The 72,089-nt window shown below is 33.1% G+C and overlaps 12 pseudogenes; all 12 read right to left on the bottom strand.

The window, feature by feature from the left end:
• Positions 1-20,889: 20,889 nt before the first annotated feature.
• Positions 20,890-21,009, bottom strand: LOC124913450 (annotated as a pseudogene).
• A 706-nt stretch (positions 21,010-21,715) lies between these two features.
• LOC124913474 lies at positions 21,716-21,832 on the bottom strand (annotated as a pseudogene).
• A 1,297-nt stretch (positions 21,833-23,129) lies between these two features.
• On the bottom strand, positions 23,130-23,249 carry LOC124913451 (annotated as a pseudogene).
• A 706-nt stretch (positions 23,250-23,955) lies between these two features.
• On the bottom strand, positions 23,956-24,072 carry LOC124913468 (annotated as a pseudogene).
• A 1,296-nt stretch (positions 24,073-25,368) lies between these two features.
• Positions 25,369-25,488, bottom strand: LOC124913544 (annotated as a pseudogene).
• Positions 25,489-26,194: 706 nt separating this feature from the next.
• LOC124913467 lies at positions 26,195-26,311 on the bottom strand (annotated as a pseudogene).
• Positions 26,312-27,605: 1,294 nt separating this feature from the next.
• On the bottom strand, positions 27,606-27,723 carry LOC124913516 (annotated as a pseudogene).
• A 12,436-nt stretch (positions 27,724-40,159) lies between these two features.
• LOC124913460 lies at positions 40,160-40,278 on the bottom strand (annotated as a pseudogene).
• Positions 40,279-42,050: 1,772 nt separating this feature from the next.
• On the bottom strand, positions 42,051-42,169 carry LOC124913471 (annotated as a pseudogene).
• Positions 42,170-44,059: 1,890 nt separating this feature from the next.
• LOC124913464 lies at positions 44,060-44,177 on the bottom strand (annotated as a pseudogene).
• A 3,179-nt stretch (positions 44,178-47,356) lies between these two features.
• LOC124913537 lies at positions 47,357-47,475 on the bottom strand (annotated as a pseudogene).
• A 1,366-nt stretch (positions 47,476-48,841) lies between these two features.
• Positions 48,842-48,960, bottom strand: LOC124913445 (annotated as a pseudogene).
• Between the last annotated feature and the right edge of the window lie 23,129 nt (positions 48,961-72,089).

Raw genomic sequence — 72,089 nt, 5'->3', positions numbered from 1 at the left:
ATCAAAGAAAAGTCAAACTTATACACTACTTGTTGGAATTACATTAATGAATATCTTATCTTATTATCATTCAAGTACAAACAAGATCAAGTGGATCCTCCCTGATGTACTATTCTGCATCTCAACCAATCAAGAATAAAACTTACATCTTATTAAGGCGACATATCCGTTGAAGCAGAAAATGTATCCATTGACACCTGCCTAATTAAGAACTCAAAGGACAACCAACTTCATAATGAATCGAAATCCTTGATAACCTTTTGAGAACCTTTTTACGAGCCTTACCTTCGTGATAACAACTCTCTCAAGCTTAAAAAGTTCTAAAAATCTTTCACGTGTCTTAGAGTGTTACCATTGTATTACGATTATACCTATTTTGTGTGAGTTGGTTAGTATTGTAAGTTGATAGAATCCATTTCTATTCAATAGAGTGTGTGTTAGGAGTTCGAAAATAGACAATAACTAAGTTCTGGTTGTTCGATTGGGTTGTGTACAAGTGTTGTATTGAATCAAATCTTTTAGTGATTATCCTTCTCAAGGTTGAGAAGAAGGTGTGACGTAGGAGCTTTTACTCTGAACATCCATAAACATCCTTTGTGTCCTATGTTTCTTCCTATTGCATTACTCTAATCTTATTGTGTTGCTTCAAGTCGAAACAACATTTTCGTACTTGAACTCGGTTCAAGAGTTTGTGACGTCTTACGAAGAGTGGAAACTAGATAATCAACCTCTAACAAGCTTATTATCAAACGAAATGTGTGTAAGCGTTCAACTTTGTGATACCCTAGTCTCCATCGTCGATCCTGATCCTAAGAAATGGTATTACAGCAAGGTTCTCTACTCTCAAGCACCAACAAGAATCTGAATCATGTCTATGGCTGTCACTACCAAGGTTCCCATCTTCTCAAAAGAAAACTATGTTGCGTGGAAGGCAAGAGTCCAAGCTCGTCTTGCCTCCATAGACGATGACATTTGGTTTGTCATCACCAAAGGCCCGATAAAGATTGAAAAGGATAGATCTGAGTGGACCAGTGAAGAAATATAAAGAACAACCTCGACAATTTGGCCAAATATCTGCTTTACGAAACTTTGGATGAAAACATGTTCTACTACATTATATCATGCAAAACTACCAAAGAAATCTGGGAGAAGATGACTCGACTTTGTGAAGGGAATGAGCAAACTAAGCAAAACAAACTCATGATTTCTACACAACAATACGATAATATTTAGATGTGCCCTGGAGAAACGATGTCCGAATTCGATGGGAGATTCAGAAAGATTATCACTACTCTTTCTACACTGGGCAAGACTTACATGAACAAAGAGGTTGTAATCAAAGTCATGCGTTCTATACCTAGGAGTGGGATATCAAGACTATAGTGATGAGGGAGTCAAAAGACCTCAACAAAATAGAGCTCTACGACCTACTAGCTGGTCTAAAAGCCTATGAGTTCGAGATGAACTTAAGAAATGAAGATGAGCCTTCATCATCGAATGTAACCAGGGAATTGGTATCATCTGTAGAGCCAGTTGTTCCTGTGCCTATCAAGTCAGTTGAGTAGTTCAACGAAGATGCAATGGCCCTACTCGTGACTAAGTTTGACAAATTCATGAAGAAGAATCAATCCAACTCGTCTTACAACAATAACAGCAACTCTAATTACGACAAGGCTAACATTCATTGTTTTAACTATGATACTTTAGGTCACTACAAATCGGAATACCAAAAACCAAGAAGAGATGACAAGAAGTCAGCTGATTAGAAACCTAGGGAGGATTACCAACCATCCAAGAACAATAAGGATCAGAAAGCAATGGTGGCAGAGAAGAACAAAAGAAGATGGGCTCAAATTGATTCTGACAGTGATGATGAAGAAGTCAGGTGTTTTATGGCCAATAATGAAGAGGTATTTGACTTTTCCTCTGAAGAGTTTACTCGAGACGATCTAGTTACTACACTCAATGACATGGTCATTGAGTATAAGAAACTGTCTGCTCTTGCCTCAACTCAATCAGATCATACAATTCGGGAAATAGATTAACTATCCTCTGAGAACGAGAAGCTCAAGGAGACAGTTCAACTGTTAACTAAGGAAAACGAGTGAACCAACTACGTGATTGCTGAATGGGCTAATTCTGGGGATGCAGTCAAACAGATGATAAGTCATCAGAGGCCTGTCATTTGAATGTTTGGACTAGGATATGACAACAACAGCATAAACAAGTCATGCAAGAAGTTGAAACCCAAGAAAGGCAAATTTCCTTCCATGAATTTTGTCAAGGGTAATTCAACCGACATTCAAGCAAGTCACGATGCAGATGATTTAGAAATTAAAAAAGAACTAAAATATGTGGAGCCAACCGATAAGTCACAGTGGTTTAGTCCTGAGAGAAGGAAAGCCAACTGGTCGGCTGGAAATAAACATGACAAGAGGTCATAAAGATATTATCAAAACTCACCCTCAAGATACTATGACGCATTTGAAGGCAGACAGAGAGATGTTAAGCCTAATGTAAGTAGATTTATTAAGACTAACACTAGGAGCTTCATCAAGATAACACAAGTATGGATCCCCAAAGGACTGATCAACTATGGACTGATCAACCATGGACTCAATTAAATGTGGGTACCAAAATATTAAATAGTTTTATCTTGCAGGGTAAACAAATTACATGCTTGGAAGAATCAGAATGGTACTTGGATAATGGATGCTCAAGGCATATGACCGGAAATAGCTAGCTTCTCACCTACATTGTGAAGGAATTTAGATCAAGGATCACATTCGGTGATAACTTCAAGGATAAGACTATGGGAAATGGTAAGATTGTCCATGGTAACGTAAACATAAACAACGTACTACTGGTTAAAAATTTGTGCTATAATCTGCTTAGTATAAGTCAAATGTGTGATATAGGATATACTGTTGAATTCCATAAGTAAGCATGTTTAGTTAAGAATCAACAGGGAAGTATCTTATTGACAAGGCATAAGATAGGTAATGTTTATAAGGTTAATTGGAAAAACAAAACACCTAATCCTATTTGCATGATAGCTAAGAACGATCAAAGCTGGCTTTGGCATAAAACATTAAATCATTTAAACTTTCAAACTATTAACTCTATCTTTTCTAAAGAGCTAGTTGAAGGTATTCCTTAATTAAAGTTTTTAAAGGATAAAGTTTGTTCTGCTTGCCAGATGGGCATACAGATCAAATCAATTTTAAAAGTAAAGACAACATTCAATCTGAAAGATGATTAGAACTTCTACATATGGATCTCTTCCGTCCAGTTAGAGTAACCAGTTTAGAAGTAATGGAATACACCTTAGTACTTATTGATGATTATTCTATATTTACTTGGGTTATTTTCTTAGTGTCTAATGATGAAGCCACATCTAATTTAATCAAGATTCTTAAAAGAGTACAAAATGAAAAATTAGTAAGTGTTAATAAAATTAGAAGTGATAAGGGTACTGAGTTCAATAACAAGACTCTATCATCTTACCTTGAGGATTCCGGTATTAGACACGAGTTGTCTAGTGCAATAACTCCACAGCAGAACAGTTTGGCTGAAAGGAAAAACAAAACTCTTAAGGAGGCAGCAAGATCAATAATAACTGACTTCGAAGTGGTTCAAAAACTTTGGGTAGAGGCTATTAACACAACATATCACACTTAAAACCGGTCAATAATTAATAAAAGATTCAACAAAACGCCTTAAAAATTTACCACAACAATGTTCCAAATGTTAAATACTTTAGAATTTTTGGTTGTAAATGTTATAGTCATAATAATGGCAAAAACTATTTGAACGCATTTGATGCCAAATCTGATATTCTTATTATGTTAGGATGATCTACAGTAAGTAAAGCTTATAGAGTATAAAATAATCGTACTCTAACTGTTGAAGAATCATCCCATGTTGTGTTTGACGAATCTCTCAAAAGTAACACTTTGTTGGGTCAAATTATTTTGACTAAGTGTTGAAATAGTTTGACTATTGGAATTTTGATGATGAAATGATGAATGGACTATATATGCGTCTAACTATCTTTGATGCAGGTGTATTAAAGTCAGGTTTCATAAGACTTGGTTCTAATGAGGTTCATTAGACCGATATGGTATTAGATGCATGATGTTAGACGTGCAGTTTAACTTGCGAAGTTAGACGTGTAGTCTAACTAAGCAGTGTTAGACGTGCAGTCTAACTAGAGGAATTAGACGTGCGTTCTAACTCGTGGAGTTAGAAGTGCAGTCTAATAGACTCGGAATTAGACGTGCAGTCAAACTCATGGAGTTAGACGTGCAGTGGATCAGTAATTAGACGTGCAATCTAACTCGTGGAGTTAGACATGCAGTCTAATAGACTCGGAATTAGACGTGCAGTCTAACTAAGTAGTGTTAGACGTGCAGTCTAACTAGAGGAATTAGACGTGCAGTCTAACTCGTGGAGTTAGACGTGCAGTCTAATAGACTCGGAATTAGATGTACAGTCTAACTCGTGGAGTTAGACGTGCAGTCTAATTAACTCGTAATTAGACGTGTAGTCTAACTCGTGGAGTTAGACGTGCAGTCTAATGAATCTGTAATTAGAGGTGCAGTCTAACTCGTAGAGTTAGACGTGCCGTCTAATGGACTCGTAATTAGACGTGCAATCTAACTCGTGGAGTTAGACGTGCAAGTCTAATGGATTGTGAAAGTTAGACGTGTAGTCTAACTCTTTCAGACTAGTCTGAAGTAGAACCTTAATTAGAAGTGCAGTCTAACTCAAGGAGTTAGACGTGCATTCTAATAGAAAGAGAAAATTAGACGTGCAGTCTAACTCCTTCATATTAGTCTGAAGTGATTGTAATTAGACGTAAGTCTAATCCCGTTAGACCAGGTGGTCTAATGGAGTATGTTATTAGACGGGGACCTTTGATTTCATTAGACGAGGTCGTCTAATTGCAATACGTTTTATGGCTTGCTTAAGCAGTTGCTTAAAGCTAACACCATCCTACCCACGTGCTACAGCTGTATGCTACTCCTGCTCCACTTTTCTAGTGAAGATTAGTACGACAGCCTGATGCAACCAATCAACCAATGAAACGTAAGCGATCCTTCCCACTACTTGTTTTGCAGGTAAATCTCTGAAGAATATTCGGCGTACTCCCTGTTGTGTACGACCACGATCCTTGTATTCAGAGTCTGCTGTGTACTATGGAGGCGTTCCAATAGAAGATTGCCATGTATCATTCTAAAGATTTGACCATTGGTACCTGTGCATATTTAAAGATTCCTAAGGACAACAGACAATTTGGAGATCGTCTTGCTTACTGAAATTACTGAGAAATCAAGCTTTTGAATATTCATACTATGAGCTGCTTTCCTAATTGTACTATGTGTTAATCAAGAGAGAGTTAGAATCAAAACATCCTTTAGCTGAGTGATATTCTTCATCTTGTAAGTTGAACAGAGTGTTTACAAGAGTTTGCATAGAATAGAAAGTGAATCAAATCCCTAACAAGATTTCTTTCAAACCGTTTTTCATAAGTCTTCATCAATCGCCAGACCCCCCTCTCTATTGATTAGGACGATCCTATCAATTGGTATCAGAGGTCTATTTCTATTCTCAAGCCTTTCCTGAAAAATGACAACCTTAACCAAAGATGCCAATGCAACCGCCATTCCAACTTTCTCTCGAGAAAACTACATCGTATGGAAGAAGAGAGTTCGTGCTCATCTTTCTTCTCTTCATGACGATATGTGGAGTGTCATCACAGAGAGTCCTATCAAGATCGGTAAGGAAAACGCCGACTGGACCAGTGTAGAAAAGAGGCAGAACAACCTCAACAACATGGCTCTTGATGTTCTGTCCAGATCTCTCGATGACAGCATGTTCAACTACATTATCGAGTGTGAGACTGTTAAAGAGGTCTGGGACAGACTCACCCAACTATGTGAGGGCAACGAGCAAACCAAGGAAAACAAGATCATGGTTGGCACTCAACAGTTTGACAGTTTCAAGATGCGTCCTGGTGAAACAATGAACGAGTTCGACACCAGATTCAGCAAGATTGTTTCCTCCTTGTCTATCCTAGGCAAGACCTATAGCAACAGGGAGCTTGCTATCAAGGTCATGCGTGCTCTTCCAAGGGAATGGGACATAAAGACGATGGCTATTAGGGAATCCAAAGATCTCAACAAGATCTCTCTCTTCGACCTATTTGCTGATCTCAAGGCTATGAGTTCTAGCTGAACTGTAGGATTGAAGAAGATCAATCCACATCTATTATCATTTCCAAAGCTCTGGTGACTGCTGAAGAGCCACCTGTAGCTACTGATGTGAAGATGGCGGCACAACAATCGAGCAGTGACGCCATGTCTCTTTTTGTGAAGAAGTTTGGCGACTTCATGAAGAAGAGCAACCCTAACTCAAGCTCTTCAAATTCTAATGATAATAAGAAATCAAAGGCTAATGTTAAGTGTTTTAACTGTGGTATTCTAGGTCATTATCAATCGGAATGACGGAAGCCGAAACTTGAAGAGGCAAAGGATGATGGAAAAGAGCTGAAGGCTCTTATTGCAGGTGAAGGGAAGAACCGACGAAGCATCCGTGACTCTTACTTATCATCCAGTGATAGTGATGACGAAGAGGTGGTTTGCTTCATGGAAAGAGAAGATGAAGAACAAACTCATGAAACTAAGGTATTTGAATTCTCTTCTGAAAGATTTTCAAGGGAACAACTGGTAGCTGTACTAAATGACATGGTCATTGAGTACATAAAGCTAGCAGAATCCCTAAATGAAATAAAATCTTCATTTGATGTATCTCAACCAGTTTTATCTCAAAATCTTGAATCAAATGTTTTTTAAAAGAAAGTTACAGAGATCTCATCTGAGAATGAGATGATCAAAGAACAAATTCAAACTATTTCAACTGAAAACAAGAGGTTAAACTATGTTGTCAGTGCATGGACAAGGTCTAGAGAAGCTGTCAAATATCAGATCAGCATGTTAAGACCTGCTGGATCTAGATCCGGTCTAGAATTTGATGGCAATGAACCTAACCTGTCCTTCAAAAAGTCAAACTCATCAAATGATAAGCTTAAGCTAATAAGTTTTGTTAAAGATGGTATGACTGACAGTGAATCTGATCTCATTCGTGAAGAAATAACTTTTAAGAACGAAATTATTTATGTTCCGCCGAAGAATAAATTAGAAGCAGCTAGCAAGTCTGACAATCTAAAACCTGACTCAAAGTCAAGGAGTTTTAAAAGAAAGTCTTCCTCAAAAGCTAAGGGACCATTGGCTAGCAGAAAGTCATCTGCTAAGTCAAAATCATACACATTAATCACAACGCAACATGGGAAATCCATTAGAATATGTCAAATATGGATTCCTAAGGGTCTAATTGATCGAGGACCCAATTGAATATGGGTACCAAGTTTGTAAATAGTTTGTTTTATAGGTGATACAAGAGGATTGAAGGAAGGAAGCATGGAGAATACTCTCTTGAGTATACAACTCAGAAGATCAACAATGGCTGCTGCCATTTCAGAAGAATAAATGTTTTTCTATATTGTTGTATTAAAATATTCTTGGTCCGAAGAATCTCAAAATATTTGGTTATTCATTTTTGTAATTGTACAAAATGAGAGGAAAATTACTTTGAAAGTAAAGATACTCTCAAGACGAATGACCTTAATCGGTCTATTAGATAAAGGTGTTTAAAGGAAATGGTCTGTACTTAGACGTATTTTTGCTCACAATCTATACATCTAAGCCTATGTCGTGGTTTAAAACCAACGCAGTTAGACGTACACGTCTAATAGACGTTAGACTTTTTTACGTCATGAGCAAGAGGATGCTCACGTCTAACCAAACACACGTCTAACACGTGGTGTTTATGCGTAAATAGACGTACACGTCTAATAGATATTAGACGTACTCTTTACAACACATAATTAGACGTATGCGTCTAATGGACCTACACGTCTAATAGACGTTTAGTTTTATAGATTTGTGCTGTAAGAAAAACGTCTAACTATGTGCCTTTTAGACTGATCAAGGACAGCTGTCCACGTGAGGAGATATGTGATTTTCCCCCCAAAATTAAAACAGTCATCTCATAATAACATGAAGACACGTGTCTCTCAAGTTAAAAAAGAATGACTGATATACCCTCATTTTAATGATGACTCTTTAGAAAGGACGTCTAATTTTAATTGATGGGCCATACCCCTAGGAAAAATGACAGTTATCTTGTATAACTTCTCATGGTCTATATAAGGACATTTTTGCATGAGATTGAAAGCTTTTTATCTCTCAAGAATTCTAAGAACCCTATATTTCTTTGCCTTTCTCTCTCAAAAATCTGTGCTAATCTTGTGTCTGTTCATATTCTACTGAAAATAGTAAACAAGAGAATCACACTGGGTCATTATACTTTGCAGGTGGATTTTCCGTCTGTCTACACTTTCGATCAGCTGGAAGTAGTAGATATGTTCAGAACCCTCGAGTATTCCAGTCTCAGAAAATATATTGGCGGTCCTTTCATCTTTTACGAGAAGGAAGTTCGAGAGTTCTTTAAATCTGCAACAATGGTGGACGATTTCATCCTAGCGACTATAAACGGAATGGAAATATCTTTCGACGAAGCCTTGTACGCGGAGTTCTTCAAACTTCCGTTGGAGGGTCATACTTTCAACAAAGATCTATCACCGGAAGTAAGTGAAGAGATATAGAAGGTCTTATCGGCCGATGGCTCGGCGATTCATCTGAATGGTAGTAAGAAAGCCCTTAAACCACAGTTTATTTTGCTAAATGATGCGGTGGTAAAAGCGCTTTAAGGGAAGGCTGGTTCATTTAATCTCTATAGTCAAGATTGATTTGACTATATGTGTGCCATTTCAAAGGGGATTCAGGTCAACTGGGCCTCAACATTATTCAACAATCTCTGCTTCTCCATCAACCAGGAGAACAAAGAAAGTATAACATTTGCTTCATAACTAAGTCGGTTGTCGGAGTATTTGGGGGTTCTGATGGGCGAACCCGAACCGATAAACTCAAATAGGGTGTATAATGTGTTCACAGTTGCCAACACTCTTGTTAGAATGAAGAATCTTAAGGAAACGCATTCGGGTTCTTCTAGCCAACAGACAAGTGGAAAATTGATTATTCGATCTAAACAGCCAGCCGCTTCCATCCTGTCAACGGGAGCAAAGAGATCCAAAACAGTCAACGAATCAGAGGCTAGTTCTACTAGCCTAAGGAGCTCTTCAAAGAAGGATTCTAAAACTGTTGATTCCAGAGTCAAGAAAGGTCTAGTTGAACTTGCCACCATTCCCATGTCTCCCCTGTCTCCAGCTGCTAGTCAGTTGAGGAGATCTTCAAGGTCATCTATCTCAAAAGGTGACAAGTCAAAGGCGTCCCGTGCGTCTAAATCGATGAATGTTTAATCAAAGGTAACCTCTTCTATATCTCTAGCTGATGTGCCCAAGTTTGATGTTCCTGTAATGGAACAAGATAAATCTGTTTTTATTCCTGAAAAGGAATCTGTTGAAGGGCCTTCTGTTGAGTCAGCTGGTCCAAATATTGAGAATATTGATAGGACCGAGTCTCCTATTCAACAACCTGATTAAGTAGTCGCTAGTGCTACAGAATTTGCCCAACCAGAACAAGGTGCAGTCCTTACCCTTATTGCTGGTAATGATGCTAAAAAGGCTCCCTCTATTTTTGTCAGAGAGCCTTCCTCCACTAATCCAATTTCAAAAGATTCAATAGTAACCGGGAAAGTCACTCGAGGTGAGCTTCCTCATGGACTCTTCAAGAAACCACCATCTACTTATGAATTGATGCGTTCCACAAGGCAGTCGTGTGGAATTGTGTTTGGTGAACCAAGACCCTCTCCAAAACCAGTTGAGGTTGTTGGGAAAGGGAAAGACGTTGTAACTGAAGAAAGTGAAGATGTTTCTGAGGCAACATGCATTGTTGACCTCATGATGAATCAATTCAAGGCCATAGCGAATGAAAAGAAGGTTCTTAAATGGCGTAAACATGTAGCGAATGAAAAGAAGGTTCTTAAATGGTATAAGACTCCACTGGTGTCTGAAGCTTTGAAAAGAAAAGGCCTTATCAAAGCATGTTTTAGAGGAAGAGCTTTATTCCCCATCCTTGAAGCCAGAAAAACTAATTTTAACCCTATTGAAAAAAGTGTTGAAGTGGAAGTAAAAGTCTTAAAGAGGTTAGACGAGATCATGGCTGACTATCTTTCTGTAGTCACGAGATACGTTGATGGAGCTAACTGCTTAGGAGTTAGCTATTTTAGTATTTTCTCCGATGAAGATGAACCAATGGATGTCTCTACTGATAATGCTGATACAGATGAGCAAGCTGTTGCTCTTCTGATAGAATGTAGAAATCTTTATGCATAAGAAAGACGTTTACTGGTTATCCCCTTGTCGAGCAAAATAAGGAACCCGTTCAAGAGAACCCATCCTTAGAAGAAGAAGAAGAAGAACTCATTCAAGAGCCTGAACAAGCTCTTGTGACTCAAGAAGAAGATATTGTTAAAGAGCCGGTCCAAGCTCTTGTAACTCAAGAAAAAGAAATTGTTGTGGAGATTGCTCAAACTCCAAATGAAAAAGAGGTTATGATATCCCCTGTTGTTAGAACAGAGGGATCTCAAGAAAAGGAGGTTGAAGTTAGTCAACCTGAGATTACCAGATCTGAGGGGGAACCTTCAAATAACAAAGATGCCGAAGAAGAGAGTTCCTCATCTGAGGGGGAACATGATCAAAATGCTAGAACTGTCAAGCCTCTACCATTTCCCGATATTAATGCTGGTAACCTCCATATAATTATTAACAATCCTCTTCAGAACAAGGGAAATCTGTATGAAAGATTTCAGAGAGCAGAAAGGGAGATGGAAGAAGAGCGGAATAAAACGGGAAATGAGTTTGAGAAGGATAAACCGGAGCAATCTCTGTAGATTCACACCGAATTTAATCATATTCAGAGCATGGCAGCAGATTCACAAGATGATTGATCTAACGAAGGATCCTCTGTAGACGGTACCAAGCTTCTGAAGACTATGACATCTCTACTAGACTCTCTTCAGAAGAACGTGATAACTCTGGGATCAATTATGGCAATGATCTTGAAGACCCAGAAAGAAGACAGAAAGGAATTCGCTGAACATCTCAAAACTCTTAAGGAGTTGGATAACACACTGAAGAAGAATACGTATGAGACTCATGTCTCAAATTCAAAATTCTCCAAATTTGAACAGCAGCTCTTCAGTCGTCAATAAAAAATGATAAGCATTGATAGACAAATAAATCTTACTAATCATCGTGAGATCATTAAGTCAATGGAATTATACAAGAATCAGCTAGTTGAAATTCAAGGAAGCATGAGAAGAACTGATGCTGAAAGATTGGAGTATGCCGAGTCCATTGCAAGAGAAAGAGAATGCTAAAGCTGATGCTGAAAGAGAAGAGTCTCATATCACTCAAGGTGAGCCCAGTAGAAGAGGTGATGGTGTATCAACCGGCACCAGATCTAAGAGAGCGCCAACAAACGATAAAAATCCAAGGCCAACCAAAAGAGGAGGAGGTTTAAGCGGTGGTGATCGCGGAGGCCGAAGCAGTAGTGGTGGTCGTGGTGGACAATATGGTAGTGATCGAGGAGGTCATACCAGTGGCGGTGATTGTGGTGGGAGATCTAGTGGAAGCGGTCGTGGTGGTCATGCTCTTAATCCATTTCAAAACCTGCTAACTGGTGAAGGGATGAGCTATGAATGACCTCGTTTCCCCATCGATCCTCGAGTGAAAAAGGAAGAACAATAATCTTCTTTCTCTTACTTTGTTAAGTTTTAAACTATGTTTCTTTAACTATGTTTGTGGAATACTGGTTTTTGAAAGTGGTTATGTGTGATGGATGAACAAGTTTTACCCTGCATTTATATGATGGATATGCTTAATCTTTTATCTATACAGGATCTCAATCTCATCATCAAAAATGGGGAAATTGTTGGGTCAAATTATTTTGACTAAGTGTTGAAATAGTTTGACTATTGGAATTTCGATGATGAAATGATGAATGGACTATATATGCGTCTAACTGTCTTTGATTCAGGTGTATCAAAGTCAGGTTTCATACGACTTGGTTCTAATGAGGTTCATTAGACCGATATGGTATTAGATGAATGGTGTTAGACGTGCAGTCTAACTTGCGAAGTTAGACGTTTGGTCTAACTAAGCGGGGTTAGACGTGCAATCTAACTAGAGGAATTAGACGTGCAGTCTAAATCGTGGAATTAGACGTGTAGTCTAATAGACTCGGAATTAGACGTGTAGTCTAACTCATGGAGTTAGACGTGTAGTCTAATGGATCAGTAATTAGACGTGCAGTCTAACTCGTGGAGTTAGACGTGCAGTCTAATAGACTCGGAATTAGACGTGCAGTTCAACTAATGGAGTTAGACGTACAGTCTAATGGATCAGTAATTAGACGTGCAGGCTAATAGACTCGGAATTAGGCGTGCAGTCTAACTCATGGAGCTAGACGTGCAGTCTAATGGACTCGTAATTAGATGTGTAGTCTAACTCGTAGAGTTAGACGTGCAGTCTAATGAATCCGTAATTAGACGTATCGTCTAACTCGTGGAGTTAGACGTGTAGTCTAATGGACTCGTAATTAGACGTGCAGTCTAACCCGTGGAGTTAGACGTGCAAGTCTAATGGATTGTGAAAGTTAGACGTGAAGTCTAACTCCTTCAGACTAGTCTGAAGCAGAACCGTAATTAGACGTGCAGTCTAACTCAAGGAGTTAGATGTGCAATCTAATAGAAAGAGGAAGTTAGACGTGTAGTCTAACTGGTGATAGTTAGACGTGCAGTCTAACTCCTTCAGATTAGTCTGAAGTGATTATAATTAGACGTAAGTCTAATCCCGTTAGACCAGGTGGTCTAATGGAGTATGTTATTAGACGGGGACGTTTGATTTCATTAGACGAGGTCGTCTAATGGCTTGTTTAAGTAGTTTCTTGAAGCTAGCACCTGCCTACACACGTGCTACAACTGTACGCTACCCATGCTCCACTTTCTAGTGAAGATCAGTACGACAGCCCGATGCAACCAATCAACCAATGACACGTAAGCGAATATCCTACCCACTACTTGTTTTGCAGGTAAATCTCTGAAGAATATTAGGCGCACTACTTGTTGTGTACGGTCACGATCCTTGTATTCAGAATCTACTTTGTACTATGGAGGCGTTCCAATAGAAGAGTGCCACGTATCATTCTGAAGATTCGACCGTTAGTACCTGTGCATATTTAAAGATTCTTAAGGACAATAGACAATCTGGCGATCGTCTTGCTTACTGAAATTACTGAGAAATCAAGATTTTGAATATTCATACTGTGAGCTGCTTTCTTGATTGTACTGTGTGTTAATCAAGGGAGAGTTAGAATCAAAGCATCCTTTAGTTGATTGATATTCTTCATCTTGTAAGTTGAACAGAGTGTGTTATGTTCAACAGTGAGCTAAGTGTATTCAAACTGTATTTGATTCAAATGATATTATAGTGAATTCTTTCGGTGGTTGGAAGAAGAGGTGACGTAGGAGAGTTTGCTCCGAATATCCATAAACAAACTGCTGTGTTGTTCTTTTCTGTCATCTTCTCATTTTTCATCTTAAGATTTAAACCTAAGTAAACATTTCCGCACTTGATTCTGTTTCAAGTGTTTATAAGGGTTTGCATAGAATAGAAAGTGAATCAAATCCCTAACAAGATTTCTTTCAAACCGTTTTTCATAAGTCTTTATCAATCGCCAGACCCCCGTCTCTATTGATTAAGCCGATCCTATCACACTTCTATATCCATTGATTTGTCTAACATAATGGAGGATGTTAATCTCCAACCTAATAGCATAGATGAAGTCCAGGGATTCCTAAATATTGCTTCTGACGAGACAACTGAGAATGTTGAAATTCAACAAGATCAAGTCGCACCTCAACAGACTGATAATCTTGATAACTCTAACCAAACCGGTCGGTCAGATGATTATCAACCAACTAGTGAATTAAATCTTGACCAAATAACCAGTCGGTCAAAAAGCATTTCGGAACCAAACTTCAAATGGAACAGAAATCATCCTCTAAAGCTAATAATAGGTGACCCCTCTACACCTCTTAAGATCAGACATCAATCATTAGATGAATTCACGAACTCGGCTTTCGTCTCGCAGATTGAATCTAAGAAGGTTGACGAAGCATTGCTTGATCTAGATTGGATGTTAGCAATACAAGAGGAACTAAACCAGTTCGAAAGAAACAAAGTATGACATTTGGTTCCAAGACCAGCTAATCAATCTGTTATTGGAACCAGATGGGTCTTTCGCAACAAACTAAGTGATTAGTGGTACAAGTCTATAAACAGGAGAAATGCATTGACTTTGAGGAGTCATTTTCTATTGTTGCAAGACTTGAGGTCATTCAAATTTTTCTAAGTTGTAGCTTTTAAAAACTTCAAGGTTTTTCAAATGGACGTTTAAAGTGCCTTTCTGAACAGAATAATTAATGAGGAGGTTTATGTCGAGCAACCTCCTTGCTTTAAAAATCCTTCTTTAACAAGTTATGTTTTCAGATTAGACAAAGCATTATATGGTCTTAAGCAAGAACCTAAAGTATGGTAAGATACCCTTACAAAGTTTCTATTTAATCATGATTTTACTATAGTATCTGTTGATAAGATATTGTTTAAATTTGAGAAAGACACTCATATCTTACTTGTACAAATATATATTGATGACATTATTATTGGTTCAATTAACCCCAAACTTGTGAGAAAATTTCTAAGATGATGAAAGATAAGTTTGAGATGAGCATGATGGGGGACTTGAGTTTCTTCCTAAGATTTCAAGTTCGTCAACTTGAAGGAGGCACCTTCATCAATCAAACAAAGTATACAATGGAGCTACTAAAGAAGTTTTCTTGGAGAGTTTCTCCCATGCTTCAACACTAATGAGCTCATCAATCAAGCTTGATAAGGATGAAGATGGTCATAGTGTTTACATCTTGAGAGGTTGGAAGATTTTTAAACCGATCGGTTAGATGATGGTTCCCAAACCGATCGGTTACTTACGTCTCAAACCGATCGGTTACTTACGTCTCAAACCGATCGACTTGATGCGTTACAAACCGACCAGCCTGATGTTGTCATAACTAGTAAAACCGACATTGATCAGACTATTCAGAAGGAAGTTTCGACTCTGGTTGTAGTTCCCCCCACTATTGCTGATAATATGTCTATGACAACCGCAAATGAAGATTTTATCCCCACTCCTACATTTCCTCATGGGATTCTGTATACCCGGCTTACTCCTAATGTAAATGTTATAAATAATGTTTAGGAAATGCCTAGGAGTTTCTCATCCTTTGCTGCAATGAGAACAACAAGGCATCTTGAGTTTAGGGAACCGATTCCAAAACCTCAAAGAGTTGATGTGGCTAAGGTAGGAAATGATGTCGCCTCTCCACCTCCCAAGTCACCTATTGACGCAACACAGAAGCCCACACCTACATTTAATACTTGAACAAGCGAGGCCGACGCAAAGCTGAAAATTGATATATACAATTCTTGGGTAAATCGCAGACTAGGAAAGAATTTTTAAAGCGTTTCCAGATGTAGCAGAAGAGAAAAATGGTCATAGTTACTAATTTTGGAGGATGCAGACTTCTCTATTGCTACAACCAAATCTGCCCCCGAAGCACTCCGACGTAGCGCTTTCGTAGAAGCATATGCAAAGGGAAAATAATTTTTCCTTTCTTCAAAGGGCGTCAATCAAACTTTGATCCAGTTACTGACATAGTAAGAACTGATGCGGAGATTATCAATCACTTAAGTGGGTTACTAGAGGTATACATATCTACTACTCTCAAGTATGTGGATGGTGGTGCAACATCAAAAAATTCCCCTTCCGCGAACAGATTTAAATCACATTGACAAGAATGAGCTACTGGACTTCATTGAAGAAATTCCCCCCCTCTCAAGGCGACATTCAAATCATACGAACCGAACAAATTTCGATTGAAGAGGGAGGGACATCGAAGCGAAAATGGATAAGATTTGAAGAATGAGAACTATTCGATGGCTATTAGGTACGAGGACGATGTGTTAAAGAGTAGTATGGCGGATTGTCCAAGCAAGACTAGGAGCGAATTACTGTTGCTCAGAAAGTTAGATCGGCTTATAGAGCAGACTCAGGTCTCCTTGGATCAACTTCTGAAGTTAATTAGAACAAGAATAAGCAAGATACAACTCATTCTAATCCATCGTCTGCGGCTGACAAGGGTACTTCCTTTTCTCATCAAGTCAAGAATCTTGAACCGACCGGTAGTGAAATTCCTTCTCTAGAACAACTGGTTATTGAAGAGGAGATTGAAGATCAAAATTCAAAGCAGTCGATCCCTACTCACTCTACTTTGGGTAAATCTTCTAAATCTAAAGGGGTATCGAATCGTAATCATCAGAACGGGGATAAGAGTCATGAAGAACTCACCGCTCCGAAAATGTCACTTCATGTTAGTGCCCGTCGTGCTATACCCATACAATCTGTCCCAATCGACTCCTATTTCTTCACTCAATCCAACTTTGAGGAAACACCCAGGCCAAACATCCGACAGATTGTCATGAGGTGTTTGCTCCGTGGCAAGAATCCCTACAACCAGTTATAATTCGACTAGATCGAATGGAAGAATTGCAAGCATCATCCTCAAATGCACAGTCAAGAGTTAGTAAAAATGCGACAAGAAATGCTACAAGAGCTGGGTAAGATTGAACCTCTATTAAACATAAACTTCACTCTCCAGTCCGAAACTAAGTATGCAGTCAATGTTCTTACATCTCAAATCATGGAGATGGATAGATCACAAAGTGCTGCTGATGCTGGAAAGTTGAGAGAAGCACTATCAAGATGATGAAAATGCAGCTGTTGAGGCTGCTAAACGAACTGAGGCTGAGGAAGACCAGATGACATTATCTTAAATGACAAATCAACTTGTGAACTCTCGGTCTCAACCTGAAATTCCACGTAGCGCTCGATCCACTCGAAGGTTACGTCAAGGTGATTGGATTAATATTGACGATATACTTGATCCACCAAGGGAAGGGGTCGTGGGCGTAACACCGAGGATCAACCTAGTCAACCCTTTATGATTGGACTAAGAAAGGACATCTAAAAAAGGACATCAAGAGGGAGAAACTAAACCTCTTTTTTTCATTTATGTATTTATTTATGTCTTACAATTTTGAACTCATTTGAATGCGTTTGTTGAACATTTGGCTTTTGACTAATTGCATTCTTTGTTTCGATTACTAAACATGGCAGTCAAATGATGAATATTAAAAGTGTTTTGATCAAGTTAACTAGTTGTGATAGTTTTAGGTTAAAACAATAAAAAAGGGAGAAATTGTAATATTAAATTATCTAATTAACTTCGGATAATTAGCCAACGATTATAAAACTATCAGGTTTTGAATATTTATTTTAAATAATCAAAAAGGGAGAAATTGTTAAGTAAAAATAGCCAATTAAGTATTAGTATTAATTAACTATTAAATAAAGAGCCTAACTGTGTTAATTGAATCATGTGCAGGATTAAGTTACCTAAAAGAAAATGCTGCACGGTTTTATATTAAAATCAGCAATTAATCAAAGTCTGCAATTATGCATAAAGAAGAGTAGCCGGTTATTTCAAGATCAATATTTTACAAAGGCGTAGCCGGTTATTTCAAGATTGGTATTTTACAAAGGCGTAACCGTTTATTTCAAGATCGGTATTTTACAAAGGCATAGCCAGTTATTTCAAGATCGATATTCTAAAAAGGCGTAGCAGGTTTTTTCAAGATCGGTATTTTACAAAGGCGTAGACGGTTATTTCAAGATCGGTATTTTAAAAAGGCGTAGTTGTTTTTTTACATGATCGGTACCTTTGTAAGGGATGCGTCCGGTAGTTTATGTAGTCGGATTTATTCACACGCTTCCGGTTTTATAAATCGGTTTTAATTTGTAACTTCGGATGTACATTATAATGGAGCATGTTCGGCATTTTACCACTTTGGTGCTACATTAGGACGCTTCCGACAAAAGAAAACGTAAACTTTATACATCTCAAGACAATTGTTTCCATTTGAGTGCAAAGACTGATGAAGATCTCTTTGTAGTAGTAGAGCTATAATAAAAGAATCAAAGAAAAGTCAAACTTATACACTACTTGCTGGAATTACATTAATGAATATCTTGGCTTATTATCATACAAGAACATACAAGATCAAAAGGATCTTCCCTGATGTATTATTCTACAGCTCAACCAATCAAGAATAAGATAGACATCTTATGAAGCCAACCTATCCGTTGAAGCAGAAAATATATCCGTTGGCACCTGCCTATTTAAGAACCTAGAGGACAACCTACTTCATAATGAATGGAAATCCTTGACAACCTTTTTACGAGCCATACCTTTGTGATAACAAGCTATCAACTCTCTCAAGCTCAAAAAGTTCTAAAAAAAGCTTTCACGTGTGTTAGAGTGTTACCATTGTATTACGATTCTACCTATTATGTGTGAGTTAGTTAGTATTGTAAGTTGACAGAATCTGTTTCTGTTCAACTGAGTGTGTGTGCTAGGAGTTCGAAAATAAACAGTAACTAAGTCTTGGTTGTTCGACTAGGTTGTGTACAAGTGTTGTATTCAATCAAATCTTTTAGTGATTATCCTTTGAAGGGTTGAGAAGAAGGGGTGACGTAGGAGTTATTACTCCGAACATCCATAAACATCCTTTGTGTCGTGTGTTTCTTCCTATTGCATTACTCTAATCTTGTTGTATTGCTTCAAGTCGAAATAAACATTTCCGCACTTGAACTCGGTTCAAGAGTTTGTGACGTCTTACAAAGAGTGGAAACTAGATAATCAACCTCTAACATGGTTATTATCAAACGAAGTGTGTGTAAGCGTTCACTTTGTAACACTCTAGTCTCCAGTCTCCATCGTCGATCCCGATCCTAAAAACGTTTAAATTTCTTCAAATTAATCTGTTTTTAAGATATTTTGTATATTTATTTTTTAAAAAGACATTAAATTAACGTTTTTTTATATAAAACATCAAAAATCAAATAAATAATTGAAATTTACGTGTGTTTTTAAAAATCGTTTATTTTTACGCTATTTTGTTGTTCTTTTGTTTTTTCATAAAAAGATTAAAAATCAATTAAAATATTCGATATTAACATATTTTTTCACGCATTTAATTTTTTTTATAAAAACATTTTAAAATCTTCAAATTAATCCGTTTTAAGATATTTTGGATGTTGTTTTATATAAAAACATCAAAAATCAAATAAATAGTACGAAATTAATATCTTTTTAAAATCGTTTGTTTTTACGATTTTATTTTGTGTTTTTTCATAAAAACATTAAAATAATCTTTAAATTGATCATTTTTAATGATATTTTGTTTATTTTTTTTTATAGAAAATATCAAAAATTAAATAAATAATCAAAATTAACGTGTGTTTTTTAAAATTATTCATTTTTACGCTATCTTTTTTTGTGTTTTTTCATAAAAACATTAAAAATTAATTAAAATATTCGAAATTAACGTGTATTTATTTTAAATCATACATTTTCACGCATCTATTTTTTTTATAAAAACATTTTAAAATCTTCAAATTAATCCGTTTTTAAGATATTTTGAATGTTTTTTTATATAAAAACATCAAAAATTAAATAAACAGTACGAAATAAATATCTTTTTAAAACCGTTTGTTTTTACGATTTTATTTTGTGTTTTTTCATAAAAACATTAAATTAATCTTTAAATTGATCATTTTTTACGATATTTTGTGTATTTATTTTTTTATAAATCATCAAAAATTAAATAAATAATCAAAATTAACGTGTGTTTTTTAAAATCGTTCGTTTTTAAGCTATTTTTTGTGTTTTTTCATAAAAATATTATAAATCAATTAAAATATTCGAAATTAACGTGTATTTGTTTTAAATCATACATTTTCACGCATCTATTTGTTTTTATAAAAACGTTTTAAATTCTTCAAATTGATTCATTTTTAAGATTTTTTTATGTTGTTTTATATATAAATATAAGATATCAAATAAATAGTTCGAAATTAACGTGTTTTTAAAATCTTTTGTTTTTACGATTTTATTTTATGTTTTTTCATAAAATCATTAAAAATGATTGTTAAATTAACGTTTATTCAATTTGGTCCATTTCAATCGTTATTTAAAAAAAAGATAAAAAAGAGTGAGACATGAGGACTTCTTAAGGTGTCACCCATCTTAGTACTGCACTCGCCCAAGCACGTTTGGCTGCGGTCTTTTGATGGGATCTGGTGCATTAGTGCTGATATGATCGCACTCGTTATATGATGCACAATTTATTCATTTGATATATTTTAATTAAAAATAATGACTTTTTAAAGAAATTCTATATAGACGAGTTTTAAATGGCCGAAGGCTGTTTACGACCACCGTTTCTTCATATTGATCTATTTTCACGCTATTTTTGTATGTTGTTTCATTAAATCATAATAAATAAATTAGAAGGTTCGAAATTAATATTTTTTCTTAAAATTGTATGTTTTCACGCTATCATTATTTTGATTTTTTTCACAAAAACATTAAACAAATCTTTTAATTGATCAATTCTAACGATATTTTGTATGTTTTTTTTATATAAAAACATTGAGAATCAATAAAATATTCGAAATTAGCATGTGTTTTTTTAAATCGTACATTTTTACGTGTCTATTTTTTTAAAAAAAGAAACGTTTTATTCGATTTGGTCCATTTTAATCGTTATTTTAAAAAATATAAAAATGAGTGTGAGACGAGGACTTTCCTAGGGGTCACCCATCCTAGTACTACTCTCACGCCATGCACGCTTAGTTGCGGAGTTCTGATGGGATCCGGTGCATTAATGCTGATATGATTGCATTCGTTGAATGATGAACAATTTATGAATTTGTATACATCATAATTAAAAATAATTTTTTTACGAAATTCTAAATATAAGAGTTTTAACGACCACAGTATCATCAAATTAATTCATTTTCACTCTAGTTTTGTATGCTTTTTCTTTTAAATATCAAAAATCAATTAGAAGGTTCGAAATCAATGTGTTTATTTAAAATCGTACGTTTTCACAGTATCATTTTTTTTATTTTTTTCATAAAAACTTTAAAAAAAATCTTTGAAATGATTATTTTCACGATATTTTGTATGTTTTTTTATATAACAACATTGAAAATCAAATAAATAATCGAAATAAGCATGTGTTTTTAAAAATTGTTATTTTTTACACTTTTTTTGTGTTATTTTTCATAAAAATATTAAAAATCAATTAAAATATATTAAATTAATGTCTGTTTTTTTTAATCATAATTTTCACGCATCTATTTTGTTATTTTTTCTTAAAAACGTTTAAAATTCTTCAAATTAATCCGTTTTCAAGATATTTTGTATGTTGTTTTTTATAAAATCATAAAAATGAATTAAATAGTTCAAAATTAACGTCTTTTTAAAATCAGTTGTTTTTACGATTTTATTTTGTGTTCTTTTCATAAAAAATATTAAAAATGAGTGTTACATTAAAGTTGATTCGATTTGATCCATTTTAATCGTTATTTAAAAAAATATATAAAAATGAGTGCGACACGAGGACTTCCCAAGGGGTCATCCATCCTAGTACTACTCTCCCCCAAGCAAGCATATATGCGGAGTTCTTGGGATCTGGTGCATTATTGTTGGTATGTTCGCACATGTTGTATAATGAACAATTTATTCATTTCTTACATTATAATTAAAAAAAAATGTTCTTTTATGAAATTCTAAATAGACGATTTTTAAACGGCCGAAAACCATCTACGACCATGGTTTCTTCAATTGAGACATTTTAACGCTACTATTTTTGTATGATTTTTCATTTAAACATAAAAAATCAATCAGAATGTTCAAAATTAGTGTGTTTTTTTAAATTGTACATATTCACACTATCATTTTTTTCCATAAAAACATTAAAAAATTCTTCAAATTAATCCTTTTTAATGATATTTTGTATGTTACTTTTATATAATAACATCAAAAATCAAATAAATAATTGAAATTAACCTGTGTTTTTAAAAATATATTGTTTTTACGCTATATTTTGTGTTTTTTCATAAAAATATAAGAAATCAATTAAAATATTTGAAATTAACGTGTGTTTTTTTTAAATCGTACAATTTCACGCATTTATTTTGTTTTTTTCATAAAAACAATTAAAATTCTTCAAATTAATCCATTTTCAAGATATTTTGAATGTTATAAAAACATAAAAAATCAAATAAATATTTCGATATTAACATTTTTTTAAAATCATTTGTTTTTACGGTTTTATTTTGTATTTTTTTCATAAAAATATTAAAAATGAGTGTTACATTAACTTTTATTCGATTTGTATCAATTAATCGTTATTTAAAAAATATAAAATGGAGTACGACTCGAGAACTTACCGGGGTCACCGATCCTAGTACTACTCTTGCCCAAGCACGCTAGACTACGGAGTTTTGATAGAATCCATAGCATTAGTGCTTCTATGATCTCACATGTTATATGATGAACAATTTATTCATTTGATAAATCATAATTAAGAAGAATGATTTTTTTATGAAATTATAAATAGGTGAATTTTTAACCGACGAGACCATTTATGACCACAGTTTATTCAAATTGATCTATTTTCACGCTATTTTTTTTTAATGTTTTTTCATTCAAACATTTAAAATCAATTATAATGTTTAAAATTAACGTGTATTTTAAAATCTTTAGTTTTTACGCTATTTTTTTGTGTTTCTTTCATAAAAACATTTAAAATCCTTAAAACTATCCATTTCAAGATATTTTGTATGTTCTTTTTGTATAAAAACATAAAAATCAAATAAATATATCTAAATTAACGTCTTTTTAAAATCGTTTATTTTTACGTTATTATTTTATGTTTTTCAACCTAAAAAATGAGTGTTACATTAACATTTATTCGATTTGGTCCATTTTAATCGTTATTTTAAAAAATATAAAAAGGAGTGTGAGACGAGGACTTTCCTAGGGGTCACCCATCCTAGTACTACTCTCATGCCATGCACGCTTAGTTGCGGAGTTCTGATGGGATCCGGTGCATTAATGCTGATATGATTGCATTCTTTGATTGATGAACAATTTATGAATTTTTATACATCATAATTAAAAATAATTTTTTTACGAAATTCTAAATATAAGAGTTTTAACGACCACAGTATCATCAAATTAATTCATTTTCACGCTAGTTTTGTATGCTTTTTCTTTTAAATATAAAAAATCAATTAGAAGGTTAGAAATCAATTTGTTTATTTAAAATCGTACGTTTTCACGGTATCATTTTTTTAATTTTTTTCATAAAAACTTAAAAAAAATCTTTGAAATGATTATTTTCACGATATTTTGTATGTTTTTTATATAAGAACATTGAAAATCAAATAAATAATCGAAATAAGCATGTGTTTTTAAAAATCGTTATTTTTTACGCTATTTTTTTGTGTTATTTTTCATAAAAATATTAAAAATCAATTAAAATATATTAAATTAATGTGTGTTTTTTTTAATCATAATTTTCACGCATCTATTTTGTTATTTTTTCATAAAAACGTTTAAAATTCTTCAAATTAATCCGTTTTCAAGATATTTTGTATGTTGTTTTTTATAAAATCATAAAAATGAATTAAATAGTTCAAAATTAACATCTTTTTAAAATCAGTTGTTTTTACGATTTTATTTTGTGTTCTTTTCATAAAAAATATTAAAAATGAGTGTTACATTAAAGTTGATTCGATTTGATCCATTTTAATCGTTATTTAAAAAAATATATAAAAAGGAGTGCGACACGAGGACTTCCCAAGGGGTCATCCATCCTAGTACTACTCTCCCCCAAGCAAGCATATATGCGGAGTTCTTGGGATCTGGTGCATTATTGTTGGTATGTTCGCACATGTTGTATAATGAACAATTTATTCATTTCTTACATTATAATTAAAAAAAATGTTTTTTTACGAAATTCTAAATAGACGATTTTTAAACGGCCGAAAACCATCTACGACCATGGTTTCTTCAATTGAGACATTTTAACGCTACTATTTTTGTATGATTTTTCATTTAAACATAAAAAATCAATCAGAATGTTCAAAATTAGTGTATTTTTTAAAATTGTACATATTCACGCTATCATTTTTTTTCCATAAAAACATTAAAAAATTCTTCAAATTAATCATTTTTAATAATATTTTGTATGTTACTTTTATATAATAACATCAAAAATCAAATAAATAATTGAAATTAACGTGTGTTTTTAAAAATATATTGTTTTTACGCTATATTTTGTGTTTTTTCATAAAAATATAAGAAATCAATTAAAATATTCGAAATTAACGTGTGTTTTTTTTAAATCGTGCATTTTCACGCATTTATTTTGTTTTTTTCATAAAAACATTTAAAATTCTTCAAATTAATCCATTTTCAAGATATTTTGAATGTTATAAAAACATAAAAAATTAAATAAATATTTCGATAATAACATTTTTTTAAAATCATTTGTTTTTACGGTTTTATTTTGTGTTTTTTTCATAAAAATATTAAAAATGAGTGTTACATTAACGTTTATTCGATTTGTATCAATTAATCGTTATTTAAAAAATATAAAATGGAGTATGACTCGAGAACTTACCGGGGTCACCGATCCTAGTACTACTCTTGCCGAAGCACGCTAGACTACGGAGTTTTGATAGCATCCATTGCATTAGTGCTTCTATGATCTCACATGTTATATGATGAACAATTTATTCATTTGATAAATCATAATTAAGAAGAATGATTTTTTTATGAAATTATAAATAGGTGAATTTTAAACGCCGAGACCATTTATGACCACAGTTTATTCAAATTGATCTATTTTTACGGTATTTTTTTTAATGTTTTTTCATTCAAACATTTAAAATCAATTATAATGTTTAAAATTAACGTGTATTTTAAAATCTTTAGTTTTTACGTTATTTTTTTTGTGTTTTTTTCATTAAAAACATTTAAAATCCTTAAAACTATCCATTTCAAGATATTTTGTATCTTCTTTTTGTATAAAAACATAAAAATCAAATAAATATATCTAAATTAACGTCTTTTTAAAATCGTTTATTTTTACGTTATTATTTTATGTTTTTCAACCTAAAAAATGAGTGTTACATTAACATTTATTCGATTTGGTCATTTTAATCGTTATTTTAAAAAATATAAAAAGGAGTGTGAGACGAGGACTTTCCTAGGGGTCACCCATCCTAGTACTACTCTCACGCCATGCACGCTTAGTTGCGGAGTTCTGATGGGATCCGGTGCATTAATGCTGATATGATTGCATTCGTTGAATGATGAACAATTTATGAATTTGTATACATCATAATTAAAAATAATTTTTTTACGAAATTCTAAATATAAGAGTTTTAACGACCACAGTATCATCAAATTAATTCATTTTCACGCTAGTTTTGTATGCTTTTTCTTTTAAATATCAAAAATCAATTAGAAGGTTAGAAATCAATGTGTTTATTTAAAATCGTACGTTTTCACGGTATCATTTTTTTGATTTTTTTCATAAAAACTTAAAAAAAATCTTTGAAATGATTATTTTCACGATATTTTGTATGTTTTTTTATATAAGAACATTGAAAATCAAATAAATAATCGAAATAAGCATGTGTTTTTAAAAATCGTTATTTTTTACGCTATTTTTTGTGTTATTTTTCATAGAAATATTAAAAATCAATTAAAATATATTAAATTAATGTGTGTTTTTTTTAATCATAATTTTCACGCATCTATTTTGTTATTTTTTCATAAAAACGTTTAAAATTCTTCAAATTAATCCGTTTTCAAGATATTTTGTATGTTGTTTTTTATAAAATCATAAAAATGAATTAAATAGTTCAAAATTAACGTCTTTTTAAAATCAGTTGTTTTTACGATTTTATTTTGTGTTCTTTTCATAAAAAATATTAAAAATGAGTGTTACATTAAAGTTGATTCGATTTGATCCATTTTAATCGTTATTTAAAAAAATATATAAAAAGGAGTGCGACACGAGGACTTCCCAAGGGGTCATCCATCCTAGTACTACTCTCCCCCAAGCAAGCATATATGCGGAGTTCTTGGGATCTGGTGCATTATTGTTGGTATGTTCGCACATGTTGTATAATGAACAATTTATTCATTTCTTACATTATAATTAAAAAAAATGTTTTTTTTACGAAATTCTAAATAGACGATTTTTAAACGGCCGAAAACCATCTACGACCATGGTTTCTTCAATTGAGACATTTTAACGCTACTATTTTTGTATGATTTTTCATTTAAACATAAAAAATCAATCAGAATGTTCAAAATTGGTGTATTTTTTAAAATTGTACATATTCACGCTATCATATTTTTCCATAAAAACATTAAAAAATTCTTCAAATTAATCATTTTTAATGATATTTTGTATGTTACTTTTATATAATAACATCAAAAATCAAATAAATAATTGAAATTAACGTGTGTTTTTAAAAATATATTGTTTTTACATATTTTGTGTTTTTTCATAAAAATATAAGAAATCAATTAAAATATTTGAAATTAACGTGTGTTTTTTTTAAATCGTACATTTTCACGCATTTATTTTATTTTTTTCATAAAAACATTTAAAATTCTTCAAATTAATCCATTTTCAAGATATTTTGAATGTTATAAAAACATAAAAAATCAAATAAATATTTCAATATTAACATTTTTTTAAAATCATTTGTTTTTACGGTTTTATTTTGTGTTTTTTTCATAAAAATATTAAAAATGAGTGTTACATTAACGTTTATTCGATTTGTATCAATTAATCGTTATTTAAAAAATATAAAATGGAGTATGACTCGAGAACTTATCGGGGTCACCGATCCTAGTACTACTCTTGCCCAAGCACGCTAGACTACGGAGTTTTGATAGCATCCATTGCATTAGTGCTTCTATGATCTCACATGTTATATGATGAACAATTTATTCATTTGATAAATCATAATTAAGAAGAATGATTTTTTTATGAAATTATAAATAGGTGAATTTTAAACCGCCGAGACCATTTATGACCACAGTTTATTCAAATTGATCTATTTTCACGGTATTTTTTTTAATGTTTTTTCATTCAAACATTAAAAATCAATTATAATGTTTAAAATTAACGTGTATTTTAAAATCTTTAATTTTTACGCTATTTTTTTTGTGTTTCTTTCATAAAAACATTTAAAATCCTTAAAACTATCCATTACAAGATATTTTGTATGTTCTTTTTGTATAAAAACATAAAAATCAAATAAATATATCTAAATTAACGTCTCTTTAAAATCGTTTATTTTTACGTTATTATTTTATGTTTTTCAACCTAAAAAATGAGTGTTACATTAACATTTATTCGATTTGGTCCATTTTAATCGTTATTTTAAAAAATATAAAAAGGAGTGTGAGACGAGGACTTTCCTAGGGGTCACCCATCCTAGTACTACTCTCGCCAAGCACGCTTAACTACGGAGTTCTAATGGGATCTGGTGCATTAGTGCTAGTATAATCGCACCCGTTATACGATGAACAATTAATTCATCATAATTAAAAAACGATTTTTTAACTATATTTTAAATATAGGAGTTTTAAACGGCCGAACACCGTTTATGACCACGGTTTATTCAAATTATACCATTTTCACACTATATTTGTATAATTTTTCATTAAATCATCGAAAATCAATTAGAATTTTTGAAATTAATATGTTTTTTAAATTGTATGTTTTCACACTATCGTTTTTTTATAAAAACATTAAAAAATCCTTCGAATTGATCATATTTCATGATATTTTGTATGTTTTATTTCAAAAATCAAATAAATAATCAAAATTAACAAAAGATTTTAAACATCGTTCGTTTTTTTTTTGCTATTTCTTTTGTGTTTTTTCATAAAACATAAAAATCAATTAAAATATTCGAAATTAATGTGTATTTTTTTTAAATATTACATTTTCACGCATCTATTTTTTGTTTTTTTATAATAACGTTTTAAAATCTTTAAACTGTTTTGTTTTTAAAATATTGTATATTGTAATATATAAAAACATCAAAAATTAAATAAATAATTTGAAATTAATGTTTTTTTAAATCGTTTGTTTTTACGCTTTTATTTTGTGTTTTTTTCATAAAAATATTAAAAATGAGTGTTACATTAATGTTTATTCGATTTTGTCAATTTAATCGGTATTTTTAAAAAATATAAAAATGAGTGCGACACGAGAACTTTCAAGGGGGTCAACTATCCTTGTACAACTCTCGACCAAAAATGCTTAACAATGGAGTTCCTATGGGATTCGGTGCACAAGTGCAGGTATGATTGTACACGTTATAAGATGAAAAATTTTTATTCATTTGATATATCATAATTAAAAAAATTATTTTTTTACAAACTCTAAATAGCCGAGTTTTAAACAACCGGAGAATGTTTACGACCACTGTTTAATCATATTGATCCGTTTTCACGGTATATTTGTATGTTTTACATTAAAATATCAAATATTAATTTAATGTTCGAAATTAACGTGAATTTTAAAATCGTACGTTTTCAAGCTATCGTTTCTCGTTTTTTCGTAAAAAAAAATTAAAAAATCTTCGAATTTATCCATTTTCACGATATTTTGTTTGTTTTTTATATAAAAACATCAAAAATCAAATTAATAATCGAAATTAATGCATGTTTATAAAACTCGTACAATTTCACGCATTTATTTTGAGTTTTTTCTTCATAAAAACGTTTAAAATTCTTCAAATTAATTAGTTTTCAAGATATTTTTTAGGTTGTTTTATATAAAAACATCTAAAATTAAATAAATAGATTGAAATTAACATTTTTTTTCTAAATCGTTCGTTTTTTAACTTATATTTTTTGTCCATAAAAAAATTAAAAATTAGTGTTACATTAAGTCCATTTTAATCATTATTTTAAAAAAATATTAAAAGGAATGCGACACAAGGACTTCCTAGGGGTCACCCATCCTAGTACTACACCCCAAGAAAAATGAACTGCAGAGTTCTGATGAGATCCGGTGCATTAGTATTGGTGTGATCGCAACCGTGGTATGATGAACAATTTATTCATTTGATACATCATAATTAAGAAAAAATGATTCTTTTATGAAATTCTAAATAAACGAGTTTAAATGGCCGAAAACAGTTTACGACCACGGTTTCTTCAAATTCATCCGATTTCACGCTGTTTTTGTATGTTATTTCATTTAAAAATCAATTATATATTCAAAATTAACATATTTTTTTGAAATCTTACATTTTCACGCATCTAATTTTTGTTTTTTACATAAAAACGTTTAGAATTTTTAAAATTATCCATTTTCAAGATATTTTGTATGTTATTTTGTATAAATAACTTAAAAACTCAAATAAATAGTTTCAAATTAACGGCTTTTAAAATTGTTTGTTTTTACAATTTTATTTTGTGTTTTTTAACATTAAAAATGAGTGTTACATTAAAGTTTATTCGATTTGGTGCATTACCATTTACGACCACGGTTTTTGCAAATAGATCAGTTTTCTCTTATTTTTTATGCCTTTTCATTTAAACATCGAAAATCAATTAGAATGTTAGAAATCAACGTGTTTTTTAAAATCGTACATTTGCACGCATCTATTTTGTGTTTCTTTCATAAAAACATTTAAAATTCTTAAAACTATCCGTTTTAAAGATATTTTGTATGTTGTTTTTTTTATAAAAACATAAAAAATCAAATAAATAGTTCGAAATTAACATCTCTTTAAAATCGTTTATTTTTACGCTATTATTTTATGTTTTTCAATATTAAAAATGAGTGTTACATTAATGTTTATTCCATTTGGTACATTTTAATTGTTATTTTAAAAAAAATATTAAAAGGATTGTGAGACAAGGACTTTCCTGGGGGTCACCCATCCTAGTGCTACTCTCGCACAAGTACGCTTAACTACAGAGTTTAATGGGATCAGGTGCATTAGTGCTAGTATGATCGCACCCGTTATACAATGAAAAATTAATTCATCATTGTTGGGTAAAATTATTTTGACAATGTGCTGAAATAGTTTGACTATTGGAATTTTGATGATGAATTGATTAATGGATTATATATGCGTCTAATTATTTTTGATGCAGGTGTATTGAAAAACAATTTCATTAGACTTGGTTCTAATGAGGTTCATTAGACCGATTTGGCATTAGATGCACAACGTTAGACGTGCAGTCTAACTAGCAAAATTAGACGTACAGTCTAATTAAGCGGTGTTAGACGTGCAGTCTAACTGAAAGAATTAGACGTGCAGTCTAACTCGTGGAGTTAGACGTGCAGTCTAACATAGAGGAGTTAGACGTGTAGTCTAATGGATTGTGAAAGTTAGATGTGCAATCTAACTCCTTCAGACTAGTCTGAAGTGGAACGGAATTAGACGTACAGTCTAACTCAACGGAGTTAGATGTGCAGTCTAATAGAAAGGTGAAAGTTAGACGTACAGTCTAACTTGTGAAATTTAGACGTGCAGTCTAACTTTTGAAGTTAGACGTGTAGTATAACTCCTTCAGATTAGTCTGAAGTGATTGTAATTAGACGCAAGTCTAATCCCGTTAGACGGGGACGTTTGATTTCATTAGACGAGGTCGTTTAATTGAAATACGTCTAATTATTTGCTTAAGTAGTTACTTGAAGCTAGCACCCGCCTACCAACGTGCTATAGCTGTACGCTACTCCTTCACCACTTTTTAGTGAAGATCGGTACGACAGCCCGATGAAACCAATCAACAAATGACACTTAAGCGAATATTCTTCCCACTACTTGTTTAAGCGAACTGCCGGAATTGTAGAGAGAGAAATCAGTCGATCATCTTGCTTACCGAAATCACTGAGAAATCAAGAGAGAGTTAGAATCAAAGCATCCTTTAGTTGAGTGATATTCTTCATCTTGTAAGTTGAACAGAGTGTGTTTTGTTCAACAATGAGCTAAGTGTGTGCAAACTGTATTTGATTCGAATCATATTATAGTTAATTCTTCTGGTGGTTGGTAGAAGGGGTGACGTAGGAGAGTTTTCTTCGAACATCTATAAACAAACTACTATGTTGTTCCTTTCTGACATCTTCTCATTTTTCATCTTAAGCTTCAAACCTAAATAAACATTTCCGCACTTGATTCTATTTCATGTGTTTATAAGGGTTTGCGTAGAATAGAAAGTGAATTAATTCCCTAACAAGATTTCTTTCAAACCGTTTTTCATAAGCCTTCATCAATCTCTAGACCCCCGTCTCTATTGATAATGCCGATCCTATCAATTGGTATCAGAGCTTTGTTTCTATTCTCAAGACTTTCCTGAAAAATGACAACCTTAACCAAAGATGCCAGTGCAACCGCTATTCCAACTTTCTTCTAAGAGAACTACATCGTGTGGAAGAAGAGAGTTCGTGCTCATCTCTCCTCTCTTCATGACGATATGTGGAGTGTCATCATAGAGGGTCCTATCAAGATTGATAAGGAGAAAACTAACTAGACCAGTGAAGAGATAAGACAGAACAACTTCAACAATATGGCTCTTGATGTTCTGTAAAGATCTCTTGATGACAGCATGTTCAACTACATTATCGAGTGTGATACTGCTAAAGAGGTCAGGGACAGACTCACCCAACTGTGTGAAGGCAACGAAGAAACCAAGGAAAACAAGATCATGGTTGCCACCCAACAGTTTGACAGTTTCAAGATGCGTCCTGGTGAAATAATGAACGAGTTCAACACCAGATTCAGCAAGATTGTTTCATCCCTATCCATACTAGGAAAGACCTATAGCAACAGGGAGCTTGCTATCAAGGTCATGCGTGCTCTTCCAAGGGAATGAGACATAAAGACGATGGCTATGAGGGAGTCCAAAGATATCAATAAGATCTCTCTTCGATCTGTTTGTTGATCTCAAGGCCTATGAGTTCGAGCTGAACTGTAGGATTGAAGAAGATCAATCCTAATCCATTGTCATTGCCAAAGCCCTGGTGACTGCTGAAGAGCCACTTGTAGCTACTGATGTGAAGATGGCGACCCAACAACTGAGTAGCGACACCATGTCTCTCTTCGTGAAGAAGTTTGGCGACTTCATGAAGAAGAGCAACCCTAACTCAAGCTCTTCAAATTCTAATGATAATAAGAAATTAAAGGCTAATGTTAAGTGTTTTAACTGTGGTATTTTAGGTTATTATCAATCGGAATGCCGGAAGCCAAAACGTGAAGATACGAAGGATGATGGAAAAGAGTTGAAGGCTCTTATTGCAGGTGATAAGAAGAACTGAAGAAGCATCCATGACTCCTACTTCTCATCCAGTGATAGTGATGACGAAGAAGTGGCTTGCTTCATGGAAACTGAGGTATTTGACTTCTCTTCTGAAAGATTTTCAAGGGAGCAACTGGTAGCTGCACTAAATGATATGGTCATTGAGTACAGAAAGCTAGCAGAATCATTAAATGAAACTAAATCTTCACCTGATGTATCTCAACCAGTTTTATCTCAAAATCTTGAATCAAATGTTTTTGAAAAGAAAGTTACAAAGATCTCATCTGAGAATTAGATGCTCAAAGAACAGATTCAAAAAATTTCAAATGAAAACAAGATGTTAAACTATGTTGTTAGTGCATGGACAAGGTCCGGAGAAGCTGTCAAATATCAGATCAGCATGTTGAGACCTGCTGGATCTAGATCCGGTCTAGGATTTGATGGCAATGACCCTAACCTATCATGCAAAAAGTCAAACTCATCAAATGAGAATCTTAAGTTTTGTTAAAGGGAGTTTGACTGATAGTGAATCTGATCCTATTCACGAAAAAGTGACTGTTAAGAATGAAATTATTTATGTTCCGCCGACTGTTAGCTGGCTGAAGAACAAATTAGAAGCAGCTAGCAAGTCTGGCAATCTAAAACCTGACTCAAAGTCAAGGAGTTTTAAAAGAAAGTCTTCTTCAAAATTTAACGGATCAGTGGCTAGCAAAAAGTCGTCTGCTAAGTCAAAATCATACGCACTAATCACAACGCAACATGAGAAATCCATTAAAATATGTCAAATATGAATTCCTAAGAGACTAATTGATCGAGGACCCAATTGAATATGGGTACCAAGTTTGTAAATAGTATTTTATGTAGGTGATGTAGGAGGATTGCAGGAAGGAAGCATGGAGAATACTCTTTTGAGTATGCAATTCAGAGGATCAACAATGGCTACTCTACCGTTTCAGAAGAATAAATGTTTTTATGTGTTTTTGTAGTGAAATACTCTTGGTTCTAAGGATATCAAAACATTTGGTTATTCATTTTTGTAATTGTACAAAATGAGAGGGAAAAATTACTCTGAAAGTAAAGATACTCTCAAGATGAATGACTTTAATCGGTCTGTTAGACAAGGGTGTCTAAATGAAATGGTCTGTACTTAGATGTATTTTTGGTCACAATCTATACATCTAAGTCTATATGTCATGGTTTAAAACCAACGCGGTTAGACGTATACGTCTAATAGACGTTAGACATTTCTACGTTATGAGCAAGAGGATGCTCACGTCTAACCAAACACACGTCTTACACGTGATGTTTATGTGGAATTAGACGTACACGTCTAATAGACATTAGACGTATTCTTTACAACACGCAATTAGACGTATGCGTCTAATAGACCCACACGTCTAATAGACGTTTAGTTTTATAGATTGGTGCAATAAGAAAAACGTCTAACTACGTGCCTTTTAGACTGATCAAGGACAACTGTCCACGTGAGAAGATATCTGATTTTCCCGCTCAAACATTAAAACAGTCATTTCATAATAACATGAAGATACGTGTCTCTCAAGTTAAAAGAGAATGACTAATATACCCTCATCATAATGATGATTCTTTGGAAAGGACGTCTAATTTTAAATGATGGGCCATATCCTTAGGAAAAACGACGGTTATCCTGCATAACTTCCCATGGTCCATATAAGGACATCTTTGAATGAGATTTAAAGATTTTTATCTCTCAAATCTTCTAAGAACCCTAGATTTTCTTTGCCTTTCTCTCTCAAAAAACTGTGTTAATCTTGTGTCTGTTCGTTTTCTATTGTAAATTGTGAACAAGAGAATCACGTTGGGTCATTATAATTTGCAGGTGGATTTTCTATCAGTCTACACTTTCGATTAACCGGAAGTGGTAGATATGTTCAGAACCCTCAAGTATTCCGGTCTCGGAAAATATCTTGGCGGTTCTTTCATCTTTTAGGAGAAGGAAGTTCGAGAGTTCTTTAAATCTGCAACTATGGTGGACGATCTCATCTTTGCAACTGTAAATAGAATGGAAATATCTATCGATGAAGCCATGTACGCGGAGTTCTCCGAACTTCCGTCGGAGGGTCATACCTTCAACAAGGATCTATCACCGGAAGTTAGGAAAGAGATGAAGAAGGTCTTATCTGCCGATGGATCGACGATTCATTCAAACGGAAGTAAGAAAGTCCTTAAACCACAGTTTATTTTGCTAAATGACGTGGTGGCAAAAGCGCTTCAGGGGAAGGATGGTTCATTCAATCTCTATAGTCAAGATCGATTTGACTATATGTGTGCCATTTCAAAGGGGATCCAGGTAAACTGGGCCTCAACATTATTCAACAATCTCTGCTTCTCCATCAACCAGGAGAACAAAGAAAGTATAACCTTTGCTGCACAACTTAGCCGTCTGTTGGAGCATCTGGGGGTTCCGTTGGGCGAACCTGAACCTATCAACTCAAACAGGGTGTATAATGTGTTCACAGTTGCCAACACTCTGGTTAGAATGAAGAATCTTAAGGAAACGCATTCGGGTGCTTCTAGTCAACAGATAGGAGGAAAATCGATTATTCAATCTAAACAGCCAGCCTCTTTCATCCTGTCAACGGGAGCAAAAAGATCCAAGACAGTCAACGAATCAGAGGCTAGTTCCACTAGCCGAAAGAGATCTTCAAAGAAGGATTCTGAAACTGTTGATTCCAAAATCAGGCAAGGTCCAGTTGAACTTGCCACCCTTCCCATGTCTCCCCTGTCTTCAACTGCCAGTAAGTTGAGGAGATCTTCAAGGTCATCTGTCTCAAAAGGTGACAAGTCAATGGCGCCCCGCGCGTCTAAATCGATGAAGCCTTCATCAAAGGTAACTTCTTTTATATCTCTGGCCGATGTGCCCAAGTTTGATGTTCCTATAATGGAACAAGATAAATCTGTTTTTATTCCTGAAAAGGTATATGCTGAAGGGCCTGCTATTGAGTCAGCTGGTTCAAATGTTGAGAATAATTACAAGACTAAGTCTCCTGTTCAACAACTTGATCAAGTAGTCGCTGGTGCTACAAAATTTTCTCAACCAGAATAAAGTGAAGTCCTTACCCTTGTTGCTGGTGATGATGCTGAAATAGAACCCTCTACTTCTGTTAGAGAGTCTTCCTCCACTAACCCTATTTCGAAAGACTCAATAGTAACCGGGAAGGTCACTCGAGGAGAGCTTCCTCCTGGACTCTTCAAGAAACTTGTATCTGCTTATGAATTGATGCGTTCCACAAGGCAGTTGTGTGAAATTGTTTTCGGTGAACCAAGACCTTCTCCAAAACCTGTTGAGGTTGTTGGAAAAGGGAAAAATATTGTAATTGAAGAAAGTGAAGATGTTTCTGAGGCAACATGTATTGTTGACCTCATGATGAATGAAGTCAAGGCTATTGCTACTGAGAAGATGGAAAATTTTGATTCTTGGATCCAGAACAGATTATCTATCTAGTATGATGGGGTCATCACGGGTTCAGGAATAAGTACTCAATGGCGCAAGCTTGCAGCAGATGAGAAGAAGGTTCTCAAATGGGCTAAAACTCCGCAGGTGTCGGAAGCTCTGAAAAGGAAAGATCTCATCAAAGCTTGTTTGAGAGGAAGAGCCTTATTTCCCATCCTTGAAGCCAAAAAAGCCAATTTCAACCCTATTGAGAAAGGTGTTGAAGTGGAAGTAAAAGTCTTAAAAAGGCTAGACGAGATTATGGCTGACTATCTCTCTGTAGTCACGAGATATGTTGATGGAGCTAACTGCTCAGGAGTTAGCTATTTTGGTATTTTCTCTGATGAAGATGAACCAATGGATGTCTCTGCTGATAATGTTGATACATATGAGCAAGTTGCTTCTCTTCTGATAGAATTTGGAAACTTTTCTACAGAAGAAAGACGTTTAATGACTCAACCCGTTGTCGAGCTAAATAAGGAACCCATTCAAGAGAATCCATCTCTAGAGGAAGAAGAAGAAGAGATAATTCAAGAGCCAGAACAAGCTCTTGTAAATCAAGAAGAAGTTGTTGTTGAAGAGCTGGTCCAAGCTCTTGTAACTCAAGAGAATGAAGTTGTTGTGGAGATTGTTCAAACTCCAAATGAAGAAGAAGTTGTGATATCCCCTATTGTCAGAATAGAGGAAGCTCATGAAAATGAGGCTGAAGCTAGTCAGCCAGGGATTACCAGATCTGAGGGGGAACCCTCAAAAGACAAAGATGCCGAAGAAGAGAGTTCCTCATCTGAGGGGGAACAAGATCAAAATGCTAGAAATGCCAAGCCTCTCCACAGCAAGGGAAATCTATATGAAAGATTTTAGAGAGTCGAAAGGGAGCTGGAAGAAGAAGAGCGAAATAAAATTGGAAATGAGTCTGAGAAGGGTGAACCCGAGCAATCCTTGTAGATTCATACCGAAGCTAATCCAATTCAGAGCATGGCAGCAGAATCACAAGATGATTCATCCAATGAAGGATCCTCTGTAGATGGTACCAAGCTTCTGAAATCTATGACTTCTCTTCTTTCCTCTCTTCAGACGAATGAGATGGCTATGGGATCACATGTAGTAAATATTTTGAAGACCCAGAAAGAGGACATAAAATAAGTTGTTGAATGTGTCAAAATCCTTAAAGAATTGGATAATACACTGAAGAAGAATACGTATGAGACTCATGTCTCAAATTCAAAATTCTCTAAATTTGACCAGCAGCTCTTCAGTCGTCAATCTGAAATGATGAGTCTTGAAAGACAAATAAATCTTGATAATCATCGTGAGGTCATGAAATCAATGGAATTTTACAAGAATCGGCTCATTGAAATTCAAGGAAGCTTGAGAAGAACATAAGGTGAAAGGTTGGAGTATGCCGACTCCATTGCAAGAAAGTTTCAAGAGAAAGAAAATGCGAAAGTTGTTGCTGAAAGAGAACAAAATCGTATCACTCAAGGTGAGCCCAGTAGAAGAGGTGACAGTGTATCAACCGGTACCATATCTAAGCGTGCTCCAACTAACGATGAAAATCCAAGGCCAACCAAAAGAGGAGGAAGTCGAAGCGGTGGTGATCGCGGAGGCCGAAGCAGTAGTGGTGGTCGTGGTGTGCAATCTGGTAGTGATCGAGGAGGTCGCACTAGTGGCGGTGATCGTGGTGGGAGATCCAGTGGAAGCGTTCGCGGTGGTCGTGCACTTCCTTCGTTCCAAAACCTGCTAACTGGTGAAGGGATGAGTTATGAAGGAACTCAATTCCCCATCGATCCTTGAGTGAAAAGGGAAGAACAATATTCTCCTTTCTCTTACTTTGTTTTAAACTATGTTTCTTTGACTATGTTTTTGAATATTGGTTTTTGAAAGTGGTTATGTGTGATGGATGAACAAGTATTACCCTGCATTTATATGATGAATGCTTAATTTGTTATCTATGCAGAGTTTCAATCTCATCATCAAAAAAGGGGAAATTGTTGGGTCAAATTATTTTGACAATGTGTTGAAATAGTTTGACTATTGGAATTTTGATGATGAATGGATTATATATGCGTCTAATTGTTTTTGATGTAGGTGTATTGAAAAAAATTTCATTAGACTTGATTCTAATGAGGTTCATTAGACCGATTTGGCATTAGATGCACAAAGTTAACGTGCAGTCTACCTAGCGAAATTAGACGTACAGTCTAATTAAGCGGTGTTAGACGTGTAGTTTAACTGAAGTATTTAGACATGCAGTCTAACTTGTGGAGTTAGACGTGCAGTCTAATGAATCCGTAATTAGACGTGCAGTCTAATGGATTCAGAATTAGACGTGCAGTCTAACTTAGCAGAGTTAGACGTGTAGTCTAATGGATTGTGAAAGTTAGACGTGCAGTCTAACTCCTTCAGACTAGTCTTAAGTGGAACGGAATTAGACGTGCAATCTAATAGAAAGGTGAAAGTTAGACATGTAGTCTAACTTGTGAAAGTTAGACGTGCAGTCTAACTCCTTCAGATTAGTCTGAAGTGATTGTAATTAGACGCAAGTCTAAACCCGTTAGACCAGGTGGTCTAATGGATTATGTTATTAGACAGGGACGTTTGATTTCATTAGACGAGGTCATTTAATTGAAATACTTCTAATTCTTTGCTTAAGCAGTTGCTTGAATCTAGCACCCGCCTACCCACGTGCTACAGCTGTACGCTACTCCTGCTCCACTTTCTGATGAAGATCATTACGACAGCCCGATGCAACCAATCAACAAATGACACGTAAGCGAATATTCTTCCCACTACTTGTTTTGCAGGTAAATCTCTAAAGAATATTCGGCGCACTACTTGTTGTGTACGGCCACGATCCTTGTATTCAGAGTCTGCTGTGTACTATGGAGGCGTTCCAATATAAGAGTGCCACGTATCATTCTAAAGATTCGACCGTTGGTACCTGTTCATATTAAAAGATTCCTAAGGACAATGGACGAACTGCCGGAATTGCAGAGAGAGATATCAGTCGATCATCTTGCTTACCGAAATCACTGTACCTGTTCATATTAAAAGATTCCTAAGGACAATGGACGAACTGCCGGAATTGCAGAGAGAGATATCAGTCGATCATCTTGCTTACCGAAATCACTGAGAAATCAAGAGAGAGTTAGAATCAAAGCATCCTTTAGCTGAGTGATATTCTTCATCTTGTAGGTTGAACAGAGTGTGTTCTGTTCAACAACGAGCTAAGTGTGTGCAAACTGTATTTGATTCGAATCATATTATAGTGAATCCTTCTGGTGGTTGGAAGAAGGGGTGAGGTAGGAGAGTTTGCTCCGAACATCTATAAACAAACTATTGTGTTGTTCCTTTTTGTCATCTTCTCATTTTCATCTTAAGCTTCAAACCTAAGAAAACATTTCCGCACTTGATTCTATTTCTAGTGTTTACAAGGGTTTGCGTAGAATAGAAAGTGAATTAAATCACTAAAAAGATTTCTTTCAAACTGATTTCTTTCCTCCGTCTCTATTGATTAAGCCGATCCCATGAATATTATTTAAAAAAAATATTTTTTAACGATATTTTATATAGACGAGTTTTAAATGGCCGAAGACTGTTTATGACCACAATTTCTTCAAATTGAACCATTTTCACACTATATTTGTATGATTTTTCATTAAAACATCAAAAATCAATTAGAATTTTAGAAATTAATATGGTTTTAAAATTGTATGTTTTCACGCTATTGTTTTATTTCTTTAATAAAAACATAAAAAAAAATCTTCTAATTAATCATATTTCATGATATTTTGTATGTTTTATTATATAAAAACATCAAAAACCAAATAAATAATCAAAATTAACATAAGTTTTTAATCATCGTCCGTTTTTATGCTATTTCTTTTCTGTTGTTTCATAAAACATAAAAATCAATTAAAATATTCGAAATTAATGTGTGTATTTTTTTAAATAGTACATTTTCACGCATCTATTTTTTGTTTTTTTATAATAACGTTTTAAAATCTTCAAATGGTTTTGTTTTTAAAACATTTTGTATATTGTTATATAAAAAACATCAAAAATCAAATAAATAATTTTAAATTAATGTTTTTTTAAATCGTTCGTTTTTACGCTTTTTATTTTATATTTTTTGAATAAAGACATTAAAAATGAGTGTTACATTAACATTTATTCGATTTGGTCCATTTAATCATTATTTAAAAAATATAAAAAGGAGTGCGACACGAGAACTTCCAAGGGGGTCACCTATCCTAGTACAACTCTTGCCCAAAAACACTTAAGAATGGAGTTCTTATGGGTTCCGGTACACTAGTGCTGGTATGATCACGCACGTTATATTATGAATAATTTATTCATTTGATACATCATAATTAAAAAAAAAATTATTTTATGAAACTCTAAAGAGACGAGTTTTAAACAACCGTAGACCGTTTACGACCACAGTTTCATCAAATCGATTAGTTTTCACGCTATATTTGTATGATTTTTCATGAAAACATCAAAATATAATTTGAATGTTCGAAATTAACATGATTTTTAAAATCGTACGTTTTCATGCTATCGTTTTTTGATTTTTCATAAAAAAAAATTAAAAAATCTTCGAATATATCATTTTTCACGATATTTTATATTTTTTTATATAAAAACATCAAAAATCAAATTAATAATCTAAATTAACATGTATTGTTAAAAATCGTTCTATTTACTTTTTGTTTTGTTTTTTTTTCAAAAAAACATTAAAACTCGATTAAAATATTCGAAATTCACGTGTGTTTTTTTTTAAATCGTATATTTCCACACATCTATTTTTTGTTTTTTTTATAAAAACGTTTTAAAATATTCAAATTGATCCGTTTTAAGGTATTTTGTATGTTGATTTTTATATAAAATCAATAAAATTAAATAAATATTTGAAATTAATGTCTTTTTCAAATCGTTTGTATATAAGATTTTATTTAGTTTTTTTATATAAACATTAAAATGAGTGTTACATTAACGTTTATTCAAGTGGGTCCTTTTTAATCGTTATTTAAAAAAATATAAAAAAGAGTGTGATATGAGGACTTCTTAGGAGGTCACTCATCCAAGTACTACTCTTGCCCAAACACGCTTAGTTGCGGCATGATCGCACATGTTATATGATAAACAATTTATTCATTTGATATATCATAATAAAAAAAAAAATTGTTTTACGAAATTCTAAATAGACGAGTTTTCAACGGCCGAAGTCATTTACCACCATGGTTTCTTAAAATTGATCCGTTTTTATGCTATTTTTGTATGATTTTTCATTTAAACATCAAAAATCAAATAAATAATCCAAATGAACATGTGTTTTTAAAATCACTTGTTATTACCATTTTTTTCATTAAAATATTAAAAGTGAGTATCACATTAATGTCCATTCGATTTAGTCCATTTTAATCGTTATTTTTAAAAAATATAAAAATTAGTGCGACACTATGACATCCTAGGGGTCACCCATTATAGTACTACTCTCTCCCCAACACGTTTAACTAGGTAGTTCAGATGGAATCCGATGCATTAGTGTTCCTATGATCGCACACGTTATATGATAAACAATTTATTCATTTGATACATCATAATTAACAAAAATGATTTTTTACAAAATTCCAAACAGACGAGTTGAAACGACCGAAGACCGTCTACGACCTCAGTTTCTTTAAATTGATTAGTTTTCATGCTATATTTGTATGATTTTCATTAAATCATCAAAAATTAATTAGAATTTTCGAAATTAACGTGTTTTATAAATTATATGTTTTCACGCTATCGTTTTTTAATTTTTTTTCATTAAAACATTAAAACAAATCTTCGAATTGATCCCATTTCACAATATTTTTTATGTTTTTTATATAAAAACAAAAAAGTTAATAAAAATATTCGAGATTAACGTGTTTTTAAATCGTACATTTTCACGCATTTATTTTTGTTTTTTTCTAAAAACGTTTTAAAATCTTCAAAATTGATCTATTTTAAAGATATTTTGTATGTTGTTTTATATATAAACATTATTAATGAGTGTTACATTAATGTTTATTTGATTTGTTCCGTTTCTTCCTTAGTTAGAAAAATATATAAAGGAGTGCGACATGAAGTCTTCCCAATGGGTCACTCATTCTTGTAGTACTCTCGCCTTACCACGCTTAACTGCGGAGTTATGATGAGATCCAGTGCATTAGTGTTGATATGATCGCACCCGTTATATGATGAACAATTTATTTATTTGATACATCATAATTAAAAAAAATTATTTTTTACAAAATTCTAAATAGATGACTTCAATCGTTTACGACCACAGTTTTTTCAAATTGGTATGTTTTTACGCTATTTTTGTATATTTTTTCATTTAAACATCAAAAATCAATTTTAATGTTCGAAATTAATGTGTTTTTTTTAAATCGTACGTTTTCATGTTTTCGTTTTTTGATTTTTTTTCTTAAATTCATTAAAAAAACACTTGGAATCGATCATTTTCACAATATTTTGTATGTTTTTTTATAACAAAACATCAAATAAATAATTCTAAATTAACCTCTTTTTAAAATGGTTTGTTTTTATGATTTTATTTTGTGTATTCTTTTTCATAAAAACATTAAAATAATCTACGAATTAATCATTTTTCATGATATTTTGTATGTTTTTTTATATAAAAACATCAAAAAATATCTAAATAATCGAAATTAACGTTTATTTTTTAAAACCGTCCATTTTTACTCTATTTCTTTTGAATTTTTTAATAAAAAATTAAAATATTTGATATTAATGTGAGTGTTTTTTTTTTTGTAAATCATACATTTTCACGCATCTATTTTTTTATATAAAAACGTTAGAAATTCTTAAAATTGATCCATTTTAAAGATATTTTGTATATTAAAAAAAATGATTTTTTTACAAAATTCTAAATAGACATGTTTTAAACGGCCGAAGACAATTTACACAACCACAGTTTCTTCAAAATGATTTGTTTTTATGTTATTTTTGTATGATTTTTCATTAAAACATCAAAAATCAATTAGAAAATTCAAAATAAACATGTTTTTTTAAATCTTACGTTTTCATGCCATCGTTTTTTGATTTTGTTTTATAAAAACATTAAAAAAATCTTTGAATTGATATTTTTTTTACGATATTTTTTATATTTTTTATATAAAAATATCAAAAAATTAAATAAATAATCAATATTAACATGTGTTTTTTTTTAAATCGTTTGTTTTTACGCGATTAAAAATCAATTAAAATATTCGAAATTAATGTGTTTTTTTTAAATCCTACATTTCACGCATCTATTTTTTTTAATGTTTTAAATTCTTCAACTTAATCCATTTTAAGATATTTTATATGTTGTTTATATATAAATATAAAATATCAAAAAAAATAGTTCGAAATTAATGTGTTTTTTAAATCATTTATTTTTACAATTTTATTTTGTGTTTTTTCATAAAAACATTAAAAATGAGTGTTGAATTAAAGTTTATTCGATTTGGTCAATTTCAATCGTTATTTAAAAAAAGATGAAAAGGAGTGAGACATAAGGACTTCCAAAGGATCACCTATCTTAGTACTAATCTTTAGTGTTGGTATGATCGTACTCGTTATATGATGAACAATTTATTCGTTTAATACATCTTAATTAAAAAATGATTTTTTGAAGAATGTCCATATAGACGAGTTTTAAACGGCCGAAGATCGTTTATGACCACTGTTTCTTCAAATTGATACGTTTTAACGCTATTTTTGTAAGTTGTTTGATTAAAAAATAAAAAATCAATTAGAAGGTTCAATATTAACGAGTTTTCTTAAATATCGTTATTTTGATTTTTTTTTTGCAAAAACAATAAAATAATCTTTGAATTTATCCATTTTAACGATATTTTGTATATTTTTTTATATAAAAATCAATAAAATTATTGAAATTAATTTATGTGTGTTTTAAATCGTACATTTTTACGCATCTATTTTTTTTTAATTATTAAAATTAATCTATTTTCTTATTTTGTGTTTTTTTGATAAAAACATTAAAAATGAGTGTTACATTAACGTTTATTCGATTTGGTCCATTAGATTTGTTATTTTAAAAAAATATAAAAAGGAGTGCGACACGCCAATTCCTAGGGGAAACCCATCCTAGTACTACTCGCGCGCCAAGCACGCTTAGTTGCGAAGTTCTGATGGGATCCGATGCATTAAAGCTGGTATGATCGCATCAGTTATATGATGAACAATTTATTCATTTAATACATCATAACTAAAAAAATATTTTTATACGAAATTCCAAATAGACGAGTTTTAAACCGCCAAAGACCGGTGTCATCAAATTGATCCGTTTTCACGCTATGTTTGTATTTTTTTCAATAAAACATAAAAAAATTAATTAAATGTTCAAAATTAACGTGTTTTTTAAAACCTTACATTTTTATGCAATCATTGTTTTTTGAATTTTTTCATAAGAATATTAACAAAATCTTCGAAATGATCCTTTTACACGATATTTTGTATTTTTTTAATATAAAAATATGAAAAATCAAATAAATTATCGAAATGAATGTGTGTTTTTAAAAATAATTCGTTTTTATACTATTTTTTTTGTTTCTTTTCATAAGAACATTAAAAATCAATTAAAATATTCGAAATTAACGTGTTTTATTAATTCGTACATTTTCAAGCATCTATTTTGTATTTTTTCTAAAAACGATTAAAATTCTTCAAATTAATCTGTTTTCAAGATAATTTGTATGTTGGTTCATATAAAACATCAAAAATTAAGAATAAGGATACATTTTTTTTAAAAAGAAACTCAGAAAGAGAGAGAAAAACTTTGAAGATTTTAGGTTTTCGGTGAAAATTCCGGTAGCAAATTCTCTCCTCACGAATAACACAATCGACACGAACGACACAATCGGTACAATCGGCACGAACGACACAATCGGCACAATCAGAACGATTTACACGGTATGAAGGTCGCGGTTCGCTTATTGTGATCATGTTGTTAGTAGCTCAGCGTCGCTTGTCAAACGTGCGCACGATCGGCACAATCGACACAATTGGCACAATCGGCACAATCGACATAATCGGCACGATCAGCACGGTATTGACTCTAATTTCTAGGTAGGTCATTCATCTACAAGCTTGGTTGGAAGGTTAAGATTTCTGGTTTACCCTATTTTGTATAGCTAGGGTTTCTGGTGTACCCTATTCAGTAACTGTTCTTTTTCTTCCTTGTTTTGTTGCTTTGTTATGTTTTCATTAAAATGGGAAGAAAGAAAAGCAATAATATAAGGAAGTCAAAGAATTTGTGATGGAAGGTATAAGGGAGGTAGCTGAAAAGAAAATTGATATGATTGCTGAAGAAATAATTCAGGAAAAACGGGAGTGCAGCAAAGGTAAGGAACCAATTACTGTTAAAAATTCTAAAGAAAATGCTGCAGAAAAACAGGGGAAGAAAGAAGTAATTTGGAATGTTGGTTATAATGAAAGAGCCAACATATTTGGTCTTAAAAACTAGATTACCAAACTACTAATGCATGCTAAAAAGGGTGAAATCATAATCATTAAAGAGAAAGCTCAGCAAAAAACAGTCCAACTCAATATTCATTATCTCTAGGACTGGAATTTACTGAAAAAACAGAATATGAGGAAATAGTTAAATGGTCAGTTGATTCAATGAAGGAGCTGATGAAGGCTCCCAAAACCAAGACCTACATTATCAAGAATAATTCAACATGAAAAGTCAACAAGGTATGGAAGAATAAAGCAGGAAAGAAATCTGAAGATAATGCCTACAAAGGAAAAATCTACTTGGGGGATATCCAAGCAAAGGTAGAGGTACTCAACTCTCCTTTTGAATTCAAACTGCCTTCTAAAGTAGATGATAAATGTATTGAAGACTGGGAGTTTGTAGTGGTTGGAAACTTCATTGGGAAAAACAGAGTATCATACCCAACTACCAAAGAGACTCTAATTAAACAATGGGGAGAAAAGGGGCTTGAAAAAGTTTTTGCAAATATACATGATCTCTATTTCTTGCAGTTCAAAAATGGCTCAAATCTGAAAGAAATTTTGGAGAAAGGACATACTTACATAGGATCAAATTGCATGAAACTGGAAAAGTGGTAAGAAGAGATGAATGTACAAAGCAAACCAAAAGAAATAGCCCAGATTTGGTTCAAGCTTTGGAACATTCCAGCCCACATGTACAATGCTGAAGCAATTAGTCATTTTGTAGGTACAATTGGGAAACCATTATATATGAACCAATAACTGAAGGAGGAGAGCACTTTTCCTTTGCTAGAATTAGCATTGAAGTGCATCCTAAGAGTGTCATGCCAATGAAAATGGTAGTTGTTGACAGAAAAGGAAAACACAATGTCATGGAGATCTCTTATGAATGGAAACCAAAAAGGTGTGCTTTCTGTAACACTTTTCCGCACAATAAATGTGATAAAGCTAAAGAAGAAGATTAGAAAAGCCAGGAAATAGAAAAGAAAAAGAAGGAAACAGAGGAGGCTAAACTCAAAGATCAAACATTTGTAGAAAAAAGCAAGAATGATTCTGAGAAAATGGAAAGCAACGAAAGAAAGAAAGTAAAGGGAATCAAGGTGAAGAGGAAAAGAAAATTTTTTGTGATGCAAAGGATTAGGCTTAAAATAGAAGATGAACCTCAAGTTGTTGTTGAGGAAACTCAAGATGAAAACACTAAGAATTTCAAAGCTAAAACAGAGAATTCTAAAGCCGATAAAGATGATTCCAAAACCGATGTGGATTCTGAAGCTGAAGCTAAAGATAAGGAAGACAAGAATACAGAAATTCAAGTTGAAGATAACAAAGGTAAAAGTCATAAAAATCTCGAAAACAATTCTTTTTATCAAATCGGAACGGTCTCGTATAATGAGAGGATTCAAAATGAGAAACAACAATACTCATCAACCTCTTCAATAAAATCTCTTTTTATCGTTAGAGGAAGAGGAAGAGGTAGAAGAAGAGGAATGGGAAGAAGGCCTCTCAATGAAGATAGATGACATGCGAAAATCCCAGGCTGGGATGATTAGGTTTGAATGTAGTCTTTTCTATTTATAATCTCTGTTTTTTTAGAATGTATGAATGCTACTAATCAGTTTTTTTAGGGTCTTTTGATTGTCATCCTTAATCATAGCTAGGGTTTGTCTAGCTTTGATTTCTGACCCTCCCATTTTGAGATTTTAATGAAATAGTTTTAACTGTTTTTCCAAAAAAAAAAACATAAAAAATTAACTAAATAGTTTGAAATTAAAGGCTTTTTAAAAATAATTTGTTTTACAATTTTTTTTTCATAAAATATTAAAAATGTGTGTAACATTAACATTTATTAAATTTTTTCCATTTTAATAGTAATTTCAAAATAATATAAAATGAGTGCGACACGAGAACTTCCTAAGAGGTTACCCATCCTAGTACTACTGTAGCTCAATCACGCTTAACTGCGGAGTTCTGATGCGATCCGGTGAATTATTACTGGTATGATCGCACCCATTATATGATAAAGAAATCATTAATTTGTTACATCATAATTAAAAATTATTTTTTTTTGAAATTCTAAATAGACGCGTTTTAAATTTCCGAAGACCGCTTATGACCATGGTTTCTTTAAATAGATATGTTTTCACGCTATTTCTGTATTTTTTTTCATTAAAACATAAGGAATCAACTAGATTCTTCGAAATTAACGTGTTTATTTAAAAACGTACGTTTCACGCTATTGTTTTTTTATTTTTTTATAAAAACATTAAAAAATAAATCTTTGAATTAATCCTTTTCATGATATTTTGTAAGTTTTTTTATATAAAAACATTAAAATTTAAATAAAAAATTAAAATTAACGTGTTTTAAAAACAAAAAACGTTCGTTTTACATTATTTTTTTGTTTATAAAAACATTAAAATCAATTAAAATATTAGAAGTTAACGTGTGTTTTTTTAAATGGTATATTTCCACGCATCTATTTTTTTCATAAAAACATTTAAAATTCTTCAAATTAATTCGTTTTCAAGTTATTTTGTATGTTGTTTATATAAAAATATCAAAATAAAATAAATAGTTTGAAATTAACGTGTTTTTAATTCGTTCATTTTTAAGTTTTTATTTTGTAATTTTTTTTAATAAAAATATTAAAATTGAGTGTTACATTAACCTTTATTCGATTTGGTCAATGTTTATCTTTATTTTATAAAATATAAATATGAGTGCGACACGAGGACCTCTTAGACGAGTTTTAAAGTACCGAATAACGTATACGAACAAGGTCTCTTCAAATTTATATGTTTTCATGCTATTTTTGTATTTATTTTTATTGAAACATCAAAAATCAATTAGAATGTTCGTAATTAATATATTTTTAAAATCGTACGTTTTCACGCTATCATTATTTTTCATAAAAACATGAAAAAAAATCTTTGGATTAATCATTTTCCACGATATTTTGAAAGTTTATATATATAAAAAACATCAAAAATCAAATAAATAATCGAAACTAATGTGTATTTTTAAAAATCGTTCGTTTTTACGGTATTTGATTTCTTTTTGTCTTTTTTCATAAAAACATTAAAAATCAATTAAAATGTTTGAAATTAATGTGTGTGTTTTAAATCGTATATTTTCACGCATCTATTTTTTTTAATTTCATGAAAACGTTTTAGATTCTTCAAATTAATATTTTTTCAAGATATTTTGTATGTTGTTTATATAAAAACATCAAAAATAAAATAAATAGTTTGAAATTAACGTTTTTTTTAATTCGTTCGTTTTAAGCTTTTATTTGAGTTTTTCATTAAAAATGAGTGTTACATTAACCTTTATTCAATTTTGTCCATGTTAATCGTTATTTTCAAAATATAAATAGGAGTGCAACACGAGGACTTCCTAGGCGGTCACCCATCATATTACTACTCTCGCCCAATCACGCTTAACTACGGAGTTCTATTGAGATTTATTGAATTAGTGCTGGTATGATCGCACATGTTATAAGATGAACAATTTATTCATTTGATACATCATAATTAAAAAAAAAATGATTTTTTTTTACGAAATTCGAAATAGACGACTTCAGTCGTTTACGACCACAGTTTTTTCAATTTGATCTGTTTTCACGCAATTTTTGTATGCTTTTTCATTAAAACATCATAAATCAATAGAATGTTTGAAATAACGTGTTTTTTAAAATCGTACATTTTCACAATATCATTTTTTGATTTTTTTCATATAAACATTAAAAAATATTCAAATTTATCATTTTTCACGATGTTTTGTATGTTTTTTCGTAAAAAAAAACAAAAATTAAATAAATAATTGAAATTAACGTGTGTCTCTTAAAATTGTTCGTTTTGACGCTATTTTTTGTGGTTTTTTGAATAAAAAATTAAAATGATTTAAATTTTTTGAAATTAACGTGTGTTTTTTAAATCGTACATTTTCACTAAAATATTTTTTGTTTTTTAATAAAAACTATTAGATTAAGTTAAATAAAGAAAAAAGAAAATTTATTAAAAGAGAAATAATTAATTAAGGAAAAAATTTTTATTTGAGAAAAATAAATTTATGCGAATAAATTTAAATCAATATGAAATAGTTTTAATGATGTGTTCGTAAACAAAACCAAGTTGTGTAAATGTCTATGTGCATTTACAGCTCAAGAAGTGCAAATAGACGTCTCACTTCAACAGACGTCCTGGTCAGAAAAAGTGCACGAGCAGACGTCTCACTTCAACAAACGTCCTGGTCTGAAGAAGTGCACGAGGAGACGTCTCACTTTACCAGACGTTTTGGTCTGAAGAAGTGCGCTAGCAAACGTCTCACATCAATAAATGCCCTGGTCTAAATAAGTGCACGAGCAAACGTCTCACTTCAACAGATGCCCTGGTCTGAAGAAGCGCTAGCAGACGCCTTGCTTCAACAACAGTCTGAAAAAGCGCAACAAGACGCCTTGCTTCAGCAATAGTCTAATGAAGCGCGAGCAAAAGTGTTGCTTCAGTAGCCATCTGAAGAAGCGTTTGTCTATTTGCACTGCTCATCTGCATAGCGAACAGTAGTGTTCGTTATTAGCCGTCTACCGGGTCAGCTTAATACGCCAAAATTATAACTTCCAAATATGTTATTATTCCACTAGCCCACGTTGTACCTTCAAGTACATCACGTTCTACCGAATATTCTGTAGTATAATCCGGTACGCCACGATTCAACGAATATATTCTTATGTACGATCTCGTACACCTGGCGTACATCCATCAGAAAGATGACACATATCCCAGACTTAGACTCAAATGTTGTTACGCTTCAATATAAAAGAGCTACAAAGTACAACGACGAATCTCTTGATCGCCAAATCTCTTCACGAATTACGAATTGCTAAACTTTGTATTTACTCTCTCTCTCTCTCAAAGATTATTCTGTAATTCACTAAGTTAAGTTGAGCTTGTTGGGTCAAATTATTTTGACTAAAGGTCAAAGTATTTTGACTAATGGAATTTTGATGATGTGTTGGTATAAAACTTAATCTAAGCCATCTAATCGTTTTTGGTGCAGGTGTATCGAAAACATGTTATATTAGACTAAGTCTAAATGAGGCTCATTAGACAGATTTGCTATTAGACGCATTGAGAAAGACGTAGTTAGACGTGCAGTCTAATAGATACGTAGTTAAACTTGTAGTCTAACAAATACGTAGTTAGATATGCAGTCTAATAGACGTAGTTAGAAGTGCAGTCTAACAGATACGTAGTTAGACGTGCAGTCTAACAAACGTAGTTAGACGTGCAGTCTAATAAAGACGTAGTTAAACGTGCAGTCTAACAGATACGTAGTTAGACGTGCAGTCCAACAGATATATAGTTAGACGTGCAGTCTAACAGATACGTAGTTAGACGTGCAGTCTAACAGATACGTAGTTAGACGTGCAGTCTAACAGATACGTAGTTAGACGTGCAGTCTAACAGAGACGTAGTTAGACGTACAATCTAACAGATACGTAGTTAGACGTGCAGTCTAATAGATGTAGTTAGACGTGCAGTCTAACAGATGAGAGTTAGACGTGTAGTCTAACTCCTTCAGATTAGTCTGAAGGGAACCGTAATTAGACATGTCGTCTAATCCCATTAGACCAGGTGGTCTAATGGATCCTGCTATTAGACGTGGGCGTCTAATTTCATTAGACGAGGTCATCTAAGTTTAAAACGTCTAATGCCATGCTTAAGTAGTTGTTTGAAGCTAGAATCCGTCTACCCACGATCAACTAGATGTATGCTACTCTTGTTCCACTTTCTAGTGCAGATCAGTACAATAGCCAGTTGAAACCAATAATCTAATTCCACGTAAGCAAATATTCTTCCCACTACTTGTTTCTTGCAGAAACATCCTAGAATAATATTTGGCGCACTACCAGATTGGTACGGCCACGATCCTGGTGCTCAGAGTCTACTGTGTGCTATGGAGGTGTTCCAATAGAAGTTAGCCACTTGTCATTATAGAAGATTCGATCGTTGTTACCTGTTCTTTATTTAAAGATCTTCAAGGGAAATGGAAGAACTGCTGGACTCAATTGTTGGAATTACAGAGAGATATCGATCTAACAATTACTGAACATGAACGAATTCCTTTCTTGCTTTACTGTGTGTTTATCAAGAGAGAGCTATAATCAAAGTATTGTCTAGTTGAGTGATATTATTCAATATACTGTAAGTTTAACAAAGTCTATTCTGTTCAACAGTGACCTAGTCGTGCAACTGTATTTGATAATAAGAAAAGTATATTGAATCCTTCTAGTGGTTGGAAGAAGGGGTGACGTAGGAGAGTTTTGCTCCGAACATCCATAAATAATCTGCTGTGTTATTTTCTTATCATTCTGTGGTTCTTAGCTTCAAACCTGATAAATCGTTTCCGCACTTGAATCGTTCAAGAGTTTGCAAAGGTTTGTGATGAATAGAAAGTGATTTAAATCCCTAACAGGATTTCTATCCAATCTTTTATTCTAAGTCATCATCAATAGCCAGATCTCCGTCTCTATTGATTACGCCGATCCTTCAGATCAATTGTTTACTATGTACTTGAGGGTATTTTCAGTATTGTAAGTTGAATAGAAAGTTGTATGTTCAACATAGCGATAATTAGGAGTTTAGATACATGCAACTGATAAGTCTTATGTTCTAACTGGGTTTGTGTAGTTGCTATACGAATCAAAGTCTTCTAGTGAATATCATACTGGAAACAGAAGAAGGGGTGACGTAGGTGTTTTATCTCCGAGCATCCATAAAACTCCTGTGTTATTTCACTTCTGCATCTCCCAGTCTTGTATATGTCGCTTCATATTTAGCAAGCATTTCCATAGTTGAATCTGTTTAAGAGCTTGCGACAATTTATGAAGAATAGAAACATATTTAATCTCTAACAGGATTAAAATCGAATTGAAAGCAATAATTAGCTCAACAATATTCAGCCCCCTTTCTATTATTGAAGCTGATCCTAACAAATGGTATTCGAGCCAAGTTTTATATTCTCAAGCATCTTCAGATATCAAAATTATTATAAACAAAATCCTCATGTTCTCGAAGGAAGTTTATGATGAATGGAATATATGAATGCAAACTCATTTGGTCAATTGGTCGCCCAAGATGTTGACATGTGGTATGTCAATACTGATGGTCCAATGAAAATCATGAAGGTCAGCACAACCACAACTTCAACTAATGTTGCTCCTGAGAAGAAGGAGAACCCAATATCTGAGTGGATTGCTGAAGAAAAGTGGAAGGCCAACCTCGATAATGTAAATAAAGACATTCTTTATAAGACGCTAGGGAAGAATATGTTCAGCAAGATCAAGTCATGTTCTTCTGCCATAGAAATTTGGGAGAAGTTGACACAACTGTGTGAGGGCAACGATCAAATCAAAGAAAACAAACTCATGGTTGCCACATAGAAATTCGATAGCATCAAGATGCGTCCTAGAGAGAAAATGAATGAATTTAATGAAAGATTCAATTGCATTATCATTGAACTTTCCAATTTGGGAAATACATATAGCAATAAATAGGTTTCCATTAAAGTCATGAAGCTCTTCCTAAAAAATGAGACATAAAAACGATTGTGACGGGGGAATTTAAAGACATCGATAAGATGGAGCTGCAAGACATGTTCGTCGATCTGAAAGCCTATGAGTTTGAGATAAACTCAAGGAATGAAGAGGAGCCATCCACATTTTCCATCACTAAAGCGCTGGTGACTACTGAAGAGACACCTACCACGACAACTGTCAAGTCTGCTGAGCAGATCAACAGCGACGCTATTCATGAAGAAGACTCATTCTAACTCAACTAATAATAATAATTATAAGAATGAATCCAACGCAAATTTGAAATATTTTAATTGTGACAAACCAGTTCACTTCAAGGAGGACTGTAGAAAGTCAAAGAGGGATGATAAAAAGAATTTTGATAAGAAGAATAAGAAGGATCAAAAAGCACTCCTAGTTGAGGAAAGCAAAAGTAAGTAGGCTGATAGCGACTCTGATGACATCTCATGGCTAACGACAATGAGGTATTTGACTTCTACTCAAATGAGTTCACAAGAGATGACTTAACCACTGTACTCAATGACATGGTCATTAAGTACAAGAAGTTATCAGATTCTTTTAATGAACTAAATTTGAAAAAGAAATCTGACAACACTTCTTCGTCTCAAAACATTGAATAAGAAGATTTTAAAATAACTGAGCTCTCATTTAAGAATGAGAAACTCAAGGAAACAATTCAAACTCTTTATGCTAAAACCGAAGGTTAAACTACGTATTTAGTTCCTGAACAAAATCTGGAGACCCGTCAAACTAATGATTAGTCAACAAAGGCCTGCCAGACACAAATCCGGTTTAGGATTTGTTAATGGCAACCCAGATGAGTCCAACAAAAAGTTGTACCCAATAAATAGCGAGCTTAAATCCATAAGCTTTGTCAAGGGACATTTAACTGACAGTGAAACTAATCATAGTTGTGATGACTTAACTTCTAAAAAATGAGATTAAATATGTTAAGCCAACTTCAAACTGGCTTAAACCCAAGAAAAGGGTAGTCAGTTGGTCTGGAAAGCAAAAACTTGACAGAAAGTCAAGGAGTTTTCATCAAAAATCATCTATTAAAGTTAAGGGATCAAAAGCTTGCAGAGAGACGTCTGCCATACCTAAACCATTTTCTTTTTTAACAACTGAAAATGGGAGATCCATAAAAATAACCCAAATATGGATCCCCAAGGAACTGATCAACCATGGACCCAAGTGAAGATGGGTACATAAGCTTTAAATATGTTTATTTGTAGGTAAATCAGGACAACTTCCTGGAGGAGTCTGTCTAGTTTCTAGACAGCGGGTGCTCTAGACACATGATATACAACAGACGTTGCTAACTTAAGTAATGAAATGCACTGTCAAGGCTCCTTACATTTCTATAAAGATGGATGATAAAGTCATTCCTATGACTCTGATTGATAATGGTTCAGCATTGAACATATGTCCGTGGAAGACTCTCCAAGAAATTTGCATTAATGTTGATAAAGTTCTTCCCTAAAACTTGTGCGTTCGTGACTTTGATAATTCTCGTCATGAGATTATGGGTAGCTTCTGAGAAACAATCTACGTAGTTGTTGTACCTTTTGAGGTAGAATTCTGCATAATCAACATATGACCATCATACAACCTAATCTTGGGCGACAGTAGTTGCATCAGGTTAAGGCTCTTGCCTTCACCATGCATCAGAAAATTCGTTTGATGGCTAACATCAAACTCGTCACCATAGAAGGTGAGAAATACGTCACAATTATCGTCGGTTCAAATCATTCCACTAACCTAGAGATTGAGTTAAGTGGATTCGACATCTGTCCTACATTTAGGCAAGGTTAAGACTTATCTACCACTCCTGACTTCACTTCCTAGAGAGTGACCTCCATGCGTCTCATGCAGAAAATGAGATATTTACCAAGAATGGGTCTAGGACCGAATGCTATCGTCATGACTTCCTTCCCTTAGTCTTATTACGACTAAGACAACTTTGGTGTCGGTTACACTCCGACAGAGGGTGAGGAATCCAGGAAAGGTAAAATTTCAAAACAATATATACCTACTCCTTCAACCCTAAATGGATAGTTTATGTGAAAAGGGGAAAACACGTTGTGTTTCAATTTTTTCCGAACCTTTCTTCAACCAAGTTTTACAAACTCGCTCTCTAGGTTTCGAAATCTTTTTAGATTGTTCTTTTAATCCTAATTCATCCCTTAATATGATTAGGAAAAGGACTGCTTGTTAGCATGAAACCCTAGAAAAACTAGTTAGAGATCTTTCTCTAACAGACGAGGACCTAGTTGTTGATAAAGACTCTTGTAAGATAAACTTCACAAACCTACCAGCAACGGATAAAGCTCATATAATCAACCCGAGTGTTGATAGCAACATCACACCCCTTTTGTAATAAATAGTGTCTGATGTTTTAATAAATAAATAAGTTTGTAATGACAATCCTCATAAGATGTCATTTGTTTTTTGTAATAAAATATCCAATAAAACTCCGGAGTACAGTTTTGAATATATGTCAGATGATAATGATGTTTCATACCAGTCTGAATTTAACTTCGAAATAAAAAACTTTTTAGAACATGAGGACAAAATCATTTCTGCAGCTGGAACAACAATCGAGATAAACATCAATACTTAGGACGATCCTTAATCGTGTTGATTGGACAAAGCCTGATTGATGACGAATGTCATGAGATGATCAAATTACTGAAGACCAATAAAGACATGTTCTCCTAGTATTACAAGAATATTCTCAGAGTGTATCCTACTATCGTTTGACATTAGATTCCTCTTAAATCAGAGGCCAAACCCGTTAAAAAAGTTAAGATGGATGAAAACTGAGGTTGTTGCCAAAGTTAAAGAAGAAATCCAGAAGTAGTTGGAAGCAAAATTCCTCGAAACTGTGGACTACCCCACATGAATTGCCAATGTGGTTCTTGTCTTGAAGAAGGACGAAAGGATGCGCGTATGTGTATACTACCGCGATCTGAACAAAGCCAGCCCAAAGGATAACTTTCGTTTTTCCCAAAACATTTTGGTCGATCACGCTGTTGGCAATATTCTATTGTCTTTCATGGATGCATTCTCAGGATATAACATAATCCTGATATCTGAAGAAGACAAAGAGAAGACTACCTTTATCACAAAGGTAGGCACGTTTTGTTTCAAGGTCATGCCTTTCAGTCTCAAAAACATCGGAGTTACCTATCAATAAACAGTAATGATGATCTTACACTACATGATCCATAAAGAGATGGAAGTCTACATAGACGACATGATCGATAGGGTCATAGGATCGGTAGGGTCATAGGATCGATAGGGTCATATCCCCAACTTAGACAAATTCTTGCAAAGAACGAAAATATTGGCTTTGGTGAATCCAAAAAAGTGCGCTTTTGAAGTCACTACCGGTAAGATGCTAGGATTTCTCATCATCCAACACGGAATACAAATCGATCCCTCCAAAATTGAGGCCATTACGGTTATGTCAGCGCCTCAGAATGAGCAAGAAGTCTGAGACTTCCTCGGAAAAAACCAGTTCATTAGTCATTTCATAGCAAACTGACTATCACTTGTGATACTCTCTTCAAATTACTAAAAAGGATCAATAATTCCAATGGGAAGACATTTGTCAACAAGGTTTTTACAAAATAAAAGACTATCTAAAGTCGCCACCGGTCCTTATGACTCTAAGGCCCGGTATTCCTTTAATTCTCTATCTCACAATGACATATTCGACTATGGGTAGCCAGTTGGCTCAAGAAAATGAGGATAAATTCTAGATAGTGATCTACTACCTAAGTAAGAGAATGACTGGGTACGAATTGAACTATTCAACACCCGAGAAAGTGTGTTGGGAACTCAAATGGGGTACCAAAAGACTAATACATTATACGCAAGCCCACCCCATCAAGCTAGTGTCCCGACTTGACCCAATCCATTATCTATTTCAGCGAACACTGTTGTCGCCTAAATTCTCTAAATGGATGATGACGATCTTCGAATATGAAATCACGTATACGGCTCAGAAATATGATAAAGGAATCGTTGTTGCAGACATCCTAGCAGATCAACATATCACGGTCGAGCCTTTTTTTGAACTTGACTTTCTTGATGAGTCCATAATATTTATCTCTTCAGACACATGGAAACTAATGTTTGACGAAGCTTCCTCCAAATATGGCTATGGAATTAGAACTCTCTAGATAGATTCCCAAGGAACCTACAATCCCATCTTTATTAAGTTAGAGTATTCCGTAACCAATAATGAGGCTAAGTATGAAACATGTCTCTTAGGTCTCAAAATCGCATACGAAAGAGGAGCAACTAAATTAGACGTAGTTGGAAACTCTAATCTGGTTATATCCTAAGTTAACAGAACATGGAAAGTATGAGGAGAAAATCTCAAACCCTATCACACTTGTCTACTCCGTTTTATCGATAAGTTCGACGACGTGTCTTTTGTACACGCATCAAGAAGCCACAATTGCTTTACTGATGCTTTGGCCACGCTAGCAGCTATGGACTAAATTCCTATATAAATTAAGGTCAAACTTCTAATGATCCGTCAAAAACTGAAATCCAATTTCAAACCTAGAATGGTAGCCTCCTGATAGTGTCGGTGTTACAATAGAAACTATGGTCTAACTATTATGAACAACTTACGATAAACTCTTCGATAATAATCCTGTGAGGGATTAGTATTTGTTTCTATTCTTCGCAAATCCTTCAAACTCTTGAAACAGATTCAAGTGCGGAAGTGTTCGTCGGATTTGATGCTTTAATCAACTGAATGTAAAATGGCAGAAAATAAAAACACCATGAGTTTTATGGATGTTCGGAGATAAAACACCTACGTCACCCCTTCTTTCACAACCGGAAGGATATCCACTAGATACTTTGAATCAAATACAACTCACTGATCTAGCTAACTCTCTATTGAACAAAATAACATTTATTCAACTTACAATACTGAAGTTTTTCACATAAAAGACATTATGTAATTACAATGTATTCACAATTAGATAGTAAGAGATTTAGCGTATGCATTGAGCAGAGTGTATTTCAGACTTGTGTGAAAAACTAGCAGTTCAACTGCTTTCCTTTGGCTTCCATATATAGTTGAGAAACACCAACGGTCGAATATTCTTTGAGGACACATGACATGTGTCCGTTGGATGACCGCCTATAGTACGAGAGTATAGGAGGCTATGAATAATTGGATTGTGGCCGTACGGAAAGAGTAGTGCACCGAACATCCTCTAATCTTGTCTTTGACTTAAAATACGGTTAAGGGATATTCGCGTACGTGGCATTCATTCATTGATGGAATTAACTGGCTTCTCAGGCTGTTGAAAGAAGTGGAGTAGGCATATAATCGTTCATGGGTAGACGAATGCTTCCTACAGCTGCTAAAGTAAGGCATTCGACGTTCTTCTTTAAACCGTTCTAAAGGGGTTAGACGCCGTCTAACTACGCTTCCCTTTAGACCGAATTTAAAGGAGTTAGATGTCGTCTAACTATGCCTCCGTTCAGACCGCATCTGAAGGAGTTATACTTTGTCCAACTATGCATCCCTTTAGATCGTGTCTGAAGGAGTTAGACATCGTCTAACTACGCATCCCTTCAGACCGCATTTAAAAGAGTTAGACCTCGTCTAACTACGTATCTATTCAGACCGCATTTGAAGGAATTAGACCTCGTCTAACTACGTATCCCTTCAGACCACATTTGAAGGAGACGTCGTCCAACTACGCATCCCTTCAGACCGCGTCTAAAGGAGTTAGTCCTCGTCTAACTATGTATCCCTTTAGACACCGTCTAAAGGAGTTATAACTCGTCTAACTACGTATCCCTTCAGATCGCGTTTAAAGAATTAGACCTTGTTTAACTACGTATCCCTTTAGACCGCATTTGAAGGAGGTAGACATTGTCTAACTACGCATCCCTTCAGACCGTGTCTAAAGGAGTTAGTCCTCGTCTAACTACGTATCCCTTTAGACTCCTTCTAAAAGAGTTAGACTTCGTCTAACAATGTTTCCCTTTAGACTCTGTCTAAAGGAGTTAGACCTTGTCTAACTACGTTTCCCTTTAGACTCCATCTAAAGGAGTTAGACCTCGTCTAACTACGTTTCCCTTTAGACTCCGTCTAAAGGAATTAGACCTCGTCTAACTATGTTTCCCTTTAGACTCCGTCTAAATGAATTAGGCCTCGTCTAACTATGTTTCCCTTTAGACCTCGTCTAAAGGAGTTTGACCTTGTCTAACTACGTTTCCCTTTAGATGTCGTCTAAAGGAGTTAACCACGTCTAACTACATTTTCCTTTAGACTCCGTCTAAAGGAGTTATACCTCGTCTAACTACGTTTTCCTTTAGACCTCGTCTAAAGGAGTTAGACCTCGTCTAACTACGTTTCCATTTAGACCTCGTCTTAGTTTTCTAACCATTTGTCATAAAAAAAATCAAGTCCTATATAATTAGTTATGAATTAAACACTAAGAATTTTCTTTAATTCTAGGAAGAAGAATAAATTTTAGAATAAATACCAAAACAAGATAATGGCAATGGATTAAGAGTCTTCACAATTAATAGTATCAAGTTCAATTACCAAGCAAAGAAATATCATGCACTCATTTTTATTTGAAGAAAAAACAACAAATATAGACAATTGATTTTTGAATTTTATCAATAAAATTGTATCATATGAAGGAAGCAATTTTAACTATGAATGATATTTATGGGTTACTTTGAGAAACTAACGTATTTAAAAAAATAGTTTCAATCCAAATAAGACATTGATTTAAATAAATATTTTCAATTCAAACATGACATAATCGGAACTAGAAATTCATGTGCAAAGATAGCCAAAACTATAAGAAGAGATGAAAATACTTTATGCTATAAGATTGTATATTGAAGGTGAAAAGGTTAGTCAGCTACAACTAAGTGGAACTCATTGTCTAACCTGTATAAGCTAGGGTTTAAAAAAGAACATTTTTTTCAAAAAGTAATTGCCTACGACATCATATAACTAGAACAAGACTAAGAAGAATGGTATTCTAAAGAACGAACGCTCCAAAAACCTTAATCCCGAAAAAATGTACAAAAAAAAGTTCAGTCTTTCAAATATCTTTTTCTGGTCGAAGATATCATCATTAATACATACAAAATTTGTAGAAGAAAAACACTGAAAAATCTCTTTCTATATAGTTCAAAAATGGACGATGGATCTGAAAGTAAACAATAGAAAAAAAATTCACCAATGAACTAACAAGAGCAAAATGACCAGACCCATCATATATATAAAAACGTAAAAATAAAGAACATATGCCTCATAACTTCACAAAGAGAAATCTACCAACTAGGTTTAGGGTTTGTATGTGCTCACGCCTTGTAGTAGATATATGGGAAAAAATGATTCGTTGTAGAAGATGATTGAAATTCTAGAGAGTAAACTAGGGGAGTTGGAGGAGATGGAGAAGATGATTGAAAAGAAGAAAGTCAGAAGACAAGGTTTGTTGAAGTGGAAGAGGAATGAAAGAAAGATAATATGGTAAAACCTAAATTAAAGAGGATTGAATGAATCCTTAGTATAGGGTAATCATTTTATTATTCATTAATTATATACTTTTACCAACCATCACATATATTCCTTTTCCAATTAACAAAATATAAAAATCCTCAAACAAGCATACACTAAGCTTTTTCACTTTATCCTTTTATGTCACATGCATTTAATAACTTTATAAATTAATTAATGTCTAGTTTCCCTACGGTTTGACTAAGTCAAGTGATGACTAGGTCTGCAAATTAGTCGAGCCGATCGTGAACCGCTCGTGAGCCGCACGGTCAAAACTCGACTTGAGCTTGACTTTGACCGAGTTCGAGACAAGCTAGAGCCCGTTTGTTTAATATTTGAGGCGATCTCGAGCTCAAATAATGCTTGCTCGATGACTTGTCGAGTTTTTTCGAGCCTCTTAATATAATATATTTTTTTATTATTAAAATTTTAAATTTAAAACAATATTTTTTTTCTTCTCTCTTTCTCTTCAAAACCCATATGAAGGCCCACAATCCCTAAAGTAAAACCTTAATTCATAATGTACCGTCTAAGTATATATTCTACACGACTCTTCTTTTCTTCTTCTTCTTCTTCAATCTCCACCAATTCTTTCGCTATTCGTCTCTTCTTATTTAGTCATGACAATTTCTATCACTCTTCATCTCTATTTTTTCTTCTTCTTCATTCTTCACCTCACATTCATTTACAAGAAGCCTTCATGTAATTAAAATTTATTTTTACTTCTACTATAGCTATTGCTTTTGCTTTACGTAACTTTGATTTCTTTTTGTTTTAAGGAAACTCAGCAACAAAAAATGAAAGAAAACTATAATGTTAGTTAACTTATCGGTAAGTCTTGTTAATACTTTATTCATGTATTAGGAGAACCACATACTTATATAAATATGGTTGGATGAATATAGAAAAACACTAATTTTCAATTTCTATCAATTGATGAAATGAAAAAGTGACAAACAATATTAGGGATATAATAGTTAATATATTATATATAATGTTGTAAGAGATAAAAATATTAATATATTATATATAGTAAAAACATATATTAGGGATATAATAATTTATATATAATATTGAAAGAGATAAAAAAAAATTGTTAATATATAATATATAATATAGAAAGAGATAAAAAATAGTAATATAATAAAAGCAAATATTATGAATATACTAATTAGTATAGTATATATAATATTGAAATAGATATATAATAATTAGTATACTTTTTTTGGGTATATTTTTTTTAATATATCTAGACCTTTTTTAAAATAAAATAAAAAAAGTAAGTTAAATTTTATTTACTTATTTTAACATGTATTTTTTATATTAATTATTTTAAGATTAAACATTTTATATTATTGAATAAAGGTAGTTATACGTGTATTATGATTGAAGAAAATGAGTTAAAATGATTAATATATTGAATGTTCTAACAATCTGTATAGTTTTGTACTTTCATTTTTGAAATTTTATGTTTTAAAATTTTGATTAGTAATGGTGGTTTAATGTCTTTGAATTTTAAATAGTTATTACTGTTTCATATTTTTATTTTAAAATATCATATTTTAATGTTGAATAGGTAAGAAAATTTGATATTTTTATTTTCAAAATAGAATTTATTTTATCTCAAGTTTGAAATTTTAATTTTAGTTTAAATTTTTTGTTAGGATCGGGATCGCCGATAGGGAACCGGGGTCCGGCTAAAGGTAGATCGCTAACACAACACACACAACACACTAGTACTAATCCGGGTAAGAACTAGAACCGCTCTTAACACTACACAGATTGTCACAGACTCTTGAACCAAGTTCAAGTGCGGAAATGTCTGTTTCAATCTGAAGCAACGTACGCGATTAGATTTGCAAGGTATTAGGAGAGGTCGGTTAAGGTGGATAGTAAGCCGGTTCAGTTTTAGTGAATAGTGTTTCGGTTCGGTTAGAGTGAGTAAGCCGGAATATAATTTAAGGAACACAACACATAATTTTATGGATGTTCGGAGTTGAATCTCCTACGTCACCCCTTCTTCTCAAACTGTGAGAAGGATATTCACTAACTTGAATATTTCACAACTAAACTCCGATCGAATCTTATTTACTACTCATCGGTTACACCACTCACACAATGATGTAATACTTTTACATAAGGTAAAATACACAGATTTCTTTTACAACTTTGAATTAGAAAAGCTATATGAACTCAGAATGTTTTCAGGCTTGAATGTATGAAGAACTGAGTTGATTTTAGCTCATGCGCGTTGTGTTTTCTTTACTACTCTTAGCTCCCTTTATATAGAGAGAAATGACAACAGTCATATTTCTCTTTCATCTTTTGATTGGTCAGCCGAACCGGCTAGAGTAGGTAGCCTTGCTTTTTGTACATGTGGCAGTCATGCACGAGGGTAGCCGCCTGTACCAGGATATTGCTTGTGATCTTGGACAATTAATCATCATTGCTTTTGTTGCATGCTTCTGATGGAGATCACTTATCCTTTCTTATGTTCATTTCCAAAATATTCATTACGTCATTTTTCACAGATTTTATCAATATGAATACCTTCCCGTTGGCCATAAGATCTTCGATATGTTAAGACGGCCGGAAAGGATGCTTCATGCGGTTTTCATCTCAGCTGATCCGATTGGGAGAGTAAAACCCATTTTCTTAATTATCCAGATTTTTGTGACAGAGTGTCTCAACTGGTCCGGTGCGGTACCTACACAAATGATTTTGAGACTGGTTAAGTTTTTTGTCCGTTTAAAAATAACTTACTTAATTTTTCTAACAATTTCTCCCTTTTTGATTATTTAGAATAAATATTCAAAACTTGTAGTTGTTGGCCGGGAGATATTTCAAAGGATCTTTTAAGTTTACTTGGCCGGTTTTTGAAAAAGTTTATCAATTTCTCTCTTTTTGATGCTTTTAGACGAAAAGTATCAAAACCAGCTTAATAAACCGAGATAATATTATATATATATAGAAAATAGTGTTATAACCGAAACAAAGAAAAATCTTTTACTGCAAGGTAAATAGAATAAGTAGAGCTGGAGTTCAAGGATTCGGATGTCCCCCCTGTTCTTTTCTTTGAGTTGTGCCTCGTCCTCCGCTTGCCATTCTCTTTTCCTTCTATCCGTGTCTATACACTATCTAGTTATGACACTCTGTCTTGATGGATTTCGGTTGAAATTGAAGTAACCGCCTTCTGATCTGGGCGGTCGAGGTGCAATGTCGCTAGATGGGGAATTGTTGATGAAGTTTTGTATATAGTCCTCCTCGGACTCCTGAGCTGGCCTCTTGCCTTGTTGAATGGATGAGGATGGTTCTGTTTTGGTTTTGCGTTTTCTGGGCTGGAGAGGAATTTCGTTCTCTTCTTCCATCTTGGATGTTGGATGGGGTTGATTGTCGACCGGGTTCGTTGTCGTTTGAATATTTGCATTGGTGAGTTGGGTCAAGAGCTTGGTTATTTGAGCTTTCTTCCTCTTATTAGCATGGTCCCTTGTTGTGACTCCCGGTAGAGAACGCTTCTTAGCTGCGCTAGTGTTAGACCTCTCGGCTTCGCTTTCCATGGCCGCTTCTTTGTCTACAAGTTGTAAGGCTAGCCGGTAGTCATTTGTCTCCAACACTTTTAATCGTTTTTCCCTTTCGACCTCATCGACTTGGAACTTCTTGGCTGCTTCGGTATCGGATTGGATCTGGGCCTCGGTTGCCATGACTTTTACCTCTGCTAATTCCCCAATTTGAACGGTTAAAAGGTGCATCATGTGCAACATCTGGGAGGTAGTGTTGTCAACTTTTTCGATCTTGTTCTCAACTTTCAGGATCTTGTTGTCTGATGCGGAGTCTCTCGCCTCGAGGGTCGCTTGCACTTTTTCCATTGATCTTTCAACCGCAGCATCGATGAGTTCTTGTATTTCATCCGTAACCGGACCAACCGTGTGAGGAGTATGAAGTGACATTGATCTTTCCGGTTGTTCCTTGTTAATCGGTACAGAATTTTCATGAATAGGATGCGAGAGGGACTTTCATGGTGAGGAGGATGTTGTTCGACCATCCTTTTGCTGAGACCCGGGTTGTTTCGATGATTCACCGATTTCGGTAGTCGACAAATGATGGTTGTTAGTACCCGGAAACTCATATCGTTCCTTGATTTCTTGCTCGATTTTCTTCTCTATGTTCGGCTAAAGGTAGATCGCTTACGCAACACACAACATACTGGTACTAATCCGGTTAATGACTAGAACCGTAATTAACACTACACAGATTGTCATAGACTCTTGAACCGAGTTCAAGTGCGGAAATATCTGTTTCAATCTGAAGCAACTTACGCGATTAGATTTGGAAGGTATTAGGAGAGGTCGGTTAAGGTGGATAGTAAGCCGGTTCGGTTTTAGTGAATAGTGTTTTGGTTCGGTTAGAGTGAGTAATCCATAATATAAAGTAAGGAACACAAGACAGAGTTTTATGGATGTTTAGAGTTGAATCTCCTACGTCACCCCTTCTTCTCAAATTGTGAGAAAGATATTCACTAACTTGAATATTTCACAACTACACTCCGATCGAGTCTTATTTACTGCTCGTCGGTTACACCACTCACACAATGATGTAATACTTTTACACAAGGTAAAATACACATATTTCTTTTACAACTTTGAATCAGAAAAGCTATATGAACTCAGAATATTTTCAGGCTTGAATGTATGAAGAACTGAGTTGTTTTTAGCTCGCGCGCGTTGTTTTTTCTTTACTGCTCTTAGCTCCCTTTATATAGAGAGATATGACAACGGTCATATTTCTCTTTCATCTTTTGATTGGTCAGTCGAACCGGCTAGAGTAGGTAGCATTGCTTTTTATACATGTGGCAGCCATGCACGAGGGTAGCCGTCTGTACAAGGAGATTGCTTGTGATCTTGGACAATTAATCATTATTTCTTTTGTTGCATGTTTCTGATGGAGATCACGGATCCTTTCTTATGTTCATTTTCAAGATATTCATTACATCATTTTTCACAGATTTTATCAATTTGAATACTTTCCCATTGGCCTTAAGATCTTCGATATGTTAAGCCGACCGAAAAGGGTGCTTCATGCGGTTTTCATCTCAGCCGATCCGGTTGGGAGAGTAAAACCGATTTTCTTGATTGTCCGGATTCTTTGAGACAGAGTGTCTCAACCGGTCCGGTGCGGTACCTGCACAAAGGATTTTGAGACTGGTTAAGTTCTTTGTCCGTTTAAAATTAACTTACTTAATTTTTCTAACATTTTTCAAGTCGAACCGAATTTGTAGGTAATAGTCAAGTTGAGCTCGGACTCAAATTTATAAACTCGTTCGAGCTCGAGTTTGAGTCGAGCTAATAAATACTAAATCGAGTCGAGTTCGAGCTCAAGCTGATTTGGGCTATACTCATTTGCCGCCGACAAAATTAATTAGCCAATTACCCTTCTTTTTCTACTTGGTTGATGCCTCGTTTGTTTCTTGCTTTTTTACAATTGAGCTGGTTAACAAGGTATTATTTATTTTTAATTTCTACAAAATAAAATATCCATATTAATAATAGAAATATATATATTTTTTTTAATTTATTTATTTTGTTTGGTTTATTTAAATTGTCAATTTATTTATTTTTCTTTTATATTTTATTTAAATAATTCGTAATGTAATTATTTTAGAATTCGGTTGACACGATACCGTTTTTTTAAATTAATTATTTATTTTAATTCGGTTGACACGATATATGAATTTAGAAAATAATTTAAATAGATCGGAATTATTTGAAATTATAAATTATGGGGTAAAAAAATCAATCCTAGTGATTCACCTAGACTGAGCTTTAACTACTGTCAAGGAAGTGATTCAACCAAAATAAATGGCTTTACAAATGCATCAATCTTTGTCCAAATGTAAGCATGTTTATTCATTTTTTTAGAACGTTGGTTTCTCTGTTCCTATGGAGTGCGACTAGTCCCCGCGGTTTAAGCATATAGCCTGCAAACACACTTAACCATTAACCAAGTGCAGCACTTGCCGTCTGACAGACTCGAACCCAGGACCTCATGGAGGCGTGGGGATATCCAACTCTTGTTGCCGTAGGCTAGAAGAGGGGATATGTTCATTCATCTTTTTACTACACACATAATATCACTTCCTTCTACTTATTTGGGACTAATACTAAATTCGAAAAGGAAAATCAATTTAATTTAGAGTTAGATGGTTATAAACATTGCAATATTAATTGAATTTTGGCAAGCTAAACTAAAATATTTTCAGAATGCAAGACATTTGGTTATACTCAAGTTCAAATAATCACATTATGTGGGCACATATTTTATTTTTCTATAGAATTGAGAAGCTTCAAGTCATTTCTATGAGATGTTTATAAAAACAACAGACAACTACGATACTAATAAAATTGTTTGTAAATTGTAGTTTTAACTTTCAAAAAAATAAAAAATAAATCAGATTGTCTTAATAAAAATATATTAAACAAATTTATATTTTATTATAAATATCTTATAAAATAATATATAATATTCTGAATTTAAATATATCACAAATTTATATTTTCTGTAAAGATATTACAAATTCACACATAATATGATTGATAAATGAAATTGTGTTTTTACCCTATAATTGGAATTGATAATCTATGTTTAGCAACTAAAACTGAAACCACTGCTTATTGTATTGAAACGCGAATTTTAAGTTCTACATTTAAATTTTTTTATATTCTCTCTCTAATAATGTTTTTTTAATATTTCCAGATTTAGACAAGAAAATCACGTCCTCTGAGAAGACAACAATTCATTTGTTGTTCTGATCGGGGGGAAACATGGGGAGCGATGAGAAACATCATGGAAATGAGATGCACCATGATGATGAATCAGGTCAATTTGAGAAGAAAAAGAAAAAGAAGAAAAAGAAGACGAAGATGCAGAAATTCAAAAAAAAGGTGAAAAAAGCTGCCTCAGCCATTTTTGATAAATTGAAAGAAATTGTTTTATTGGTTGCCGCAGCAGAAGAAGAATAAGATTAATTTGTAGACATATATAGATGATAAAAGACAATTGTAATTGTGTAATCAATTAAAACATTTTAATTACATAGATTTGAATAAACTATTTTTCACACGTTTGAAATCTCCTTAAACTCTGGGTATGAATGAATACATTTTACATTAATTTAGATACAAGATAATTAACTTATACTCGTTTGTTATGGAAATTAAGTGATGAAGTAGATGCTTTCTTTCATTTCTATACAATTTTCTTTTTTCTTTCTATTAAAGATTTGTCTCTATATATAGACTAGTATGTATCCCGTGCATTTTTACGAGTAATAATATACAAAACTGTGAAAAAATATTACGGTAAAAATTTTATGGGTTGGTCAATCCACAATCCGACCCAAGTATCCATTACTCTCACATATATCCAAATTAACCACAGCTCTCAACCCGACAATCCGGACACTTTAAAAATTAAGCATCATTATATATATATATATATATATATATATATATATATATATATATATATATATATATTGATTAGTTAGTTAAAAAGTTGAACTTATATTGTTAAAATGTCACGCGTTTATCAAATTTTGGGTTGAATTTAAGTGTTCCTTCTTTGATTACATGCATCTTTGATTACATGAATCGCCTGTACTCCAAATATGAAAATGAGATGATGAATTCTTCCATTCACTACAAATTACTCTAAATCTTGTAATCTTGTCTGTTGCTAATCAATTGTCTATATATCATGTGATTTTAACTACTCTTTCTTGGCTGATCAAATCCAAATACATGTATACAATTTCCTCTCATCTTAGAAGAACATTCCTTGGACAATATTAACGCATAGACCATTTTCAGTGAAAGACTTTCATTGATTCAAAATATTTTAAGACATATGAGGTTTGAACTTAAAAGAATTTATGATAATGTATTAATGTTAGTTTCAAGTTTCTCACTATATATTATTACATTTTTCTATCTGATTTAACTTTTTCAATATCTTCTTTCATTTTTTAAACTTCATTTTCTTATGCATTTGTTCTAATTGTTATTTGAGAATTTAAAAAAAGTTTTCACCAATTAGACTGGTAACTTTGAATTGTGGTATAAAATTTGAAATATTATAATTTATCACATTAATATACAAATATCACTAGTAGAAAATGGGTAATTACTGAGGAAGCTCAATGAAAGCAATAATATGCTCTCGTATTTATAAGTTTAACTGAGAGCATTAAAGGTCCCTCGCTGATATATGTAAATACCACTAAGGGCATCAGTTATCCCTCGCAGAAAAGAATTATTTCCGAGAGGCTTTGTTCTCTTCTTTAGGTGAAAAATTATATCTGAGGACTACAATTACGTCCTCGGTGAACTCCATTTAATTTACAGCGCTTCCTTTCTTCTTTCTTTCTTCTTCCTCTCGCGATTCTCTCCCGATCCCTTTCTTTCTCCGATTTTCTGCCAACATATCTTCCCTACCCGTCCTCCGCCCGTTCTTCGCCCAGATCTATTCCGCCATCCTCCTCCGCGATTACGCCCAGATTCCGCCAGGGTTGTTGTTCATCTCTGCGAGCTACGAATCGAAGAAGTTATCTAGGCGACAGGGAGCAGCTATTGTTCCAGTTGTTCATTGTTTATTTTCATAATCACATACCGTGTAAGTACTTTCCTTCCATTTTCTAGGAAATCTAGGAAATTAGGTTAAATTTTCTAGGAAATTGGCAATGTCAAAACCTTAAGCTTAATATGATGATTTTTGGTTTCGGTTGAATGAATTTGAGATGTTTTCTCATGGACCAAAACCTTGTAGAAGGGAATCACTTTAATCTTGTATCTTACTTTCATTTTTTTTAGCTTAATGATCTTATATCTTATTATTTTGATCTTGATCATGTAGCTTAATGAATCACCTTAGATTGCTTGATAGCAGGTGGTTGGATTAAGTGAAATGAATTGTTTGTGTTTTAGGTTTTAGGTTTTCTTTCCATAAAAAACATCAAGTTGAAATGAATTGTTTGTATTTGGATGTACTTGTATAAAAGAGAGTTGTTTGATTTTTTTAACATCCATACCAAAATGAAATATATATTGACTCAAAATTCTTTTGGAGTCAAATTGAGATAAAGATAGTTTTTTATTTATCCTATCTTCACAAATGATTAATTAACCAAAATCAAGTCTGAAGATATCAACAAAAACAACTTCAAATAGTAATAGATGATAATTATTGAAACTCATGGCTCATGGATCTTACATTTCAAACTCAATTAATTGTTATTAATGTTTCTACCATGATTGCTTTTTAATTTGAAAATCCTCTTGAACATGAGTCTTAACTTGATGGTAGATCTTTCCTTCACCGATTGGTCGATTTCTCGTCAGCTAAGGTGTGCAATTATACCAGCACTTATGCACTAGATCCCATCAAAAAGTTCTCGTGTCACACCTCCTTTTTATATTTGTTTACATAACAATTAAAATGGATCAAATTGAATAAACGTTAATGTAACAATCATTTTTAATGTTTTTATGAAAAAACATAAACTAAAATCGTAAAAACAAATGATTTTAAAAAGACGTTAATTTTGAATTATTTATTTGAGTTTTGATGTTTTTATATAAAATAACATACAAAGTATCTTAAAAACGGATCAAATTACAGAATTTTAAACGTTTTTATAAAAAAACAAAAAATAGATGCGTGAAAATGTACGATTTTGTAAAACAAAATGTTAATTTCTAACATTAAAATTGAATTTTAATGTTTTAATGAAAAAAATTACAAAATAAAAGCTTAAAAACGAACGATTTTAAAGAAACGTTAATTTCGATTATATATTCGATTTTTGATATTTTATATAAAAAAACATACAAAATATCGTGAAAATGATCAATTTGAAGATTTTTAAATATTTTTATGAAAAAATCAAAAAAAGATAGCGTGAAAACATACGATTTAAAAAAAACATGTTAATTTCGAACATTCTAATTGATTTTTGATGTTTTAATGAAAAAGCATACAAAAATAGCGTGAAAACGGATGAATTTGAAGAAACTGTGATCGTAAATTGCCTTCATCAGTTTCAAACTCGTCTATTTAGAATTTCATAAAAAAATCATTTTTTTAAATTATGAACTATCAAATGAATAAATTGTTCATCATATAACTCTACGATCATACTAGCTATAATGTATTGGATCCTATCAATACTCCTTAATTAAGAGTGCTTGGACGAGAGTAGTACTAGGTTGAGTGACCCCTTGCAAGTTCTCGTGTCGCACTCCTTTTATATTTTTTAAATAATGATTATGTTGGGAAAAATTAAAACAATGAAAAGAAAAGTTAATTAAGAAAGAAATAGTTGAATTAACATTAAAAAGAATACAAACGATCTTTATAGTTTGGAATATAATTTTGAAGATGTAATTTTAATAAGACTTAGATGTCTATTTGTTTTGTGCATGCACAAATCTAAAAGACTTTGCTCCTACAAACGCGGTCTGAAGCAGGAAGTCTTAGACGTCTTACGTAGTTAAACGAGAACATCTAACTCCTTTAGACGCGGTCTAAAGGGAAACGTAGTTAAACGAGGACATATAACTCCTTTTAACGCGGTCTAAAGGGAACTTAATTATACGAGGATGTCTAACTCCTTTAGACGCTGTCTAAAGGGAATCGTAGTTAGACGTGGTCGTCTAACTCCTTTAGACGCTGTCTAAAGGGAAGCATAGTTAGACGAGGAAAGATAACTCCTTTAGACGTGGTATAAAGGGAAGCGTAGTTAGACGAGGACGTCTAACTCCTTTATACACAGTCTAAAGGGAAGCGTATTTATGCGAGGATGTCTAACTCCTTTAGACGCGGTCTAAAGAAGAACGTTTAATGCCTTGCTTTAGCAGCCGTCTGAAGGAAGCATCCGTCTAACCACGATCACTTTGATGTCTACTCCTCCTTCCTTCAGCAGTCTGACAAGCCAGTTGATTCTATCAAATAAATGAATGCCACGTACGCGGATATCTCTCAAATGAATTTCCAATACAAAACAAGATTAGAGGATATTCGACGCACTACCTATTCAGTACGGCCACGATCCAAATACATAGAATCTGTTGTACTCTCGTACTATAGGAGGGACATCCAACAGACACATGCCACGTTTTCATAAAGAATATTCGACCGCTAGTGCACTACAATAATAAATTGAAGCCCAAGGACAATGGTCAAGTAGCTTCACATGCACACAACTCACTTACTGACTTTTTCTTCAAGAAAGTTTCTCAAGCAAAAAGCAAAAATCTCTTATTGTCTAGTTGTTATCATACTAGAATTGCATACTGTCTTTTCTGGGAGAAACCTCAGTGTTGTAATTATAAAAGAGATTGTTCTGTTCAATAGAGATTTAGTTAGTTCAGTGAGTTGTATCTAAATCAAAGTCTTGGTGGATATCCTTCCGG

This window comes from Impatiens glandulifera, chromosome 8 (assembly GCF_907164915.1).
Source record: "Impatiens glandulifera chromosome 8, dImpGla2.1, whole genome shotgun sequence".
Taxonomy (NCBI): Eukaryota; Viridiplantae; Streptophyta; class Magnoliopsida; order Ericales; family Balsaminaceae; genus Impatiens; species Impatiens glandulifera.
Note: the sequence above shows the minus strand (reverse complement) of the source record. Positions and strands in the feature narration are given on the sequence as shown.